At 39.0% G+C, this 72,089-nt stretch overlaps 2 protein-coding genes across 3 annotated transcripts; both read left to right on the forward strand.

The window, feature by feature from the left end:
* Window positions 1-19,378: 19,378 nt before the first annotated feature.
* LOC145988711 (uncharacterized) lies at window positions 19,379-32,160 on the forward strand. Its single transcript, XM_083123810.1, has 4 exons — window positions 19,379-19,460; window positions 22,392-22,464; window positions 25,493-25,702; window positions 30,208-32,160. The coding sequence occupies exons 2-4, from the start codon at window positions 22,414-22,416 to the stop codon at window positions 31,867-31,869; spliced, it is 1,923 nt and encodes a 640-aa protein (XP_082979936.1). The 5' UTR covers window positions 19,379-19,460; window positions 22,392-22,413; the 3' UTR covers window positions 31,870-32,160.
* A 2,192-nt stretch (window positions 32,161-34,352) lies between these two features.
* On the forward strand, window positions 34,353-59,335 carry LOC145989361 (uncharacterized). 2 transcript variants are annotated; one of them, XM_083124696.1, is made up of 4 exons: window positions 34,353-34,441; window positions 53,189-53,244; window positions 56,667-56,873; window positions 57,784-59,335. In XM_083124696.1, the coding sequence occupies exons 1-4, from the start codon at window positions 34,372-34,374 to the stop codon at window positions 59,197-59,199; spliced, it is 1,749 nt and encodes a 582-aa protein (XP_082980822.1). In that variant the 5' UTR covers window positions 34,353-34,371; the 3' UTR covers window positions 59,200-59,335. The 2 variants fall into 2 exon arrangements, with proteins under 2 accessions (XP_082980822.1, XP_082980823.1); XM_083124697.1 differs by lacking the exon at window positions 34,353-34,441 and adding an exon at window positions 49,618-49,734.
* Window positions 59,336-72,089: the final 12,754 nt, after the last annotated feature.

The following is a 72,089-nucleotide window of genomic DNA, read 5'->3' on the forward strand; positions in this document are numbered from 1 at the left end:
ACGTATTTCTTCCTTTCGGCCTCTCTATACACCTGACAAGTTTCATGGAAATCGGAGGGGGACATTTAGATAACTCCCTTGTCAGTAAAAGGAATACTGTACAGCATTTACTTTTCATATTGTCTCATATAAATTAGTGACAGTGTTTACGTTGTGTTTTGTGTTTTTCGTTTTATTTTCATACTTAATGAAGCAGGTATCAACAGTTGCATTTGTGAGTGAAGGTAAAGAAAGTAGACAACACCTGACAAACCAGAAAAACATCACGTTGTCGGTAAGTACTAAGTAGGCCAGTTGTAGTTTGTTTTTGTACAGTAAAATACACCTAAACATGGTCTTTTTGCATTACTTCGATTCGTTCGGCAATTTTATAGTTCGGCCTTCGGATTACATCAAGCTTCACAGACGTACATGCATCAAGACATTTACAAGGGTTCGTTGTGGGTCCACTTTGCAATCAGATAAACTAATCAAGAATAGAGCTTCAAAAGGAAATCCAAACTACTGTGCAACAAATCTCTACCAGGAAATGAACGCAGGATCCTTTGATTTTGATTTATTGATCGATTTATTCAGGGCCGTAGCGAGGGGTAGGTTAGGAGGGCTGAATCCTAGGGCGCCATGCACTATTCAAAGCTTTTTTTTCTTGTTTCAGGGAAAATAAGTCAGAAAATGCGACGGATTGATTGATTGATTGAATTCGTGTTTTACGTCCACTTTGTGCACAGTAAGGCTAATCGGGACTGGACCTACAGTTTAAAGTGGGATCCGAACCACCATGTGCCTCCACCGGTTATGGAACCCGGGACCCCTCGATTATTAGGCAACGAAGTTACCACTGCGACATCGGGGAGATCCTGTAGCGTAGGACGCACATAAAATTATCGGTGCTTGGTAGTGTGGGAAGAGGGGGACAAGAAACAACAATCATGCCAAGGGCGCCAAAATACCTACGGGGCTGGATTCATTTTACCTTGCTTTTCTGCCACTTTTGGGTAATCGTGATGAGGAGGATGAATGGAGATAAGAAGAAATGGATGAAAGGATATTCACAAATATGTATGAACGACATAGAGGATTATGCTGGCTCTGAATACAGACGCCAGAGCGTTTCTAATATGCAAAATGCAGTCCAGGGTGTATTTACCTGGAAGGGAGGTTGACATTTGGTAGAAAGAGTCACCCCAAACACCCAAGGACCATAGGCGTGCGCACGGGGGGCAATTGTCCCCCCCCCTAATCATGGACCTCAGCAGATTCTTTCCACTGAGGGACAAGCAAGGTATTTTCCCATGGGGCATATTACGCCGATAATAGTTTTTTAGCTGAAACACAAAAACACGTATTTCTTCCACTTAAAATTGAAATTATGGCATTAATGTAACTTACTATGACTGAAATCAAATTATACGTGAGATATATGTATTATTAGATTGACATTCGTTTTCTAACGGGGGAGATATGACCATCCTTTCTCCCCTTCCAGAGGTCCGCGTCCCTACATTATCATACAACCTTGGTGACAATGAAGTTCGACCAGAAAGGAATAAGTGATTAAATGCACAGAGGCATAGGCGGTGGAATGGGTGACCCGCAGAAGTGACGCATGTGTGTAAGAGGAGGCGTGTGAGCAGGCAAGAATCGTGATCCCAGCATGTTGCACCCAAGGTCACGTAAAGAACGAAAACGGGGAACTATACGCGTGACATTGAACTTCGACCAGGCACCAGACCCATACGGAAAATTACAGATAGTGGCGCATTCGACGGAAGCATGACGTCACGGACACGATAAGGGAGTCCGCCGTATATAAGCGCGTGCTGTGCACCGAGGAACCGCAGTGCATCATCACCATGGCCAGGGGCAAAGCTATTGACAACACCGTGAGGAGAAGAGTGGTCGAGTTGCAACGGGATGGACTCAGTGAACGGGAAATAGGGCGCCAACTGAACTTACCCAAGTCAACCGTCCACTGCATTATCAAACACCACCAAAATACGGGTACTACAGAGCCAGGTAAGGCCCCCGGTCGAAAACGCCTGCTGAGCGTGCGTGACCTACGGATATTTAGGCACTATATCCAGACCAACAATCGTGTTTCTGTGGCCGAATTACGACCGTGGACTCGAGAACGCTTTCACATTGAAGTGTCAACCAGAACCATTCGCCGTGACCTACAGCGATGCGGTTACCGAGTGTACAAGGCGAAACGTAAACCCTTCCTTTCCATGTTGAACAAAGGCAATCGACTACGGTGGACACAAATGTACCGGGGATGGACATTTCGGCAGTGGAACAGGGTTTTGTGGACGGACGAATCCATTTTCAATGTTGTGTACGGGAAAATACGGAAAACAGTCATTTGTCGGAAGGAGGAACAGAATGAAGCAAAATTTTATGCACGTCGGGTACAGAAAACTGCGTCAGTGATGGTATGGGGATGCATGACGGCATCTGGGGTTGGCCCACTACACGTCTGTGAGGGCACTGTGAATGCACACGCCTATACACGCATACTGGAGCGGCATCTTCCCACGGTGCGAAGGCACCTGTTCCACAGGCAGCGTCTCATCTTTCAACACGACAATGCCAGGCCTCATACAGCGCGGCTGACAAGAGAATGGTTGACTCGCCATCACGTGCGAACTCTGCCATGGCCACCATCGAGTCCCGATCTCTCGCCCATTGAGAATGTGTGGCGTGTTCTTAAGCGAAGTGTGCAACAGAGGGGACCAACGACAGTGGCTGCTCTTATCGCCTGCCTGCAGGAGGAATGGCACCGCATCGATGTGGAATACCTTGAACGACTCGTCCGCAGCATGCCCCGACGCATTGCCACAGTTATTCGCTGACGGGACGGCGTCACACCATGGTAAACAGGATCCCCTCTAACAGTGGTCGAACTTCAATGTATCGTGTAGATGGACGAAAATGTTTTTTTTTTTTTGTTTGGACACCATACATTGCTGCGTTGCAGCGGAAATTTATGTTTTCCTTTGTTCCATGTAGCCTGCTGAATAAAATATGTTCAGCATATGCATGTGTTCTCCTTCTTTCACAACGCACTCCTATATTTGTGACTGGTCGAACTTCATTGTCACTAAGGTTGTACTTTCACCTATAAATTTAGTGTAGAGGAATCTTATTGCCGTTATTAACGATATTATGCTCTTAAAGAAAATCAAGTATATTTAAAGTCCATTAGCAACTACGGGGGAAGGGCGTGCAGTGGCGCAACTACAGGGGGTAATGGGCGTTGCCCCTCCCCAATCTTGCACAGAAATCAATTCTAGGGGGGTAAACATTGAGGTAAAAGATAGCAAAACTAGTAGAATCTAAGAGTAGCAGAACAAAAGAATACTCAAGATGAAATTAGTTTTCACGTCTTTCTTGCATATTTCTTCTAGACGGCCAAGAGCACCTGCAGGAGAGCACAAAGGGGCAATTGCCCCCTCGATATCAAATTTTTGCAAATAAAAATACATTTCGTAAAATTTTCTTGCTCGCTTCGCACGCGCTGTCTGCTTTTTTTAGTATTATCAAGTTCAGAGCCGTAGCTAGGGGTTGACGGGAGATGGTCCTGGTCGCCGAACGATCTAAATGAAAAAAAAAATGTAAAAGAGAATGCCATGGGCCCTATGAATTTTTTTGTGCCATATTAAATCAATATTGTTTTCACTTTGCAAAAATTTGGATCTAAAAATTTTCTTGCTCGCTTCTCTCGCACTTTTATTATTTTCTGCAATGCATTGTAAATTACCAGACAGAGAAGTTACGACTGCTAAGTACTTCGGACTCTTTCTACTAAACAGTTTTGTCTTCAATGCATGAACACAATTGTTTGGAGAAAAAGGAGCGCCGTACATTTCAAAGACAATTTATTTATTCGTTATAGTGCCTCTATGTTGCTGCATCATATATATATATTCATCAAGACTTTTGCCCCTCCCCCAATCAGAGGGTCGGCGCACGCGTATGCCAAGGACCCTTTGATTATAAAGCTGATATCATTAGTAGGATTTTATTAAATAAAATTAGTTGTACGCTATTTGGATTAACAATGAGTACAGATAAAAATATCAGGTCTCCCTGCCCCTTTACACTAAAACCGCCAATGTTACGAGGCACACACCTATCGCCTATCTTGCTACACAGCCTAGGAGGCCGAGTACATTGACCGTGGTCTCACCGACACATTGACCTGCATAAATGTAGTATTGCGCATGTCAGGTTTCATATTGGTTTGAGTTGGTGTTTTAAGTCCACTTTGTGCAGAGTGAGGCTAATCGGGACTGGACCTACAGTTTAAAGTTGAATCCGAACCACTATGTGTCTCCACCGGGTATCGAACCCGGGACCCCTTGATTACAAGGCGACGACGCTACCTCTGCGCCACATGTCAGGTTTCGTTGTAAAAAATTCATATCCTTGAAATAAAGGTGGTCCCGGGTTCGATATCAGGTAGAGGCACACACAGAACCAATTTTAAACTGTAGGTCTAGTCCCCTGTTAGCCAATCTGTGCATATAGTCGATTTAAAACAAACCCCGCAAACATAGTATTCTAATTTCATAACTCTTCGACAATTATAGCTACATAAGCAACATCGAATAGATAGAATAAATAATTTGTTAACGCACTATAATAAATTTACTAGTACTAGAGTTTTGTCCTTAGAGTTGGCAACTCTGCTGAGAATCCCATATGTATTTGCGTAAGTATCACGTCGTGTTCTCGAAGTGTAGGTCCGTTAATTAAAACAACAAAACGTACTTTAAAGAAAATCCCGGCATCGTGGCATGCGATTCGTGCAGATACCTTTCCCTATTTTTTTCCAATGTCATTTCGCATTTCTATGTAGCACCGCTGTTAGGTGATTGATTGGTGTATGCGTAGGGGAGAGAGTGGTGCAAGGAGATACGTGGCCTTGAGGTGAAGTAGTGATGCACACATCAGCATGCTTTGGCGCTGGGTTTTGTCACAGAGTGGCTCTTCTCTTCTAGTAATGTAACGATAGCTGAGGTGTTTCTAGCAAGCTGTGCTTTCACATGGGAACATGATGCTGGTAAAAAAATAATAACCTCACGAATGAAGATCGTTCCCATTAGGGATGGATATTGGAAATTTGATATCAAGAAAATATCGTCACAGACGACACGATACGATATCTTTTCCGTATCGTGATATCGGCGATAAATCGTCTGTCTATACATATCGCCAAATATCGTGACGATATATCGCCGACAGGATATATAGAGACAAAATATCGTGACGATATATCGTCTACTCGATATCGCCTGGACGATATTTTTTCAGTATCGCGATATGTCGTCTGGATGATATATCGTTCAACACTATTCCCTATCTATTTCCTGTTTCATTTTTGTGCGGTTTTACTGAATCACCCTGTGTGTGTGTGTTTATTACGTAGCTATTGTTTATTTTGAGGGGAGCAGGTAGTAGTCCCTCATATGTCATTCTCACAGACCATGTTAAGAGTGATGCTGAGAAGAGAGTACTTCTCGGAGAATGAGTCGAATGAGAATGGTAAAAAATGGTTAAAGTAAAATGTACAGATTCGTATGTGTGCGTGAATAGGAACCTCCCCGACGGCGTAGTAGCAACATTGTCGCCTTGTAATCAAGGGATCCCGGGTTCGATACCCGGTTGAGGCACATGGCACAGTGGTTCGGATTCCACTTTTAACTGTAGGTCCAGTCCCGATTAGCCTTACTGTGCATAAAGTGGACTTAAAACATCATCTCAATCAATCAAATCAAGAAGTCCCGGGTTCGATGCCCATGCAGAAACATAATGGTTCGGATTCCACTTTGAACTGTAGGCAGTGATGTGCCGTTTATGTCTACATGTGTTATCTACACGTAACATTCGGTTGTAGTTTACATAGACTACGTAGGCAATCTAAAGTACATTAAAATTAATTTTCAAGGCTTTCATGAAAGAGAAGTGATATTTTCAATTATATTGGTTCCTAACGAACTGACAAGAATCCTATTTACAACAAAATTTCTCTTCTCTTCCATCATCAACTATGGAAGAAGGTATAGGGTATGCAAAAAAAGACAACAAATGGCAGTCGTGAGGTAAAAGTGGTCTTTTTCTATAAAACACTAGAATATTTCCTATGTTAGGTTTTCCTGGTGAGAAATTGTTCAAATTTGCAAGGAAGAGTACGAATGGTTCTTCTTACACATTGCCAACTGATATGCAGTATAATTTTCTTTTAATTCCACAGCGCTCTTTGCTAATTTATCACCTTTTGTCATGTTGTTTACATAAATTACATCATCTACGTGTATTAAAAAAAGTCTACGTGTAGAATGTAGAGTATCGTTGTTTACGCGTAGACGCACATCATTGACTGTAGGTCCAGCCCGAGTGAATAAAGTGGACTTAAAACTCGAGAGACGCATGTGTGAGTGTGGGTTTAATTCAGACCAAATATAATTGTATGATAACATGATTGTTTATTTTAAAAATGAATCCGTCTATATATTTAAGTTACATATTGCTAACTGAGAATTGATATATCAATTGTCGCTTCGGTCTGACAGTTCCCTCACATAATTGGTGTTTAGTTAATAAATAAAACTAAGAAATTAGCTTTTTAGTATGTTAAAACTAAACTCCGTTGCCGAACATCGCTTTAAGGCCAGGTCTTGTCATAGAATGTGTCATTGCGCTTCGAGTTTCATTACGTCTGTCTTGTGGCTTTCAAAACTTCCATTAAATACAAGAAATTAACATTTTCGGGAGTGGAGATATACGGTTAAATTATGACTTGTCCCGGGTTCGATTCCAGAAAAGCTGAATATTTCACTAGTTCGGACCTTCCTTTAATCTGTAGGTCGAATGTTAATTAGTAGGGAACGGATTTATATGTAAATACATATTTATGTATGATGCTGAATTCAGTTATATTTTGTATTATCTTTTCGTATCATGGCATGTAGACTCGAAAAATTCAGTACTATTTCCCATATCTGTACATATATTAGGTTTTGGCTTATATCTTACATATTTTAATTATTTTTACCTATTATTTCCATATTTCAGAACATTTATCCATATTCGCACAATAATTACATGTCCTCGTTGTGACCGAAAGAGTTGGGTGAAACAGACGAAAGTGTACGTACGACCTTTCTAATGCCCTCCAATTGCGTTATTACAAGTTTCTTGTCATCCGAACTATAATGTTATTTTTTTTACACCTACCAACTGTTTGCTTTTGCTATTGTAAAATACTAGAAATTCCTGTTTATTAACAATTTTTGTCAACAATAGAGAATTATGGCTCAAGCATCGGCTCCTGGTTGTTACAAACGTTATATTGGCAACGTTGGAAGACAGTCACAAGTCTAAAAAGCCCATTGCTAATCCCACCAGGCCCGTACCCAGGATATTTTTGAGGGTGGGGCCAGACCCATACGCGAATTTCCATAAATCTTCCCTCATATTATACACTATATATATATATACACACACACATATATATGGTGGGAGTGTATGGGTGAGGGTGGTTAGAGAAATTTGCTCATTTTGCTACGAAATGTTGAAGAACAGCATTTTCTATCCTATATGTATAAAACCACGTGACAAATATTTGCAGTTGACACTGACATTCATTTCTGTCAGAGACCGAAAAGAAAAATTGTAGGATACGGGTAGACTACATGTATGCATAATACAAACAATTCAAATAGCCTACGAAAAGCAACATATGTGTGTGTAGGTTGATAGATGAGGGTTCACACCCATCTTGCAAAGTCCCTGACTTTTCCAGGTATTTTACATAACTGTGTAACAGTGGCGTAGCATGGACATTTCGGGTGGGAACGCCAAGTCCGAAGGAAGAGTCGGCCCTTTCTTGCTTAATAATTTACTTATGGTATTAGTCGCCACAGGTATTATTTGCCTGAAGTAAGCTGGGTTTTCAATAAAACATCATCATTGCATGTTTTAGCTAGAAAATTAGATGCCTCACTATGCCACAGATGTTTTGAACTCTGGTGTTCTATACCTTTTTTTATAACTTTCTGCATGACACAAGTCATTAAAAACCTACCTGAATCACAAGCGCCTCTGCACAACAGTAGACGTCATTGTTGTGGGCGATCCAACTACTGATTGATTTGGTTTATTTTACTTCGCTTTTCTACCACTTTTGGTTAATTGCGAATATGAATATGAGTGATGATATTGATGAAGGGACACTGACAAAGAACACCCGTGCTCAAGCCGGGATTCGAACCAGGGACCTCTGTCGTCTTGGCGCACTGTGAAAAGCAGAGTGGATGATCCAAATATCGTACATTCTACTGACGTAAGTGCCGATTAGTAATTCAGTCCACTGTTTATTACATCTTGAGAATGCTGATAAACATTTTAAAATAATTTTCTCCAGAGACCATTCGGTGTTAAGTTTTTTCAAATGAATGCTAAACATTTCCATTCACACAATATTAAGTAGTTAGATAATAACGAAAAAATACAATAAAAAAAATAATAGTTTTGCGGGTTATGTGGTAGAGCAGCCACAGGCTGAATTTCTATCACGAGGACTTCACCAACTTATTTGACAAAAACTGTGTTGATCTTTTAGTTTCTAATACACATCGCTGTTCGTGCGATAAATTATACAATGCAGTGGCCATTAAGAAGCAGTATATTTGAGAATGGTAAAGTTACGTCAGTCAATATTGCGTATTGTAGTATCACACAGCACGAGTTGCATGAGCGCGAAGAGCGAAGATCCGGGTAGGAATTCTGCCGCTGTCGTCTGCTTCAGAAGGCAGGAAGGGTCACATGAACCAATCACGGTAGACCTCTCGTACGCCGGCGTAAGAGAGCCCATTTACGCGCGTGCTGTAGAAATGGAAGCTTTCCCTCCATAAAGGCAGCAAGGAATATAGGAGTCCTGTACGCCGAACCTGCTCGGCGTCCGGCCGGGAAAGGCATTGAAAAGAGATGCTAGAACGAGTGTTCAGAGTGGAGCGTTGCAAGCGGATCGCGAAAAATAGCCATTATAATGCCATGAAGGTCAAACATATATGAAATTAGTCACGTTTTACTTTATAATCACACCATTTAAGCATTTTTGAAATTTTAAATCTGGGAACGCCGGGCGTACGGGCGTACTATAACGCTACGCCACTGCTGTGTAATGATTTAACATGCTAAAAATAAAGAGTTACGCTTCAACTATGTAAGTTAATCAAATGAATAACTTTTGTTGAACACTTTTGAAAATAAATAAAAGAACCTGTTATAAGCAATATTGCCCAAAAGGAAGATTGTTGGGAAGATAAAACGAAACGTGTTCCCGGTTACAAATTCTGCCAAGCAAGAATAATTTAATTCCCCTGACTTTTCCAGGTTTCGAAAGCTTTGCTTTTTTTCTTTTCAATGAACTCAGTCCTAGCCTTGTTTTCCTGACTCCTCTACATGTCCAGGGCTTTGAAGTCAGTGCAAACCCTGTAAATAAATTATCTGAAGGCAACGGCTAAGTGAATTCATCCTGGCAGTCCGTCTGCTGGTGTAATATTGTTTCTATGGTGTATTTTCGCTTTTAGAATCTTATTCGACAGCAAAAATAAATTCCAGTGGTAACCAAGTAGCTATTAAATGGGGTTGCATACATGTGGGATATAAAATGACATTTTCAGCGGCTCGTAGGATCGAATTCTTTGGCCTTGATGTCTTCTGCACACTGTGAAAGGTGTCTGTTGCACGCTCACACCACTGTGTATTTATGTTCAAGACAATTACAAGTAGAAAAGAAGAAAAGTTGCAGTAAAACAAATTCCGATTGGCAGAATTTCGTAAATAATAATGTACTTAATTTCTTGAGTGATTTGGACAAATAACAATACATGTTAAAAGTACTTCAGGCAATTTTTCGTCCCAAGAATCTAGCAAGGATTCTGCTGTGAAGTGGATTTTCCTATTTACATAATATTAATTGACCTTAAGCCATTGAGTGCCAGAATGGACATCAGTTGCAGAAAAACCCTGATGTCGGAGAAAGAAAAAGTCATTTATCGTTCTGTTCAGTGGTGGCGAAAAGGGATCACAGACCATGCGGTGCGGGTGGAGAGCTAAATGCCCCTTATATGGTTGGTTTTGTATTGCAGTCATTGAGGAACCTTTCTTCCATAATGTAAAGAGTATAGAAAATTAGTGACACTGTAATAGAAGAAACCATTCAACAATCAAGAAGTTCCTATTTTGTCGAGTGTCAAACAACTGTTTTTGACTCATAAAAAGTTCAGACAATTTTAATAATGTACACAGTATTCTACACAGAGTCCTACATAACGAGTACAATGTCTGTAGTAGCGCAAGAGCTTGTCTTCCGTTATACGTAGCAAGTAGTGTCCGAACCGAGACGAAAAAGTCGGGACATGGATTGAGAGGAATGGACTGTCCTGAAAAAATCGGAACGTCTGATAGCCTTGCATCAATGGTTATAGAACTAAAATAGTCCAATATTGCAGACTACAGACTTCTAGAGCCTGCCTCTGTCCAGAAACAACCTATTCATTTACGCAAGGACAAAATTGAAATTCATGCAAAATTTGAAAAACCGTCAATTTAATTTTTGTAATGCGTTCAAATTGAAATTTTTCATGAGGTACGGGCCTTGGGTACGGGTCTGAATCCACCCTCTCTACTAGTTGCGCGGCGCCAAAAGCAACGATTTTGTGTCACACGTACGGGAATCGCTTCTGGTTTCTCTTCAAGACAGTCACGGTAATAGCTACAATGCCGAGAGAAGCGCAATAAATTGTTTTAAAGCTCAAGAGTTACGTACGTAGGATCTTATATTATTGTAAAGGTAAATTTTTTACAATTTTAAGTCCATTTTTAAATCCATATTTCGGGGAAAATAACTAAATATGTATTCACATATTTCGCACATGTTTACTACAGTTCGCTGTTAATTATAATATCGTATACTACAGAAGAAACCTTGATTCTAGTGTGATTGTGACGTGTTTCCCAAATCGACCCTCAGTATACAACAGAACAAGCTCAAGTACCAATACTGACGAGTGACTCGTAAACAATTGTTCACGAAAGTTGACACCGCAGTTACGTTGCCGAGACAATTAACACGTGGTGAATGTAACTTGATGAGGCCGAAAGGACGCCCAGTGTTTGGAGATAGCATCATCCGACACTCTATACCATCCTACACTGACGTAAAAGCTCTCCACAAAACTGCCTACAGCAGGTTAATGGGGGTAATGGAGAACAACACCCTACACTTGCGTCCTTGGCTACGAGGAATCTACCTTCACATCTTCAAATTAGTTGCCACACGAGGTTTTTAACCGCAAAAGTAATCTTACTCATCAGAAACTAGGCCAAGAGAAGAATGCGTTGCTAAAACGTCTTGTGCTCATCCTTGCCATTGTCTCACGTGATTTTTTCTCCACTAGATGACAGCACGTAACCATTTTCGGATTAAACGGTTATAAATTGGACAGTTCTGCATTGGAATTACGCTTGGTGGTCTCAAAGTCATGTAACACATAAAATACTCTTATTTGTAGCCCAAGGTGGAAAGTGACAGGTGAGTATTGTGGGTGTAGGTGTGGGTATGTGGCTATTGTAAGTGTATGAATAACAATGGAAATAAATTAAGTAAGTTTCATCCTGAAGCAGCCGTTAGATAAACATAAATAGTGCAGATATGCCAATCCAGCAGGTTGTATGTATTAATTAGTCCACTCGAGAACGGTACTCAGCATTTCCCGTGCCCGTCTTGCCTCAACCGCCAAGCTGTTCATATCCCAGACTGTGAGAAAATTGGCAGTAATACAGCTCAACTACGTTTGGTTCTATATATACGAAAAGTTGCTGCAAAGTTAACCTGTTGCGGGGCTTAGACATGATTTTCCACTAAATATAGTGATATTTTATTTTTGGTATGATAATAATTATCCTAAGTAAACCTCAGTGGCGGATACAGAAAAGGTGCACGATGGAGACCCAAAGATCTTTCCTGAAGTCGCTTGTTAAGGCTCAACCGGACCTTTGGCCGACGACAAGGCAGCTATGACTCTCGTTCTGGTTTCCACTGCGACAACAGAAAAATGCTTTCTGACAGCAGTAGTGAGGGCTATCTAACCGGGGAGCCTTGCATCCCGCCTCCAAATTTGGAGGTTGATGGATGGGGACCACGGTCAGTTTAGTTTTCGCAGAAATTTTCATTAACAATTACAGAGTGGGACAAAAAATTGTTACCACCGAAAGGGAAACATACACATTTAATATACCCCTTCAACCTGTGAACCAGAAATGTGCATACATTTGAGCATTCTGTCAACCATTGAGTCCATGACACTTGAACACATGTCTTGCGGTATAGAGCGTATCACTGTCGAAATTCTTTGTTTAAGGTCTTGTATGTCCCGCGGTTTTGTTGCGTAACCACGCTCCTTTACCATCCCCCATAACCAGAAATCGCACGGGCTGAGGTCTGGTGATCTTGCCGCCCATGGTAGTGGACCGCGCCGACCAATCCATCGTTGACCGAATGTCCTGTCGAGGTTACCACAAACATCCGCGTGATAGTGTGCAGGCCGTCTTGTTGAAAGTAGCCACGTGCAAGAATGGCTAATGGAAGGTTGTTTACCGTATTGAGTTAACATAGCCAAATAGGAGGCGCCAATGACCGTTGCAGTGTTAAAAAAATAGGGGCCCACTATTCCCAATTTTGAAACACCACACCATACGTTTATCTTCGGGAAGTCCCGTATGTGTTCCCTCACTACATGTGGGTGTTCAGTAGCCCAAATCACACAGTTGTGTTTGTTAACGCGACCACTCTCATGAAATGTTGCATCGTCGGAGAAGAAAAACAGCACAGATGGATCGATTCTTGTCATTTCCACTAAGACAACACCATATAAGTGGTAACATTATTTTGCACCACCCTGTATATACAAGAAGTGGAAATATTCGGATTAATTTAAATTCTTCATTGTCCGAAGTGGAACATGCGAATGAAAGTCAGCACTTACCAAATTAATTTAATTATATTGGTCAGAGGATTCTAAAAGATTCAATTAAATCGAGTCGTTGTCAACTAATTTAAACCACATTTTACATTTGTCAACAAACCTAGACATAATCGAAATAATTAATATTAAATTTCAAGGATATATTAAATAACGTGTAAAGTCAAACAATAGAAAGCTATTTACGAGTAAAATTGACGGATGGGTGCATCTACTTTTTAAAAACGAATTTACCGTTTTGGATAGTCACAATAGTTTAATAGACTTACATAGGCACGAAACTACCGGTTACAATTATGCAATTTGTAACAATTGCTATTTCTGTAATAATAATAATAACAATAATGCTGAACAGTGAATGTTATTTTAATAGGAAGTTGGTACTGCATTTCACTTATAAGCCAAGTTAAATTCTATCATGAGTTTTGCCTATACGTGTGGCCTTATCACATGCATTATATTCCTACGCGCAAAATTCCTGCCCAGCTGCCATTGGAGTAACCAATAAGATTTCTCATAAGTCACGTGTTTTGTTTACATTGACTTCATTCTTACAGCGCACAGAGTATAGATTACTTTAGGGCGAGGACTTAGAGAACTTACGTAGAGCCTACTGGGATGATGTTGCTACCCACTTAAACACAAAATGGAACTTAGTTGGAGATAGATTAGCATTGAACAGATTTCTACGGCGTGATTCCCTGCGTAATCACGAAAAATGAGCACGAGCTGAGTGCGGTAACATGTCACGTTTAGCTTTGGTAAATTAGGGCCCACGCGCTCAACAATCAAGTCCGTTGAGCTTGCCTTCGAGTCAATCCGCTCTAATAAATACATCACCTCATGCTGAGTCAGAAAGGGTATGTCCACATAATTTTCCTTTACCATATCTGGGGGATAATGTGAAGCTTACATCACGTGTTTGAGTCGAAGATTAATATTTATACCCAAATCATCTCAAGTTCTTTAATTACAGATTAGTAACAAAGATAAATAAATTGTTTCAATTGAATTTTATGTAAAGGGACTGATGTCGCCTGCGAATTGTGTTCCGAAAGTGTTCAAGGGAGACAGGATCTGGTGTAAATTGTAGAAGAAAAACTGATTCATTTGAAATAATATAATACGGTTGGTTATACTTTCTGATAACCGTAAACAAAGAAAGGTAATCTTTACTAAATTTGGCAAACCTGAACAAATGTGCATGATTACTAAAATAATTTGATTCTGATGAGCAATTGCTAAAGAAAGATTTGGTTCTGGTGAACAATTGTTAAAATAATTTGGTTCTGATGAGCAATTCCTTAAAAAAAAGATTTTCTTCCGGTGAACAATTACTAAAATATTTTGGTACTGGTAAACAATCATGGGATTGTCGCCTATTTAAATAATTATTTGCTTACCAGAAGCTATTCTCTGGTTATTCCAATTTTTTTGCCTACCCTAGGCCTTACTATAGAAAGGTTGACTGGAGAAATGTTGCTTTTTTCTTCTACTCCTATGCACTCTGAAAAGTACTCCCTAGTGTCAATTTTAAAGAATGGCGAAAAAAGTAAAAACTTCGAAATTACGTCCAAGTAACTCACATTTGTAACCAAAGTGCATTTCAAGGGGTAGGGAGAAGGAAATATATCGAAACTAGTGAACAAATTTTATTTAATGCCTTAAAAGAGATGAATTTATCCCCAAAGTGATTTGGCAGGATATCTCTGTTTTTCTGTCGTTGAATATTTATTGTGCATAAGTGCATACTTGCATAAATGAATACTTTTCACTATTATTATTGTCATTATTAGTATTATTGTTATATTTACATATATATTAGCATTTGTTGTATAATTGATGGTTATTGATATCCTCTGAGCTTATTGGAAGGCAAGGATTATATTGGGATCATACAGCTTTGAATGACATTACAAAGATTTATACACATTACGACTCATAATAATGTTCATAATATATTAATAGGAAACTTTACTTTTCTCCAACTGCATCTAACATTGTTTTTGTTATTCAATAAATATTCAATTCTTCATGTATTTGACATTAATGTCTTTGCCAGAGAGCTTGTTTTTACATAAATTATTCCGATCTTAACTACAGGTAAGCTACAAAATTAATATACCCTGTTAGGCCTATATCTTCATTCTTATACCGTCTTTTTACCTATTCATGTAATAATAATACAAATAATAATAATACAATATTAATGTATATATTGTAATTAGTATTAATTTGATTCAATGTAATTATTTTTATTCAAACATTATTATTGTTATTATTATTGAGGCACTTGCTTCGAACCCCCCCCCCCTGAAACATATTTCTAAATACGTGTTTCGTTTAGTATTACCATGGTGCCAAGTGACTTCTTCATATTAGAAAAACTAAATAATCGTTCTCGCATGTATTTTGCGGACTGACATTTTCCTTAAAATTGCTAACATTACACATTTTTATAGATTTAAGAGTCAAATACCGAGCTATTTGTTTAAAAAGTCTGGATCACTTTATGCATGACACTAATGCACATTGTGTTATTTGAAAACAGCGATACACAAAAGAATGTTGTAAAGTGTTAGCATTCAGTTTTTGTCCTCAAAAATTTAAATGAAATCTTTACAAGTCAAACAGCAAAAAATATACAAAAATATTTCCCAATTGTACTAAATATTACTTGCATTATTCATGTAACTTGACTTGAGTAGTTTATCTTACTCACATAAGAACTCTTCCCCGACATCTAGAGGAGCTTGAGAGCGTTATTTAACCTGTATTTTCAATAGAGCTGTCTCAAAGGGAAGGGGTCTGGACAGTTGTACTCCTCTCCCTGACGCCGAAGAAGTTAAAAGAGAAAATAGTAATCATCGTCGCGCCATATTAAATTAATATTATTGTCACTTTGCAAAGAAAAAAATAAGCTTCCTCGTTGCACTAGAAATGAAACTTTATTCGCAAGTTTACATCAAGTTTTCACTTACTGCTTAATTCGTACTTTTGCTATTTAGCGTCGCTTTTCTACCCCTTTTGGTTAATCGCAACGATGAGGATGGGTGGTGATTAGATGAAACTGCTGAAGGAAAGTAACGCCCATGTCTTGGCCGAGACTCGAACCCGGAAACTTCGGTGCCAAGATCGAAAGTCGACCGCTTAGCGCGCTCGAGCCAGCACGTATTGCTTAAGAAAAGTATTGCATACAATTTTTTCACAATGAAAGCTGTACAAGGCACTCAATGATAAGTAAATGTTTGTGCACATGCGTTTTGAAAATCGAAAAATGGTCAAAATCATCAAATTTTGTTTGACTCTTTGGTGAGTTATTACTGGAGGTATGAAGCCACTGTGATCCAGTTGATTGTCACACGGGATTAACGGGTTTGATTCTAGGGATAGGTGTGATCTGATGTGGGGCTTTTTGTTAGAATATATCCCTGCATAAAGCGGCCCTGAGATTGACGCACGCCTGCAAGGATGGGCGGTAAACAGGCCGAAGCGTGGTGCTGATCACATCATAAATATGTGAATCCCTTGCCTCAACACCCGCTATGACCGTGTATGGCTTGTTGAAATGTGCATGGAAGACTCTCCCTGACCCTTTTATTATTAAGGTAGCGTATATACTGCAATTACAAGACATGAAAAATATTCTGTTTTAATTAAGAATATCATTAATCAAATAACACGTCGTCTTAGTGTCCTATGACATTTAAAATTTCTACAGGTGGCGCCACAATTTGGAATGTAGTAGTAAGTATGGGAGGCGAAGCTTCCAATGAGGCCTGAGATATTTATATCACCAAAAAAACACCCTTATTTTAATATATTAGCTTTATGCAGAGCTACGCAGATTATTAATATATGTAGTAGTTCTTGCTTGAAATTTTGGCACTTTTAATATGTAACTTTTAGTCTTACAAATTAAAATTAGTTATAATATTTGTCATTGTTGTAATTAGGCTATTATTGGGATGAAAATTGTAGGTGTTAATTTATATTAATATTATTACATAAAGTTCAGCCAGACTTTGTTGATGTGATTTATTTTACTTAGCTTTTCCTTCACTTTTGTCTAATCGCGATGAAAGGACGAGTACATTCATTCCTAGGCGGGGATTCTAACCCAGGACCACTGGTGCCGTAACTCACTGTGCTTACCACTCGCCCACGCAGGTAGGCAGGCCAGTCAGCCTCCGTTGATTGATTTATTGATTGATTTGGAGTTTTAAGTCCACTTTATGCACAGTAAGGCTAATTGGGACTGAACCTACAGTTTAAAGTGGGATCCGAACTACTATGTGCCTCCACTGGGTATCGAACCCGGGACCCCTTGATTACAAGGCAACGACGCTACCACTGAGTAGTTAGCGTAGCCCTCTGAGATGTTAACTGGCTTGGGTTTGCATCAGGACTAAGGGATGGACATATCACTAATTGTCCCTTCGTATATTTCATCATTTATCCACATCGCAGCGATATTCATGGTGCAGAAATGGGACGTAAAGTATCAAAAAAGGCAAAGAAGAAGTCCAGTTTCTATTTTCTGCATGATTTTCCTCCAAAAGCATGCTGGGATGTTACCTTTAACGTAGACCACGGAATTTTTCTCCCCATTCTCGCGTTTCTGTTCGGCCTTGACTTCCTGATTGCGATTGCTCTCAATCAGAGTCCTCTAACCTATACCTTTAACCACTACGCTATCTGGAAAGTTTGTTAACAAGAAACAGAATTTTACAGTGGTTCTCTCAATCGGTGTAGTACTTAAAGGTATTGACTTGTAATCAAAGGTTTCAAGGAGCGTCTCCGATGTCGTAGCGCGAACGTCGTCGCCTTGTAATCTCCGGGTTCGATACCCGATGAATGCACATTTCACAGTGATTCGGACTCCACTTTAAACTGTAGGTACAGTCCCGGTTAGCCTATATGTGCATAAAGTGGACTTATAAACAAACTCAACAGTACATATACTTCAATATATATTAGGCTAAGTGAAAGTATCTATGGATCTTTTTATACGTTACGAATTGATTGATTGATTTAGTTTATTTTACTTCGCGTTTTGTGCTTCTTGGCTAATTTGCGAAGATGGGGATGAGTGATGAAATGACGAAATTGATGAATGGACATTCACAAACAACCAAGCTCGAGCGGGATTCGAACCCGGGACCCTTGTTATACGATACGAAAGGAAACTAGTAAAACATTAAACAAAAGACAAAACGGTTTACAAATCATTTTCATTCACCTTCTAAATAGAAATTACAGAATACTAACTCACTTTTCGTCAAAATTGGTCAAGTATTAACAGACACATGAGCAGTTTTGTGGTCGACTGGCCGCCATGTTTAACGACGTCATAGCGGGAAAATATACCAGGTGGCGGATGTCCACCCAAGTCAAAAATACATACTTCTTGAGACATCTACGCAAAGAAATTCATTACACTCAAACATTCATACAGAACCACTGCTAGGGACAGAGCTATCTGTAGGAGCAGTTACAATTGGGTGTATAAAAGAGGACATAAAACAGTGTATACACTGGCTGCATTTAACATTAACGAAGTCTGCTATTACTTATCTGGCGAGTAGAAGATGCGCGACTTAATTATATTCCCTGTAAAGGGAGGAATATGCTTTTGCAAGCAAAAATTTAGGTCACATAACAACTTTCGTAGAACATGTATGCGTTTTTGAAGCAACGGCTTAATGATGAGACTAAGAACTCGTGCCTGTATCTTCATCAACTCAGAACCTCAGGGTAAATATTTATAATCTGTGGCAAACACACGTGGAAAAAGAAGAAAAATAGCTGAAGGAATGAAATAAGACATACGCACATTTGATTCAGAACAACAACAAAAAAAGACGAGCAGATATTTTTACCTTAGGCACTCAACCGTTTTCAACCAATGAAAATTTTTGATAGAAAACCAGCTCAGGCAACACGGAACTGAGCGTGTTGAGTAATAAGCACATTGCAAATCAATTAGACGAACCGAAAGGGAAAGTTTTGTAGGATGGGAGGCATCGGTTCGAAGACGAGCGTGATGTTTTGATTGTCGTAGCGGGGGAAGAGGGGGCAATTGCTCCCTTTTTGAGGCGTTTTCAAACGCGAGCAGCAGAAGGGATGTTGTGCTCTTCTTCTGTGTCAAGGTCTGCATTTGCAAAAGCTCCGGATTTGAGGAGCACTTTCTATTTCTGAGGCCGGTGGGGGAAAGATGATAGCGTTTGAAATTAAAAGGATCAACTGGTTTTAGAGTTGCATGTCGCTGGATGGGTGTGTTTTGGTTGATTTGGTATATAAGCTGACGGTCTCTTGATTATATTGCAGATCTTCGTTGAGACTTGAAGGAGATTGCCGTGGAACCACAGCATCTGCCTGGAAGTACCGAGAGAAATATACTTACCGGTATGTACTCTGAATAGCCGTTGCTGTGTATGGTTAGCAACGTGTGCAATATCGGGAGTTTAATAGGAAGTGATTAATGATGTTGACTTTTGATAGCGAACACATATATGTTGACTCAAATAACACATTAACGTGCATAAACTGCGAATGATGTACCCAGAAATGCATAAAAGGGTACTTCTATCAGCTGGTGTTAGGTGTGATGCATTAAACATGCATCAATTGGGAAGATCACACAAGATAATTTCAAAGATAACGAAATTTCACTTTTAATACACCAATTGACACAGCTAAATGGAGCTAACCGATGGACGTCATCGCTTTGTAATCAAGGCGTCCCGGGTTCGATATCCGATGGAAGCACATAGTTGTTCGGATCCCATTTTAAACTGTAGGTCGAGTCCCGATTAGCCTTACTGTGCATAAAGTGGACTTAAAACACCAAATTAATCAATCAATCAAATAAAAAAGTGGCCTTTTATGCATTTATGTGTGTATTTTGACACACCAGAAAGTTCATCATTGCACGTTTATGTGTTATTGGAGTTAACATACATATGTGTCCATTGACACGTTTTGGGTTCTGTGTGTATCTCGCGGTACAATAAACGGATAAGTTTGAAATTCCATCCAAGTCCACTTTATGCATGGATAGGCTAATCGGTACTGGAACTACAGTTTAAAGTATGATTCTTCACCAGGTATCGAACCTGGTACCAAGCCCGTAGCCAGAATTTTGGGGGCTCATCCCTCACCAACACCGCCATCTAATGGCAAAAAAGTGGGGTCTAAGTGGCTGGCTAGGTGCGAACTCGGGACCCCTTGGTTACAAAACGACGAGGCCATCGGGGCAGCCATAATTGTTAGCCTAACGGTAAAGACTTTGAGCCACGATTTTGAAGTGTTGGCTTGGCATCCTGACATCAGAACTAATAATGTGTCAATTATCAAAAATATGTTGAGGCCATTAACACATTAAAGTGAATAAGGGTGCACATTTTGCATCAAAATATACAACGAAATGCATTAAGCTACTTTTATCAGTCATCGTTGAATACATGAGACACAAGAAACCAAAATTTAAAGTTTAATTTTGTAAATTTATGCACGAAAAATACATGAACTGTCGTTTGATGTTTTTCGAGTTCTGTGTCTTCATGAAAATAAAACGTGACCTTAGTATCATGCAGAATAGAAAATGCATCAAAAATATTATATGCACTTCAATGCATCAATTGATACGACACAGTGAATAATTGTTTGTTTCTTGGTTCATCACTGAGATGAACTTCCGATCCAATACATTTTAAATGTATCAAGAGAAAAGGAACGTTAAAATGCATAAAAAACTTACTGAAATGCTCTACTGCAGTTACTAAATACAAACAGAGTGCATTATTTTATATTTATGCATGCATTTCATGGCTTCATTAATTAAAATGAATGCAACTTTCCATTCATTTTTCTGTTATTCTTACTAATGTGGCTCCCATAGAATCTAATGTAACATCCCAATTGAAAATATGAAGACGACAGTAATTTGATATACCATTATTAGTTCCATTCCAAAGAAGGAAACAATATTCTGTGCAACAGGGCGGACTAATTGTATTTTAAAAATTCAAAAATAATTAAGTTTTATTTGGAAGAAATTTATGAAATATTTTACGTATTTCAACGATCCGCGTAATGTAAAAAAGATACTTACATAAACTAAATGGATTTATATTTTTGCTTGTGGCTCCATCTATTATGCACTTTTGGCATTAATCAACGCATTACTTTTCTGTGTGTTTTGGTCTGGGAAGCCATGGGCCCTGAGAACCTATTCCTGAGTTCAGAGTTTAAACATATAAATATTCGAAATGCATATTCTTATATTTAACTTTTAATATTATAATGCATCCAGCCTGAACTGATGACCGAAACGAATTACAATAAAATGACTGTACTAAATTTTAAAAAATACTTTGTATTAACCGATTCAGTGCTTCACTGTGACTGACTTGAAATTTCACAGTAATTATTTAATTAACTAGTAGTGACTGAAGTAATGACTTGGCGTAATTTTAACATTTATTATTAAGTTGAAATAATGTATTCAATTTGATATTAGAAGAACTTTACACATGTGTCATTTAAAAGTATGTAGCTATTGTCTTTTCATTCAGTGATTTGTACACCCAACGGCGAAAGAAACAGTAAGCGAATTGTCCACCACCATTTTCATTCGGTCTGTATTACACAATGTGATGACAATGAATTGAATAATGACTTCAGTAAGCAGAGAACAATGCCTGCTTCGAACCAACTTAGTTACATTCCTTAAAACAACACAGGATGTAGAGTAAAAAAGTATTGAAAATTCCTGTGGACAATTTGCCTACCATTATCTATGCCGTTGACTGTACTAGGCATTGATATACACTGCACATATAATGTGTGTGTGTGTGGGTGTGTGTGTGTGTGCATAGGAGCACCCAGGAATTTTAAATAGGGCGGAGGGGTTTCAACCAAATTAAAATTATCTTATCACCAAGCAACAACTTTGGTACGGGATGAATTCAAAGTCCTACAAAAGGGTGCAACGAGTGATAAATGCTGCTATGCCGCTCCAAACAGTGAAACCGTTATTTGAAAATGATAAATGATACAAGGATGAGATATTTTCCATGACAAAATTGATGAAAAAAGTAGTTTTCTGTGTAACATGATGGCTCAAGGGGGTGGGTTCTGACCCCATAACACCCCTTTCGGTGCGCCCATGTGTGTGTGCGTGTGTAAAGATAAAATATTATTAGAAAACATAAATATTCTTCTTTTGTTTTTCTATAGACTTTTCATGCAGATCGAATTTTAAAATGATTTAGTCTGGGCAAAACAAAATCGTAATTAACAATAAACTGCAACACGACTTTTTTTATCTTTCAGATAACGCTATTCCGAAAGGAAGATGACCCTAAGGGCCATATTATTACTGCTATGCTCCGTAGCAGTATCGAAGGTAAGGCGTTATCTGTAAGTCAATGATTAGAAGTTTAATGATAGAGCGCGGAAGTAAGTTTATCAATTTTTCTCGTATATCTAAACTTGCTTTTAAGTTATAAAACAATCTTTTCTTAAAGTGTTATTGCATATATTTTACGATATATTTTAAAATAGTACCATACATTGTATTATAAGAATCAAGCTAAGTGTATGGACATGTACAAACTAATTTGAGCGCATAAGTATTAGTTCTTAGTATTCATTTGGGTATGTAGGAATTACCCCAGTATTTTCCACTTGTAATTTTCTTTTATTGGTTATTACCACATATTATAATTACCTTGTGCCATAAGTGTTGTTTTTTTAGTTAAATAAATACATTTCCATTTGTTCGTGTTAACTACGATCAGAGCCTACTAGAGCTTCAAAGACGAAATTTGGTGAACTTGTAGCTACCGAGTGGCCAAAATTAAAGTTACCCAACTCAGAGCCCTCTATAGCCTGTTTGAGGCATCGTAGAACTCTGAAATTTGGTGAATCCAGTATGCAGACCATTGGGAAGAGGATGATGATAAAAAAATAGTTCAATTTTCCGCCACCAGGTAGAAATGTGGTGCTGTACGTCCATGATGGATTGTAATAATGACGTAAACTACTCCAATTGGTTATGGATTTGCCTTTACCTTGCAATCTTGCAATAAACGAGAGATTATTTTCTCGCAACTTCCAGCCACTAACAAATGTCTTTCTAATTATTAACTCAGTTAAATCACTTAACGTGATTATTTGTACAACCCATCATGGAAGTACAGCCCCACATTTCAACCTGCTGGCGGAAAATTGAACTATTTTTTTTATCGCCATCCTCTTCCCCATGGTCTGCATAGTGGATTCGCCAAATTTCAGAGTTTCTACGATGCCTCAAACAGGCTACAGAGGACTCTGAGTTGGATAACTTTAATTCTGGCCATCCGGTATATCTATCTATCAAATCACACTTCAAACTAACATATATTTGCTCAATATGTGATAATTATCGATCTTATGAGATATGATGATGTATTGGAAACTAATAAATATGAAGATCTAAAAAAAGAAAAAACGGTATAATTTAATATAATTGTGTCTCTCTGTCTCTTCGTGGTACTAAACTTATCGAAAGCCATACAAATCGATATATTTTAGAGTACTAACATGAAAAAACTGAAAATAGTATCCCTATTCCGTCTCAAAATATCTTAGAAACTACAAAACATTTAAAAATAAAATTTGGGGCACCCATACTCCATACACCTACAAAATAAAATCTCAAGGCAACAAAAATCAGCATTATCATTAGATCAGTCTGTCCTCGAGAAGAAGCAATCAATCAACAGTGACGTGTCGGTATCTCCCAAACTAGCAAATGTGCGGTTCTAAAATTTACTGCGAATAAAGACATAGTAAATACTAGTGTCATGCGACATACATTATTTTGATACGCACACCCGTCTGCCATGGGGCTCAATCAACTGAAGTCAACAGAATCGGCACTTTTTTCGACTTCGATATCTCCGAAACCATTCGAACTAAGCATACCAAATTTGATGAATTCAAAAATTGCCAATTTTCTACATGATGCTATCCCCACCTTCTTGACTGTTCTGTTGCAGTCAAGAATCAAAGCCAATTTGTACCTGTCTCAGAAATTTCTAAAGATAGAAACATCAAAATAGATGGGCAGAAATGTCTGCCTAATTCTAACCGAACGTGACATAAAGGATCTTGATAGAATTGCCTATCTGTCTGTGGTAGTTCAGCAATCAAGTGTCAACAATCGATATACGTTCAACCTCCGATATCTCCGAAATAAATAAAACCACAAGCATGTAATTTGGTACACGTAAAACATATAAACTTATTTTTAGAAAATTCTCCCAGTTCGTTCGTCCATTTGTCCGTTCATGTTAACAATCGAACGATTCGATATCTATCGATTCCTCAGAAACTACACCAGATATAAGTACATAATTTGGTGAGGTGAAAGAAAAATTCTTAACCAATAAAGACGACTCGATAGCTGAGTGGGTATCCGTGTTCGATTCCCGGTCTGGACATGGATTATCTTTGTGAGTTTCCCTTCATCTAGTAATCACGCATGTCCATAAATTGCAGAGAAGCGACGCAAATGAACCAATATACAAATACAAATAATTATGTAATTATATCATTATAGATAATAGCTATACCAATTGTAATGGAGATGCAGTTCTGTTCCATGTGATAAAATAAATGTAATGGCGTTAGCTACCTTGCCCATCAATTCAAATTAAGTAGTTATGTTACTACAAATCTGAAACAAAGAGAAAATACATAGGGATAAATGTATCTTCTATGAACAGAAGGTTGTAGTTATGTTCCACAATGCACATCTGTAGAACTGTCATAAAATTATTTCACACAAGCTATTAATTAAATGAATAAAGTAATTGTTGTTTTCGCTTATTTATTTTATTTTCATTTTCTGTCACTTTTGGCCACTGGCTGCGATTAAGGGGGCATGGGGGGGCAGTTGCCCACCCCCACTTTTGCCCCTACACTATGCTAAACCTTACCTGCAAAGAAAATGTAAACTGTCCTCGCCCCTCCAGTTTTAAAACCCAATCGGCGCCACTGCTTTTGGCTAATCGCAAGGATAGGGATTAACGGTGGTAAGACGACATTGATGACACAACAATCGCAGACATGGACAGGACACAATACAAGCCATACAGATTACACTGGCTTCAGTCTGTAAGAATGCATATTCCAGGGAGAAGAGGTTGATGTTTGACTACCTTCAAAGAAGGCTACTTCCGGTGGGCCAATGGGCGTATTTTGGTGGGTTTAGTTTCTTTGAGTTCCAGCCTAATTCGAGTTTTTCTTATTTTTGAGTTATGGATGGAGGAGACATGGCGGTTGTTTGATGGTTGTAGCTCTTATTGCCTCATCGCTGTCGCGGGCGATGTGTGGCCTACGAGCAGATGTACTTCTTCATAGTATGACATAATTTGGAACTTTTACAGGGTCAGTACCCTTCCGGAGCACCGTCCAATCAGCTTGGGATCAATCCGTTCGGCCAGCCAATAGTGGGAGAAGATGAACTGACAGGGGATGAAATACCAGGAGAAGCCGGGGTGGACTTCCCGGTTTTAGCAGAAGTTCCTGAAACTGGTTTCAGTTGCGATGACCAGGCCTTTCCCGGATACTACGGCGATCCTGAAGCTGAATGCCAGGTGAGATATCTCATTAAAAACTAATTAATGAGACAAATCATTATTAAGCTAATTAGATATATCATTAAAAAATATTATTCAGGTACAAAGTAGGTGTTATGTATGGAAACACAGGTTGCGCTGTAGCAGACATTGTGCCCGTCCTATCTTCTGGTGGAAAAGATAATGTGTTGTGCATTAGCGTGAGGGGTGGTGTGAGATCACTATGCAGGGGCTTCAGTTGAATTCTATTTCGATTTCAGGGTTTGTCTTGTGGAAATGTTACTATTTCCTCCCTTGTTTCGCAGAAATAAATGTTTCATCATTACAAAATTAAAGATCTGGTAGCTGTAAAGTTAGTACATTACTTAGAACGCACACACACAACCAAAATGTGTCAACTGAACGTAACTAAGGCCAGTAACATATCGTGTTGTAGCCCTACTGGCTCGGCACTCGCTTGCTCATGTCGCCCAAAAGGACTGCGTTGAGGTCAGGCCCGTAGCTAGAATTGATCTCCGGGGGGGGGGGACTCATGGGTTATCAGGGGGGCTTTGTAAACCAATTCCGTTTTTCAAAAAATTGAGTATTAAATTAAGGTAAATTATGAGTGTGGGGGAAGGAGTCATTACGTTACATAAAATTTATAAATATCACACAAATACTACATTTTTCTACATCTTTTAAAATATCTATTGAAGTGTTAATTGACTATTGCTGAAAATCATCCCTTACACACTCCATACTGCTATAGATGATACAGATATTTATATCACACAAAAATATGTACAACATTCAATCACAGTGCGTACAGTAAATTTGATCAATGAAACTGCCCTTCGTTCCCAAAACTTGGGAGCTGTTGACCCTTGATGCAGATGCGAAGGAAATTTGCATGATGACAGTCACAGATTTCTGAATAAATGGAGGCCGTAACAGGGGCAGTGAAGGTACAGATAAAGAAGCTCCCCTATGCTACATTTTCACTCTTCGCTGCAAACAAATTATACAAAATAGTTTTACCTAATGCCAAGGGGGCTGATGGCAGTGCCAGGGAGGGCTGACAGCAGTTCCATGGGGGCTCAGCCCCCCTGGCCCTTGTCTGGCTACGGACCTGGTTGAGGTACACACTTGACCAAATTAAATAAACGGAATGAAATATGTTTATGAACCCATATACGTCGTGATTGAGAATGGCAGGCATACAAGGAAAGATGGAACTTACCCTGTTCGGGCACGCAGAGTCTCCAACCCCTCTCTCTCTCTCAAGACCTCCAGCTCTCCTCTCTCCCAAAGCGATCTGACCCCTTTTCCATCACTGCCGGCCCTTTTGGTCCTGTCGTATTTCGCAATGACATTGCGTTCACCCCGGCAGTGACAGGACATTTGCCTGCGAAACTCCTGTCTCATCACTAGACCATAGATTTTAGGTTTTTTACCTATTTCTTCCTTTGCAGGTAAATAAGAAATAACAAGTTATATCGGCGTTTCATAAAAAAAAAAAAAAACTGACTAAATTTTATAGTGCCTAAAATAACCTATTTTGCTTGTTAGAACCTATTTTAGGTTTATGTGCCTAAATTAAATAGGTTTTACAGGATTTTTACATCTCACAGAGGTATTTACTAGGTTTGGTGGCGAAATAATTCAATGACTGGCGTGTTTGAAACATATTGTCTGTCGATTTCCCTCCCTCCAAGTATATGATGTTTATCAAAGCTTTAAACAAAACAAAAAATGTCTGACGTCACTGTTACCTGCAGACAGTGTTGGCGAAAGGGGACAGTTCCCCCCTACTATTTACCCCTGCACTATAGACACTTAATGCTAAGCCTTGCATACTAAGATAAAGTAAACTGTCTTTGCCCCCCGCCCCTCCTCCCCATTCTCAATTTTGGCACCCAATCGTCTCTACTGCCTGCAGAGTCCCAAGTGCAAACTTCTGATCTGTGTGGCCTTGCTCACTTTCACGTCAGTTTGGTCCTTTTTGGCATTCACGCCTTGCGAAGGAATGTTTCAGCATTCAAATTAGCACTACTGACTATGTTTCTGTTTAAAGATAATTTTCAGCACATGAAATGATCCTCACAGACGAAAGGTGGAGTTTGAGTGTGGATAACGCAAAAAGATTCATGGCGGTCACTAGGACCATGATAAAATTCAAGTATAATTCCTGGTTTTCAAGGTGAACTTTCCAAAAATTCAAGGATAGAAGTAGATGTTTTCTCTATTCCAACCTTACGTATTACCGACTCTCACCCTCCCTTCCATACACAACAATATTGACAATATAAAGGGTTTGAATGATTCCAATGTAATAACAAAAAAAATCCTAATCAACTTCAGGATATATTATTTTCTAATAATCTTCCGTTTGTCAGATAGATTGTTCTGTAAAAGACACTAACAAAGTAAACAAATTGAGAAAATTTTGTTTTACTTTGTGTGTAGCTTTCTTTTTCATCCTCAAAAAATGAATGAAATAAAAGCTAAACTGAGAGAAACTTGCCTCAGGGCGTTTATAAACATGTATAAATTTAATGGGATATGGATTAATAAGAGTTGCAATTTTTCACGTCTACGGAGAAAAAATGGAATAGAGAAAACATCCGCTTGTACCTTATTTCATGTCTTGCCAAAATTCATGAATAATTTCCAGAGCCAATAATTCACGCATAACTTTCGGTGCCAATAATTCACGTGTAATTTCCGGAATTCAAGGAATTTCAAGTGAGTAGCCACCCTGATATTGTGCAGCAAATTATACATACGTAATTCATTTTTCATATCAACAAGTAACTTTTTCTAACAGCACAAGTGCAGTATTATAATAATTTGTAGATAATTTTTAAATATGATATAAAGAAATGAAAATTTGTTTAGAAAATTAATATTTGGTTATTACGATTCTTGTGAAATTTTGTTTTTAACGATTGTATCTAATCAGTAATTTTCAGGAATTTTGTATCAAATTAAGTCTTTTTGCAACCTATTTCAGGATTTTTCGAGCTTTATTTAAGGTTTTTAGAACCTATTTTAGGATTTTTAGAACCTATTTTAGGATTTTTAGAGCCTATTTTAGGAACCTAAAAGCATACTTTTTAGAATCTAAAAATCCGAGGTCTACTCATCACTCATACCTGCACCGATAGACATTCCAAGATATAAAAGTGCATATGCTGCTAAGGTTTCAATTTTGGTGCATGAAAATACACACGAATGCATCAAACGGTATTTTTATCAGCTCCTGGTCACCGTGATGCACTAAAATGCATCAATTTAGAAGATCACATATGAACACACCGAGGAAACCAAATGTTAAATGAATGTATTAAAATTGCATCATCCTTGATTGGATCTATTTCGAGTTCTGTGTGTGACCTAGTGTACAGGCTTGTGTTGTATACAGTTCTTATCTGAATATTGAAGACGACATGAAAACGTGGCTTTTTGAAAGAGCACATTATTTTATAAAACCTGACAAAACAATCGGTTGTTCCAATAGCTTCTCTAAGTTTTATGAATAACGCATTTCCAATATTGTTAGGAAAATCAAATGCAAGTTTTGTACCTAAGCTAAACTATTTCTACTTTATTTGAAAGCGAATATATCATAAGTAAGATATTTCTATGTAATTCAGAGAGGTGCATAGAACATACATTCATTACAATATTTCTACTTAATATGCTTTCACAATGTCAACCAATTGGAGATCGACATAAGTTATTGGATTGAAAGAAGATAGATTATCATTTCCACTCTTTGTATAGCAAAATTCCAGATAAATAACTTTGTAACATAATGTTTTGACACATTCTGAAATATAATCAATTAACTATCACAGTATTGCAGTGAAAATTTAACGATATAGATTTCAAAGTAACAACAAAAGCAAGCGAAAATGTGAAGCTTGTGATAACAGTTAGCTTAAGTTAAGCTTGTGTTAATCAGCAATATCCTTTCATAATATAGCAATTCCACGCCAGTTCAGCATTGAGTTCACTCTTACCATCTGGTGTGCAGGTTCACCTTAATCGATAATATAATTATGCTAAAGATTTTGGACTAATATACATTTTTGTCATTTTTGTATATTTTCCTGGCGTAGAATTACCCATGTATAAGAACTCTGTTGGTTATGGCAGTAAAACAATCCGTTATTACACGGAGACCAATTTTGACACCATTACGTAGTTTTCTTCTAATAGTTGTAAACGCAAAATGATATACCTTAATACATATTCTATCGGTGTTTCTCTCAACATACATTGCTTCATAATTATCTACAAGATACATATATTTAAATCGACATCTGCAAAGAATTCTTTCTTTTTTCGCACTTGACAAACTTCAGATTCCATGATTAAAGTAAAAGCTACATCTTCTGACCATCTAGAAAATTGATATAATTTGATTCGCAAAATACATAAATGTATAAATAAGTTAGACACGATGACTTCAAGTGGGGTGAGTTGGAAATATAAATCATTGGATTCATAATTAATATAATTTCTTTTTGCAACAGGTTTTCCATATCTGCCAGAAAGGAGGACGAAAGGATTCGTTCCTATGCCCCAACGGTACAGTCTTCAATCAGCAGTATCTGGTGTGTGATTGGTGGTACAATTTCGACTGCTCCGATACTGAGAATTTCTACAGCATAAACGAAGAAATTGCCCAAGAGCAGCAGCAAATTGAGCAAGCTAGCCAGGGAGGTTATCCAGGTGGTTCTGGTGCTGGTGCTGGTGCTGGTTATGGTGGCAGTGGCAGTGGCAGTGGAGGTGGTTACGGTGGAAACGGAAATGGTTATAGTGCTGGTTCTGGTGGTTCGTATGCAGGCAGCGCTCAGGATCCACAGTCTGTGTATGGTCCTCCAGGATTCCAACCAGGTAGTCCTGTTGGGGGTGGCTCTAGAGGAAGTTCTGGCTCACGCGGTGGTTCGGGTGGTTCACGCGGTGGTTCAGGTGGTTCACGAGGAGGATATGGTGGTTCCAGAGGTGGTTCTGGAAGCAGATCATCAAGGCCTGGTTCCGGCTCAAGGCCCAGTGGTTCCTACGGCGCACCGTCTCGTGGAAATGGTTTGCGAGGATCAGCGTCCAACAACTTCGGGTCTCAAGCTCCAAGCTCCAGTTATGGACCTCCTGGATTCCAATCAGGTAATCCAATTGGTGGATCAGGAGGTTTGAGAGGGTCTGCATCCAACAACTTCGGTTCTCAATCCCCAAGCTCAAGCTACGGTCCACCTGGCTTCCAATCCGGCAATCCAATTGGTGGATCAGGAGGTTTCAGAGGATCTGCTTCTAATAACTTCGGTTCTCAAGCCCCAAGCTCCAATTATGGACCTCCCGGATTCCAATCCGACAACACAATTGGTGGATCAGGAGGTTTCAGAGGTTCTGCATCGAACAACTTTGGTTCTCAAGCCCCAAGCTCAAGCTACGGTCCACCTGGCTTCCAATCCGGCAATCCAATTGGTGGATCAGGAGGTCTGAGAGGGTCTGCTTCGAACAACTTCGGTTCGCAATCTCCCAGCTCTCGTTACGGGCCTCCAGGATTCCAACCGGGTAACCCTATTGGTGGATCTGGTGGACAGTACCAAGGATCTGGTTCAGGAGATCAAAGCTCATCCTACGGTGGAAGCGATAGCTTCAACAGCCCCAGCTCTTCTTACGGGCCACCAGGAGGCGGTAATGGATTAGGAGGATCACCCAGTAACACGTACGGTGCCCCAGGTGGTGCTGGTGGCCGAGGTAATGGTGCTGGTGGCCGAGGCAATGGTGCTGGTGGCCGAGGCAATGGTGCTGGACGACCGGACCGCACTTACCTGCCACCTGGCGGTGGAAATGGGTTCGGGGGAGGTAACGGAGGCAGCAGATCCCAGAACCGTGGTGGCGGAAGCAATGGTTCCAGAAGACCTTCCAGTACGTACGGTCCTCCAGGACGCAACGGTTCCAGCAGAGGAGGAGCTGGAGGAAGGAGACCAAGCTCTAACTACGGAGCACCATCCAACGGTAACCGATCCCAAGCACCAAGCGGCACGTACGGAGCACCAGGAGGAGGTTCTGGCAACGGATTCGGTGCACCAAGTTCCTCGTACGGAGCACCACAATTCGGTTCTCAGTCAGGATTTGGCTCATCGTTTGGGTCAGCCAATCCTGATCGATCTTACTTGCCTCCTTCGTTTTAGATAGCCAGCGAATCGAGTGCGGATAATGGTTTCAATACGTTTGACCTCTTGTAAATACGTTATTTATATTCACCTGAGAGCAATTTGTGATGGTTGTGTGATTTCATTCTGTATATTTTTGGTGGTATCTTCTCTCAGTTTCTTGTAGGGATCTATTGTATACTTGGTGTTATTTATTCCATTTGAATTGACTTCTGTGATAATATTAGCTACAAGAGACGCTAAACTGTTGTACAAATAGCTACTATGTATTTAAGTACATAAAACGATAAATAAAGCATTGAAATCCATCATTTGAACTTCAATAAGACTTCCTTAGAAATTGAATTTAAAGATACAATTTCACAACAACCACATTACAAACTATGAATATAAGCCATTGGTATCTTCTTCATCACCATTCATGTTGAACATCTTGAAATTCTTGCAAAGCATACTATAACATCACCTATATCAAAATAAATACCATATTTTTGTCTCGGGCACCATTTATAGAAACAATTATAATGTTAGGACTTCATAAATACATTTTAGATGTTGCTATTTGCTAACTACATTATTCTTATATTTTCTAGTTTATCACTAAAGTAATTACATATTTCTCATGGACATATTAATCGAATTAAATAATTTTGAGGCAAATAAATGCCTTATTTTATAAATCAAGTAGTTAAGCTGACTTTATTCAGACTAGAATACTGTTTCTCATAAACGAAATGCAACATGATTATACTTTAATTTCTGGAGGATGAAGTGTATCAAGGATTGAAAAAAAATCATTATATCCATCTTCATGATTAGGAAATAAGTGAAATCTAACCTTGCTTTGTTATTTGTTCTTAGAAATTTGCAAGGGAAGGGATAAGACCCTATGGATCTTCATTTTTGTTTAGTAGTCACTGTTTTGTTTATATATTTTTTTTTACATATCTAAGATATTTTTCCTTTTTAGAAGAGTCGGAGGCTGAAGGGGGATATTACACCTCCAACCCACTATCAACATGCCAGTACTAAAATTATAATTTAAGGTTCGTGGTTTTGAATCCCCGGCATTGCATGGACGATTGTCTGTATGTCCGCTTATCAATTCCATCTCATTGTCATGGTTAGAGAGCTTTCAGACCGAAGGAACAAGCGACAAAGGAGTTTCACACACAAGTGAGAAATGACAAGGTACACGAGCCTCTATAAGTAAGCATTCACTGTCGTTCTCTCACAAACTAGCAAGTGTAAAAAAAAAATCCTCGAAATGAAGACCTAGTCAATACAAGTTTTTACACTACATGAATAATTTTGATTGACACGTAGGTCTGGCCGTGCAGCTCAAACAATTAGAAGTCAACAAAATCGAAACATTTTCAATGCTCTCACCTCTGCTCACGAAAAAGAGAGGGCTTAGTCTATTGTTTATAGATTAACAGGCAGACTGTTAGCTTTTAACGGTAGAATACTGTATAATTTACAGTAACGTCTTACAGTGTTCCTAATATCGAGTATCGAATATTACCCATTAATTTAAGACATTCTCTATTATTTTCACAAAAACAGAAAACACACTGCAAAAGGATGGTATTCAATGGACGCATTAGTCTCATGAAGTCCCACCACATTTTGACCAACGTTTAATCTCAGTGGTGTTAAAATAGTACAGATCAATGGTTGTAATCAACACCAGTTTAACACCATGTAGGTTAAACGTTCACGAAAAATGTGTTGTGTACTTCCTGGAACCACTGATTGTGTCGAATTAACACGTGTTCTTCCAGTTTAATTTTACACATTGGATAGTTTTAAACTTATCACTTTCATCAACAAGAGAAGGAAAACGTGTGTCTCAAGTTCTATTAAGGCCAATTATAAGCATACAAGCGTCTATTCGTTTCTTGAAGTGGATTGGTAGTCCTTTTGGGAGAAGTAGCATTACCCCTAAAGCTGTGGGTGTATCTATAGTTGTAGATTGATTAATGATATGCTTGCCTTGACATCTGGTGGTCACTTTCTACACTTCCACACATAATCTCAAGAGATGTTAAAACAACACAGATCAATGGTTGTAGTCCACACCATTTTAACACCATTCAAGTTAAACGTTTACCAAAAATATGGACCAGCTGGAACCACGTTCTGTGTTGTTTTAACAACGTTTTTTCAGTGTATGGAAGTTAAAGAATCAGAAATTAAAAGTGGTCAATATTCGTCTGTAGGAAACAAGAAAGAAAGACGTACATATCTAAATTAGACCGCCTTTTTTTAGGACAAGAAAATCTTACGTAAAACATCTACATATCTTCTACGACACTGAGTATAAAATGTTCCGTGTTTATGGACTGATATCGATGGTTGCCAACTGTAAAAGACAGGAAGTCACTTCTAATACAACTTAGCTCGTTCTTGGATACACGGAAAACGTTTCTGAATGCGATAAGGGAAAAGTGTTTCGCATCGGGTGCATGTAAGAATGGCAAAAGGGTAGACAGGTGGTGCAAGTGATATCGTGCAGACATGGACGTGATGCCCACTGTCTCCTCAGAGCCAGTTGCGGCTATTGAAGCAAAGCCTGAAGTCTCAGCAAGTAAGTGTATGTCCATCATTTCCTTTAGGGTTTAATATGAGTACCTAAAAGTAATATTAACTGGATAATCTTATTTTAAAAGGATTTGAGAATTGATTACTGATGAACATGTATCCCCTGTATGTATGTATGTGTGTGTGCATAGGCATGCAAAAACTAATTTACTTTGGGAGTTTCAATTGCCTATCTGGACAATGTTATCCTAATTGTCGTGACTTCAAGTTCCTTTTCCACAGAAAGGCATATGAAGATGAAAGTTTAACATATTTATTAAATAATGAAAGTAAACAATTGAAAATCTATATTCTTACAGAATAATCATCAAAATAACAAATTAAGAGAATACAAGGTCAGGGTGCGAAATCATTTAATACTGGTGGGGGAGAAAGATCTTAATCTACAACCCCCCCCCCCGCAAACATACATATAAATTATACGATATACATATTTATAATGTTATTAAAAGTAAAAATAAATTACTAAATTTAAAATATATTATTATTTTTATTATTAATAATAATTTGTTACTTTTAAATATATCAAATATTATAAAGTAGCAAACTGCGTCATTTACTAACTGGTTAAAGATGTTAATAAATTATGAAATAGTTGAAGTGGTTTTATTATGTGCAAGTTTTTATTTGGATTTTGCTTTATATTAATATAAATCAATTCGATTTCATAGTAATTATTGTTTTGTATTCTTCTTTTACTTTTATTGTGCGCATTGATGTAGATTTGTTAATGATCTCCTGAGAGAGAAAAAGCATTCAATACTCACAACTACACTAATTTTGTATGTATTCGATATTGTTCTTAGCACAGTATACTTGAAATTAAAAGTAATTGTTTATCTTTTGTTTGTTGTAACAAAAACTCTCCCCCTTGAAATTTTTTGTGTCCTGTAAAACGCGCCCAGCGAAAATAGAGCGCAGTAGGGTCCCTACCTGTCAATTAATCATATTTTTCAAATAAAACTGTCTTCCATCACACTTTATCCAAGCTTTGGACTGGCTAAATAGCAAAAGTAAATTTTTGTCATATGGGCGTGTTTGAAATCAGTTTATAAGCATCGTCAAAATTGATTTTTTTTTAATTTTAAATTTAGGAGTTCATTTAGGCGTGTTAAAAATCAGCTTATAAGCATCGTCAATATTGGATTTTTTTTTATAAGTTACTATTTACATTATGTACATTTTCATTTCTATACTTCTAACTTTAGGGCCATATACTCAAGTTTTACTCCATTTACTCAAGTTTTTGGATGTGAAATATTGCTTTCAAAGAAGCTCTGATATCACCGTCCTCTTCGTACTTTTTTACTGTTTTTTTCAGCCTTTTGTCCAGTTTCATGTAGGTTGTTTTCCTTCGTGCGCCTTCCATACTTAACTCTGTCCTCATTAACGCACACGCTGAGTTTTCTGCTTCTGTCTTCATACATTGGATCACGTCTTCAATTGTAGGGTTCGGCTTTCAAAGCATTATTATTAATTTTGTTGTGCCAGCCTTCTACAGCGTTGGTGGTTCGATGGCGCCGTCTGTTGCAACTCCAAAGACTGACCGGGACTTCACAATTTTCTAACCACCTCTCCACAAAATAGTCGAAAAACTCAGAAAGTTTGGCGACTGTAGGTGCTTGGGAATGTATCTCGAGCCAACCATCGAAGACATCTCTGGCCGAAGGAACGCCAGCGCAGCACACATGCGGAGATGCAATCTTACTTCTTCATTTTCCCTGTATTCGCGAGTAAGTCCCAATTCTTGCACTTTTCTTCACAGACATTTTTTCATGTGGAAATGGCATCCATGCACTTCAACTGATGGGAACGCAACTTTTAGTGCAGAAATCGCTGCTGGTTCAAAATCAGCGGTCACATTTTTAGGATTCCATTATGGAATATGTTTAAGTACATTACGAAAAAGATGTATGTATGCCTCTTTTCTTTTGTTTGGTAAGAATGCAAGGGCCACTGGATAGATGTTTGTTTCACTCTTTGAACTTCCAAAGTCTGCATAAATCGTGCATATTTGAGAAAATTGCTTGCTACAGCTTTTAAAGGTTCCATCCATAAATTGTCTTGTTTACTCTTTAGAACTTATCTTTCTGCTTTTCCACTCAAGACTATGATCCTTTCTCCAAAGTTATCGTCGGTTAAAAGAAAACTGCTACCGTCATTCATAGTTAGTACTTCTGCCTGAAGATCAACTGCTAGAGATGAATTTGGTTCCTTTTGATTACCTCTTGCGATTTGGCCCGGTTGTTTCATAACGTCCTTTTCGTTACTTGCTCTTCTGAATATATTGTAGAAATCGAAGTATCTTCCTCTAGTGCTCTCTTCTTCGCCTGATTTAGTGTCTTCTGTACTTCTAAGCGAGCGTCATCCGGAGCTCTACATATGGTTCTCTTTACGATATACGAATATCCTTCATAGTGGGCACATAGCTTACTGTGGCTGGTCGTTGTCACGTCCATATCGAACATATAACAACATAAACACACAAGGCGCACGAACTGAACTTAACACTAGGAAAGTTAGAGCAGTAATAAGGGTGATAAATAGAAAGCTGGAAAGAATAAAGTGGGGGGGGGGGGATCCCAATGCATTGTTCCGCACATTCAACAGCGGTGGACCGCGACTCATGGTGACCAGGTAGTCGCTGGGAATGAATACTTAAACTGGTCGCGATTTACACAGATTTTTGTATGGGGCCGATTTTCACTGGGCGCGATTTTCATATATTCGAAATTTTTTGGTGGGGGGATTTTTGCGACCAAGATTGTTGGTGGGAGGAAATCCCCCCGTCCTCCCCAGGATTTCGCACCCTGTACAAGGCTATATCTCTACAGTTAATATTAGCCGAATCCCTCGTATTAAATTAGTCTGTAGATTCACTTCTTACACGTTTTCTAATCCACATCACTTCATAAAATATAACATTGTTCCTGGTCACTTGATAGTTAATGCTATGTTTTGCATACAATTAAAACAGTATGGGATCAAAATATGAAAATATATATTATTTTATATATTTTAGCCATTGGAACTCCATTAAGGGAGTTAATACAGTGTCTTTTTGTGATTTCCAAATTTAAATTAACCTCCCCGGTGGTGTAGTGGTAACGTCGTCGCCTTGTAATCAAGGGTTCCCGGGTTCGATAGCCGATGGAGGCACATAGTGGTTCGGATACCACCTTAAACAGTAGGTCCAGTTCCAATTAGCCTATCTGTGTTTAAAGTGGACTTAAAACACCAATTCAATCATTGCAATAACAGAATAGTTGCTTTTTTATTTACAGCGTATTCCAATCAAAACACAGGGTGTTTTCTATGGTATCATTATTGTTTAGTATTACAAACGTTCAGGACCGTATTTAACATATTTGCTTAATTTTCTTTAAACATATTTAAGACTGCCTTCACAGATTTACTTTACCTGAAAATTTACAATAATTTGAATAAATCATGGTCGCACCGAAGGGAAGGGGGGTTATGAGTGACAAAACTCCTACATTAGCCCATCATGTTACACATAAAATTACTTTTCCCCCCAATTTTATAATGAAAAATCTCATATCCTTGTATCATTTTTCAAATAACAGGAATCGCTGTTTGGAACAATCAATAATTGCACCATTTTGTAGGACTTTCAATTCATCCCGTACCAAAGTCGTTGCTTGAGAATAAGAACAAAACCAGGTTGTTTTTTTCATTTCGTTGCTCCCCATCCCCACACATAGAAACTTCTTGTGTGCCTATGAGGACCATGCAATGCCCCACGGCTGGCTGCCACAAAATGCAATGCAATTTGCCCCACGTTGCGGTGCCACAAAATGCAATGCCCCACGTTGCGGGGTCACAAAATGCTAAGCCCACGTTGCGGCACCACAAAATGCAATGCAACGTGCCACCACTCGTAACTCCAGGGTATGGAGATCCGAATTGGCTGGTCAGTTGGGAGCACCAGTTCTCACCCAGGGATCGGGATTAAGGCGATCCACCCTTTCTCCAGGAAGGAAACCACCGAATTGCGACACGTGACAGTAAATAAAATTCCAAATACTTTATAATTAAAATGTCCAAAATCTTTAATCACGAATCGCGCGCGTACATACTGATTCGCACAAGTTAAAAGTTATAATTTGTTGGGTCATGCACGCTCGCAGGCAGTGACAAGCAATTTATTTAACACGAGAGTCCGCTCACCGCCTTCACAGTTAATAGCAATACCTCAACTCCCTACCTTAAGTGCGAGGCGCAGCATAACAGACATAACTTACAATACAAACTCATAACATAAAATAGCACAAGAAAAACTGATAATTTATATGACACATCAATGTTAATTAGCGATAGTAAGCTAAAGTTCAGGTTGGCAACAATTAAAAAATGCCAACGTGGAAGTTTTTACATCGCCAGAAACACGTAGCGTGGTTCCCCCACTCCTAACATAAACAGCCAATAGGAATACGATATTTTATTGAAAGTGAGGGAGAAATACTTTGCTATAATATTACAATATTAAACTATATAGAAATAACTAAACTAATTTAATCAATAAATCATATTTGCTCTTGGACATAAAAATGATTAAATAAAGATTTAGTTTATAACGAAGACAAATTACTTCAATCTTGTACATTGTTGAACAAAAGTCGATATTAAAAGCAATGTATTTAACTTGTGCTTGAAAAACAATGAAAACGTTGCATATATTATTTGGGATAATTATTAGCCTATAAATTCTGAATGTTGCAAAAATACGCGAATAATATTATAACGTAAGATAAAACGTAAATATATACATGAATTATAAAAACAATTAAGTATAAATAATTTAATCCAAGTTCTTAACTTGAAAGTATACGAATAAGATAAATGCCAATATATACAACTTAAATCTGCCTAACATGGCGGTCGTTACAACCATTAATGATTATATCGTAATAATACTGAAAGTTGCTAAAATGTTTAAAAAATATTAATTTTCAGTTTATTATTCATGTGGGGCTTCAGTGATTCACTGTAAGATAAATCGTCATAACCAATATCTGTCCACTTTGCTCGACAATAACATAACAAGCCGGCCCCATTGGCAGAGTGGTTAGCATATCACGCTATGACACCAGGGGTCCCGGGTTTGAATTTCGACCTGGGTATGGATGTTTGTAAGTGTACATTTATAAATTTCATAATTTCTCATCCCCATCTTCGCAATTAGCCAAAAATGGCAGAAAAGCGAAGTAAAATGAAGGAAATCACCCAATCCTTGAAAAGTTTGAGAGTATCTAAGAGCCTAATAAACAACATGTAATGATTAACAACTTCGGATAACTACTATTTGCCGTTAGTAAACCACAATTATTACCAGTTTATAAATCGCTCAGAGCTCCTCCACATATCGGCCGGCACTTAACCTTCTCTCGATCACAGCCTCGACTGGTAACTCAACCTTCTTCAATTCACAAGGCTTATTTGTTTATTTAAAACTAAACTTAACTACTTAGAGCAACATTCCTATAAGGGCCAATGCCTGTCAGAGAGGCTTTGTCAATGGGCGACGTGTGGTAAGCGGATCGAGTCCCATCGCCGCTGTCTATTCGCGATTAAAACTATCCGATATGACAGCTGGTGAGATTTTCGGGAACTACTCTATATAGGATACTAGTGTTGAAGTCGTACACCCAACGGCGCAAGAAACAGTAGACGAATTGTCCACCACCATTTTTACTCGGTCTGTATTACACAATGCGATTACAATGAATTGAAATAATGATGTCAATAAGCAGAGAACAATGCCTGCTTCGAACAACATAGTTTCATTCCTTAAAACAACACAGGATGTAGAATAAAAAAGTAATGAAAATAGCGGTGGACAATTTTCCTACCATTATCTTTGCCGTTAACTGTACAATGCATGGAAAATGTTCGAAAGAGTAACGTTTACTGTTCAGTTTTTTGCTCTAAATCGTTTTGTGGGTCAGGACAAGTGAAAAGTTTACATGTGTTTTTCCAAGCCGTGGAATCAACAAAATGAAATTTGTACATAAATCACGGAAAACAGAATTGATTGACAGAAGATTGGCATGGAGGATAACATGAAATGCGGCAAGAAAATTGTGAAGAATGCACGAATCCGTTCACTTTATTTTCCCAAAGACGATTCTATTACCATGCAAGTTAAGTTTTAATTGTACTTTATGAACGAAACTTTTTTCTTTTCGAAAAGTCATGAAGCGTCTTGCCACAGACAAAGTTGTCTGTGGTATTATGTATGAAATTTGGAACAGGTGCAAGTCGATAAGTGCGAAGATGAAAATTGTTTGAAAATTAATTAATGTCTGTAATAATAAAGTCTACCAGAAATAGAAAATCGACATGCTAATGTTATTTCGTAATTAAGTACTTTTTCAGTGAAGATAGTCTCAATGAAATTGTGAATTCTATTGTTATTATTATTATCCTGTGTTATTATTAAACCAACCTGCCCTTTTGGAGGAACGACTGCAACGATATATTGTCAAGTTTCTCCCGAGCCACCTTTTCAAGAACAGATCTATTGTTTTATTTTAAATCATTTCCGAGAGCCCCAGTTACAACCTGTGTGCAGATGCAACAGGACTGCTTTGAAGAAATAGTGCGTATACATTAGTTTCGTCTGCGTTTTCAGCACAGCTTCACCTTCGTTATAGTTCCTGTAATTTTCATTGCATTCGTAGTATTTAAAAATTTCGCGTAATTTAAACGTTTCATGATGGGTTAAAACAAGGAGATGCATTATCTCCATTGCTCTTTAATTTTGCCTTAGAATATGCTGTTAGGAAGGTAAAAGAAACTAAAGAAGGACTAAAATTAAATGGTGTGACTCAGTACTTAGCATATGCAGATGATGTAGACTTATTAGGGGATGATATAAATACAATTAAGAATAATGCTAAAATATTTTTCAAAACTGCTAAAGAGATAGGTTTGGAAGTTAACAAAGAGAAAACTAAATATAGCTATGCTTACAAGTGTTAGGTAATAATCATAATCTAATTATTGATAACAACTCGTTTGAACCAGTTTCCAAATTCAAATACTTAGGAGTGATATTAACAAATGAAAATTATATTAAAGAGGAAATAAAAAGTAGGCTTAATTCAGGAAATGCATGTTACTTCTCTCTTCACAAACTTTTGTCTTCTCGTTTAATATCTAAGAAACTAAAAGTTAAAATATACAAAACAGTAATTTTGCCTGTAGTATTATATGGATGTGAAACTTGGTCCCTTACATTGAAAGAGGAACATAAATTGAGAGTATTTAAAAATAATATCCTTAGGAAAATATTTGGACCTAAAAGGGATGAGGAGACAGGTGAGTGGAGAAGGTTACATAATTTAGAACTACATAATTTGTATTCATGTCCAGATATTATTAGAATAATTAAATCAAGTAGGTGGGCAGGCCACGTGGCACAAATGGCAGAGGAAAGAGGAGTTTACAGGATTGTTGTTGGGAAATCTGATGGTAAGAGACCTGTAGGAAAGCGAAGACGAAGATGGAGGGACAACGTTGAGATGGACCTAAAGGAAATCGGTAGGGATGGAAAAGAGTATATAGATCTTGCTCAAGATAGGGACAGATGGAAGGCCTGTGTTGCTGCAGGCATGAACCTTCGGGTTTAAAAAGGCTAGAGAGTTAGTTAGTTCTAATTTAAACGTTTCTTCCATACCAGCCATGACAACCCGAGGCTATTACGTACTACTGAGTGTAAACAAAGATTTATCCTACATAGAGCGGACATATTGGAAGCGACGCTAGCGCTCAGGTGGTAATTTTAATCGCGAATATCTTTCCGCTACATCTTTTTAACTAGCTCCCCAATTGTCCTCACGACGCTGAGTCAACGCCGAAATTCAGCGGCTCCCACAGGGAATCGAACAAGTTACTGATCGGACCAAAGGCGATAACTCAAACAATCTCGCTACGCAAAAGCCCATTTGCTTATTTGCATTTATACATAAGAAGATTGCAGTAGCAATCGAAATCGCACACTCAAGATAGAGAAATACTTATTGTTTAGGTGAAAGAAAGAGAAAGCGGGGATCGTCTCAAATGAGACGTAATTCTTTATTTTTTAAAACGCGAATATTATTTTCATTGTTTTCATGATAGTTTCAACATATTTTATTTTTTGAGGAGACATTAGGTGGTGCCCAAGTACTCCTGGCAGCCCCCGTGCGTATGTGTGTGTGTGTGTGTGTGCGTAAGCTCAATAACCTTTTAGTAGTAAGTACAATACTTATAGATGTATTATATTTTACGTCAGTTTTCTCTACTTTTGGTTAGTTGCGACAGTGGTAATAAGAATCGACCCGATTAGACAGCCATCCTACCTATTTACTTGCTTTAAGTACACTTTATGCACACATAGACTAATCGGGATTGGACCTACAGTTTTAAAGTGCGATCAGAACCACTATGTGCCTACAGCGGTTATCGAACCCTGGACCCTCTTGATTACGAGGCGGCGACGTTACCACTACGCCATCGATGATGCTTTAACTATCTATTTCTATAGGAACACTAAGGTTTAAGAAAATTCCATTGTCTCAGACTCACTCGGCAAAGTTTCGATAGATAGCTCTGTTGATGACTTACCGTAATCCTGCTTGAAAGGTTAGTTATTCATAAAGCAACTGACCAATCGGCGGCGAACAATTTATTGATGACTGGTTGAAGCTAGTGATAAACTTAATGCCACAGTCTCATCCAAAGTGATTGCTAATGCTATGCGCATGGGTTTCCAGGAGAATAAAACCTACTTAGGCGTAACAATAATATTCATAGTTAATTATCAAATTGATGTAGCGAAAATAGATAAACTCTTACTCTCATTTAACTGGTTGGTAGCCGAAAAAGATGTAAAAACTCTAAACCTTTGTCATAAAAATATTTGGTTCATATTATTGTCCGTCACACTTATATTTTAGACACACTAGTGGCTGATGAAATTACTCTCGAAAATTATGAAGCTTGCATTTTTCATTCATAGATGGAAGGACGAGATTATTTTTCTTCACTTGGTCATAGAAATCACATTAAGCTAGAATATTGCTTAACGTTTCACAAATCTAAAACACAATAATTTAGTAACGAAAGAACTAAGAAAATGCAATATTTAAGTAGTTATAAAATCACAATTTGCAGAAAATTATTTCCTCTTCAGCAAGAGTTACTCAATTTTTTTCTTATTTTTATATTCGTTCATTGTGTGTCTGACAAGGGTTGGTTATAAGAACAAGCCTGCTTAAATAAAGACCATTCTATTATATTCTATTCTAATTAATTCGTAATAATCTATTCTGACATGGATATCGGTTAGTTCATCGAACTATCCAGCCTAACTATTGCCTACTTTTGGGGGAGCAGGAAAAGGTTTATAGTATCCTTGCTTTGACTCATCTCACCAAACAGGTCGTTAGGTGCCAGGGCTTGCCCCGAGTTGATAGCTTTCTGGAGATGAGGCGTGCTCGAAAAAGGTTTATAGTATTGTATATTGTGTGTGATAAATGTCTTATTGCCAGACTGTGCACTTTTAATATGTATTTAATTTTTACAACCTAAATGGCCCACTCATAATCATTTTAAGATAGCGATCTCACTGAAGGTTTGTGCCAAAGAAGAATAGCGATCAGCAGTGGCGGCGATTAGGTAGCGGAGGGTAGTTGCCCTACACTACAAACTTAAAATGCTAATTATTGTCTACTAAGAGAAAGTAAACTGTCCTTGCCCCCCAAGTCTGGCACCCAATCGCCGCCACTGGTGATCAGTCATCACAGTTCCCATGGTAGTGAAGGCATGAAACTCATAGACGTCAGAGAATCGGAGCATGAATGGGTATCGGAAGGGGGGGAGGGTCGAGAACATTGACGTCGGGAGGGGAGGAACCGGTCCGTCGATCCGCCTCCTGGAACTTGACATCGTTAACTCTACCGGAAGCTACCACTAGGCTATCGAAAAAACTAAGTACTTGAAAATTGTTCTTTCCGTATACTTGCATCTGGAGCATAACTTGAAATGTTTGGTGAAAGAACTATATTGGGCATCAAGGACAACAATCACACGGTTTCATGTCAAGAACAGGATGGATCTCCAGAATGGGGGAAAAAACAGAGGATGCCATAGGCAGAGATGAGACACGAACTGCTCATCCCAACATCACGCTTAGAAAGAAGAGAAGTCCTTTCAAGGCACTGGATTAATTAGCAAATTAGTTCTCTGATGAACACAGCTAAGGTGAGATTGTCCTTGCGGGTGATATGTTCACTTCCTACCTACAGCAGTAAACGTAGGAAGGCTGTGCGTGAGTTTATCACGGAAGTAGCTGTTGCAATCTTCAGGATGGGATATTTGAACCATTTACTCGTAGGAGGTACGGAATTTTCTGCACGGCATTTAGGGATGTGTGTGAAAGTGGCAAATGTACAAATCTCATATTGGAATTGCTTTGATTTACTTTAAATCCCTTTTCTTCCACTTTAGGCTAATCGCGACGATGCGGATGAGTGGTGATTAAATAAAATGGATGAAGGAATAATCACAAACACATTTGGACGATACACACACAAAAACAGGATACTGGGCGTGGGCCCAGACGCCAGAGTGTCGTTAGCCTTCAAGACTGCTGTGCGTTTACTACGTGGAATTGAGTTGACGTTTGGGTGACTTTTCAAGCGTTTCCCCTTCATCCCATATCTCACATTGGACCATGTTCGATTAGTGTGTTTTACCTTTTTAAGAAATTATTTTTATAATATCTGAATATGTACAGTCACCAGCAATAACAATCAGACGCTTATATCCTGAAATGCTCACTTCACTTCAGTACGTTATGTGTGTTGACTACCTCAAAGGCGATAATGGAACTTCATCAGCATGTTCGATTAACGCCATAGAGCAGGATTGTCCACAGGAGGGGAGAAAATGGCGCAGGCTGCGCCATCGAGATTTTTTGGGGGGATTTTTTCCCTTCAAATAATAAAAAATTCAACATTTATATATATTTTTTTTTACAAAATATAGGTAAAAATTTTACACCTGAAATGCACATATTTAATCCATTAGATGAAGAAAAGAAAGTGTTTAAGGGTGTTATCGAAGGGAGGGACATGGGAGAAATATCCACCTCCAAAATATTATGTTTTATTTTACACGTGGGTTCTGGGGGGGGGGTTCTGAATTAAACGTTGGGAGGGACAGTATCCAACTCTAGATCTTCGATTATGGCGGGTATTTTAGTTACAGGGGGTCCAATTCTTGTGTATTAGACTGTTGCGGAAATTCTGGTGTGAAGACTGAGAATTAATTTTTTTGGAGGAGGCAATATCCACTCTTCAATATCAACAGTAAGTCTAAAATTGGCATGGAAATTTTGGTGATAGGATTAAGGATTAAATTTAAGGGGGGTGGCGGATAGGAATCTCTTGATAAAGTGTTAAATCTTAGATTGTCAAGGGATTTCTGTAGTGGAGAGAGAGTTCGAGCATTACATTTTGGAGACTGTATTTAGCAGTTTTCGACCCGGTACGTGCCAAAAGAGAAGCAGGAAAAGACTAAATATCTGAGGATCGTAAAAGTATTGACACCTCATTAAATTAATATTCTTGAAAACCTGCAAAGAAATGGATGTAAATATTTTCTTTCTCGCTTCGTTTACGAGAATGCGCGTTGGCGCTTTACTGAGAGGAATGTGAAGTTTTATACTACAGCTTCATTACAAGACATAAGCTATATTATCAGTGGTAGTATCGTCGCCTTGTAATCAAGGGGTCCCGGGTTCGATACCCAGTGGAGGCACATAGTGGTTCGGATCCCACTTTAAACTGTAGGTCCAGTCCCGATTAGCCTTACTGTGCATAAAGTGGACTTTCTCGATATTCACTAATAACATCACTTCTTAAAATATAATGGTTAGTGTTGGTATACTGCTTAAATATAAAGCATGTGCATCATTTGGAACAAAAATATCTCGAATCCGCATTTCTAACTTCATGGCACAGGAAAATTTAATTTAACATGTTAAATTTGCCCTGAAGATAAAATCTACGTAATTATTGTTATGGGTTACTAAAATAATTATATTCACCCAAAGAAAACAAGGGTGGGGGTGAGGTCTTTGAAAGAGGAACCGCATTATATTATCGCCCTGAGCTTAAGAATTTGTAGCTAATGTTCTGTAATGTCTTGTGAAACAATAATTAAATCGGTCATAAGGCTGGAGCATGTTATTTGGTTTACCAAGTTTGAATTTTCTGTCTTTATCTTAAGTTGTGTAACAATTTGTGTTAAATACTCAAATTGCGACTTTTATAAACCCACTCACAAACACTATATATATGAATATTAACATAATTTAATTTACTATATTTAACCAATCAATGTGATAGCTTTAAGTTTTTTTTCGAAAATTGAACAATTAAAAAATATGGACAGTTTAACATGGTATTTCATTCAAATAGACATAAATTATTACATATTCATCCAAACTATTTTGGGGGGATTATGATGAACAATTTTAGAGGCGGTCTTGAGTGATGGGCACTCCTGCTTAGGGAGGAGGGGCAGATCAAGTACAGTGTTCAATAAAGCTAAGAAAAAAGTTACTTTCGGTAGACACGCTGTCGTAATTAAATACGTTGTGGGGATTGCGATATGGTTTGAGGACACGAATGATATGATTTAGGGGGGCGCATGACATGATTTTGGGGAGGATGTACCATTGGCTTTGGAGGGGGGGATGGGCACTTCTGTCATACAGTACGTAACGCATTGCAGGGAAGAGAGTATTTCAGGATGTAGGTGTCCAATTTCTTTTGCCTGTGACTGTACAGTGGCTTTCCTGAACAACAGATTGGAAGTTTATTTCCTCTGGAATTATGAACGAACTTAGAAATATGTACTCGGTTTATTGTTCGCCAACGGTGGCTCACGATCTCTTCAGAGAAAGTTCCTGATTTGAATTTGAAATTTTGGTGTGTCAGTACTTACGCTATTTTGCACCCGTCACGTTTTACGGTGTTCAGCCTTTTGCCTTAACTTAAAAACATAACTGAAATGCCGTGTCGTAACTAACATCTTAAATTATTCTGACTTCGGTTAATTGCTGAGGCTGTAAAGGGGCACTCAGCACACATAAGGACAACACACACACAGTCCTACGAAGATTATACTTTCCATAAGACCAGACGCCAGAGCCACGTTAGTCTGCAAGATGCAGTCCAGGATGTACTACGTGGAAGCGAGGTTGACATTTTATGATTCGAGCCTGTGCATGAGTGTTCTATTATGAATGTTCATCTGTCAAATTCATACGAACATCGTTCAACATCATCATTAATTATCTCCATTAACAGAAAGTGACAAAATAATAGAATTGGAAAAATTACAAAGACATTGGTTTGTAAGAAGTTGTAACAGTTTCCTTGGTTTCGTACGCCAATTACTAATCTTGACTGTTAGTTCCATACAAAGATTAATTCTCGTTCACGACGAATAAATGTGGAAGGACATATTTTGTATCAAAAGTATCTTTTCGAGCCGTCTTATGATACCTTATTAATCTTCTGTCGCCTCACTGCACTGTGTTGAGAACAGAGTGGAATATAACCCCTCCACCCGCCCTCACACACACAAATTTTCGTACGTGGGCGTCAGTTCATTAACAACAAATTGAATAGTAAAAGTGACGCAAAAATACAGTATATTACATAATTTAGTTGTGTTTTAAGCACACTTTTATGCACAGATAGGCTAATTGGGACTGGACCTACAGTTTAAAGTGGGATCTGAACCACTATTTGCCTCCACCGTATTATTATTTGAGTATAATAATACTATTATGCAGTGCTAATAATGCAACTATTTTGTTGTCATTTTATTATTATTTTTATTTATATATATATTCTATGAAAAATGTTCGAAACGCGTCTATTTATTATTGTTTATTTCTTTTTCTATGTTTTTCTCCATATTTACAATCCTTTTTATAGATATGAGCAACGAAATGTAATATGCAAGGAAAATTACATGTGGTAGAACCACAAAGAAGCAGCGATTTATTTGAGGAAATGAAAGATTGTGTGTCTCCATATTATTTTAATGATTAATGATTACTATGCATTCGACAGCTAGCGTTTCCAATCCCTCAATACATCAAAACCGTACTCCTATCATTCGCATTTTAGTGATTACTGTACGTTTGTGTTTGTAGCGCAGTAAAGGTCACAATATAAATATGTAAAAGGTTATTTCTGTCATAAGTAAATAACTTTTAAAATTGCTGAGTATGATTCGATAGTTTGTACGCTTTATTTCGCTTCCTTTGTTTTAGTTTGTGTGGAAGTCGATAGTTGATTCTCAGTCAGCAATGTTCAGTTTTCTGTATTCAAACAATTTTGATGTTTATAGAATTTGTAGGTAATGTAATATCAGAATCGTACGTCAATATGCACACATGTTCAACACCCAAAGTGCGGGATAGATCAGGATGATTACGACGTACCATATTATTATTTAACTATGGCAAGTTAAAAAGGATTTATCATCATATAGTAATCGTATACCTACGTAATATTTGCCTAAGTTATTATCCACTATTTGGTCCATTAATTCTTGCACAATATTCGCAGTACCTATGATTAATCTCTCTTAACCTAATAACGAAAGTGAATTATACAACCACGACAATGTCACAGAATACAGATGACGGAATAAAAGCATTAGTGCTACCATCTAACGAATACAATTGCAGTGAAGAGATCTTGAATTAGCAATGAGTCATAACCAATTGACCCAGCAAGTTTTCTCTCGCTTTGACAAAGAGCTACTGACTCATTATTGGTCCTTCCATGCCATTTTGCACATCCGATTTCTGCATTGGTATCACGCGAGGCTTCGTCCTTGAATCTTGTCTAATGGACGACAGATGAAGGAAATCGTGGTTGTATTGAAGTCTTCAAATACACGTGTTTGGTAGTGTTTTGTTTTTCTTGATCCAGAAGCCCTCGTGCTTGTAAATTGCCTTCATAAGATCCTGAAAAGGTCATCTTCTTGCGATGCGCGTGTGGGCAGGTGGTGGTTGCAAAAAACAAACAACAAGGGGGGTCTTCGGTTATGTATATATACACAAACACATGCATTTCCTTTGCATTTGTGTTGATTGCCGACTTGGTGCAGTGGGTGGTCTGCAGCTTCAGTAGGTCTATTTTGAATTGGATTTTGTGAATTTTTACACGCGTGTGTTTTGCTGTAAGTAATTAATTATTTCATTTAATTATATTTATGCTGGGTTAAATATAAAGATTGGGAAATGGTAGTGTTTCTTGTGAGTGTACTGGGGTTTCCCGACGTGGGAGTGGTAACATCCAGTGGCGCAAACACAGGAGGTAGGGAGGGGCAAAATCTAGGGGGGCCAACGTTGACGGTCAAGAGCACCTGCACGGGCACAGAGGAGCAATTGCCCCCCGCGATTTCAAATTTTATGCAAACGAAATCACATTTCGTAAAAATTTCTTGCTCGTAATGGCTGCTTTTCTCAGTCTGGTCAAGTTGAGAGCCGTAGCTAGGGGGTGGCGGGAGTCGTCCATGGATGCCGAGCGATCTAAATGAAAAAAGTTGTAAAAGAGAGAATACCATAGCGCCCCGTGAAATTATTTGCGCCGTATTAAATCAATATTGTTCTCAATTGCAAAAAATTAGATGTAAATTATTTCTTTTGCTCGCTTCGCTCGCAATTTCATTGTCTTCTGTAATGTACTTAAATAATATGTGTTGTACATATGTATTGGTACTCATCCCCATCTTCGCAAATTAGCCAAGAGGCACAAAAACGCGAAGTAAAATAAACTAAATCAACAACAACATATGTATTGGATACACTTTGAATACGTACACAATTTAGTGTTAGCATGTTGCATATGTATTTTCTTATTTTATGTCGCTCCGTGTTGCATATGTGTAAAACATATGTTGTACATGAAAGTTATACATGTATAAGAAGAATTATCTTCAGAATGCATTTATCATTCATTTTCTGCCATTCAAAAATACAGATTGTGTGCTTGTTTTCCATTATTAGCTAATGTGAAATTGAATGTGTTGAAAAAATATTTCAAATACTTTCTTCCAAATAAATGCTTTAGCACCGACTTCTACCCCCTTTTTGCGTAATTTATGAGGAACACGTCTTTGATACTACTGATACTGCTACTACCACTAGTAATAATAACAATGGCATTGGTACGTTTATTATTGGTACTTGCTCCCTCCCCTGACAAAAATTCGTGGTTGCTCCTCTGTTGTAACCAAGGGGTCCCGGGTGGAGGCACATGGCAAGTTGTTCGGATCCTACTTAAATTGTAGGTCCAGTCCAAGGTAGCCCTTCTGTGCATAAAGTGGACTTAATACAATCTATCAATCGATCCTTGTGAGTGTCCATAAATGTATTCTAAGCCTTTATTCTATTATTTATCGTCGCGATGAGCCAAAAGTGAAAGAAAGGCGGCACTATGCTCTCTCCCGGAAATCTCTGGAACGAGCGAGAGGTCTGCGCAAGTGCTGACTCGAGATGGTTCGAACAATGAACTCGTGAGAGGAAAAGTGAGTGCACCTATCCTTAAACGTTACAGTTTTAGGGGTGTGTTCTCTTGTTAAATCTCCCGGCCTGGGCATGGATATTTGTGAGTGTTCATTCATCAATTTCATCATCACTCATCCCCTTCTTTGCAAATTAGCCAAAAGTGGCACAAAAGCGAAGTAAAATAAAGCAAGTCAATCAGTGAATCAATCAATCTTGTTAAATCTAACAAGGGAGGTTATCTAAGTGTCCCCCTTCGATTTCCATAAAACTTGGCAGGTGTATAGAGGGGCCCAAAGGAAGAAATGTGTGTTTTTTTGTTTCGGCTAAAAAACTGTTTTACGGGGCAACCCCCCCCCCCTCAAATGTCAAGATGATGAGAAATTGAAGTGGGAATCTGACCCCGAAACCACGTAAATATGGCATAGGAAGAACACGCACATATAATTGGAACACACAGAGCACAGAGCTGTGTTTGCCAGTGATATGCACTTCATATCTCAAGCGTCCCACTTGTGTATCTGCCAGTACTATTAGCACAGAACATCAACCGCCATCGTCCTTCACGATAGCACTTGCGTTTGGTACCGACAATCCTACAGTTCTGTGCTGTGTATGTTCCAATTATATGTGTGTGTTCTTTCTATGCCATATTTACGTGGTTTCTGGGTCAGATCCCCACTTCAATTTCTCCTCATCTTGACATTTGAGGGGGGGGGGTTGCCCCCTAAAACAGTTTTTTTTTTGCTCAAACACAAAAATACGTATTTCTTCCTTTGGGCCCCTTTATACGCCTGTCAAGTTTCATGGAAATCAGAGGGGGCCACTTAGATATCCTCCCTTGTAAGTGTATTGTTTCATCAAAGTTTAATGAATAACCTTTAATCATATATGTCTATATTTTAAAGTTTACAAATGCTATTTAAATAGAGCATGTAATCAGATGTGTCAGTCACATAAGAGTCAATAGTCTTTGTGACTAATGCTAAGCGCTAATGAAGGTAAGATTCGGTCTATTATTAGCCTAACCTAACCCTAAGCACTAATTGAGGATGAATTAACATAACAGAGCGTGTATCTCACTGTTGAGAGACCGTTAAATTTCCTGCATTATTTCCCTTTCAATCACTTAAGCAATTAGGTGAAACGGGACTTCACAAAATCTCATCCTCTTGCACACAAATTATGTACAAGGTGAGCGAACAAGAATTAAATTGTTCCAGTAAGCTTTCTTCATAGACGTCCGCAGCATTTTGTTTTCCAGGAAGGGGCAAGCAAAGTATTTTTTCTAGAGGAAGCCGGCCAAACTATTGTTAATATTAGCCATATTATTCAGACGTATTAAAAAAAAACGGTTCGTAGTCAATATTTTGCTGCAACACCTTCCTTCAATTAACATAAATTACTAGAATTAAAATGATTTTATATGCGTGAAATATATAATTTCAGGTAGACATTCATTTTCAAGAAGGACTCGCCCCCAATCCGGAAAGAGCCAAAGGGAAGCCATAAAAAATGAATGTGTACCTGAAGATTCTCTAAAAATAAAACCACATTTTTTGTTATTGTTTATCAATCAATTTCTCGACAGGTATGCCGTCTTAAATTTCAAATAACAGATGGCACTAAATATCTAATATCGATTGTAGATATGGGTCTGCAATGCTAGATATGTTATATAGATAGATTGTAGGTATGTTAAATGCTAGAAAATATCTGGAGCAGTTTAAGAAAGTAATAATTTTAATATCAATCAAAATGTACGTTAACACGAATCATGCTAACAATATCGTGTGTAGCACTATGAAAACAATCATTATTTCTTTACTCTTCTTGCCATCTTACTCTGTAAACTGTTAATACCTGTTCGTCACCAATTTTGCTTTCTGGAACATTTGTTATGATTATTGACCAATCTAATAACTTTTGGCTTTCTTTAGAATATTTAAAGCCTGTTGATTTTGCACACTTATTAGTTTTTCTTCTTCTTTCAATGGACTGTTCCTTAGTTAGCTTCTCACATACAATTGAGCATTGAACAAGTTATTTGACAACCTTATTTTGATATAAAATGAAGTATTTTTTCATCATGACTTATTGACTTAATTTAAATGTTTATAATTTCAGCTGATATGGAACTTCCTTGGCTTTTGTTGATTCTCTGGATCTGTGCTGTCAGCCGGGTAAGACAAAAAGAAACATATATTTTTATTTTTTCCGAATCCCGACATTGCATCATAAGTTCAGATGCCGTTAAACAACGTGATGGATTTATATAGAATAATATTTCGAATTGGGATATTTAACATTTAAAAATCACAGTGGACCAACATTATTGTTTATCTATAATTACAGAGTATTGTTAATATTTGACATATAATTTAGACGAATTGGAACATAAAAGTCAAATAGAATAGTTTGGTAATTATAAAAATGAGATCATTTGGTATGTATATATATAAGTTCATATCTAACGCATTCAGACGTTGCTTAAAGCTTCAGGGCTTTATTCATTTGTTACGTTAGTAAATATGTTTACTTTTCTGCATATAAATTAACATCATTTGGTCTCCCTTTGTTACATCAGAAAAGCCGAAAGTTCCATCTATACAATTACTAGCAAGTACTGCCACCTAGTAATTTAAAGTAAACTAAAAGGGGAAGTAGGGAAATATCAACACATGGGAAATATGGGCTCATTTTAAGGTTTTATGTCACAGCGACGACCGTCCAGTGTAAAATTTCGACTCCATGTTGGTAGAGCTGTGACGTATATACTGAAACTGGAGAAAATGAGGATTGTAGGCCTGTTTAGACGTAATTACTTTTGGAAATTGTAGTAAAAAAATTACACTGATCTTATTTTCGTATGGTACGAGTTAAGATCTAGAGAGTATCTTCCTTCAAAGGAATACTCTCTTTTGGAAATAAGTTACAAACCTTTGAAACATTTGATTATGAAATGGTCATATTACCTTAAAAGAATTCGTGTTTACACGGAATTGCTGTGTTCAATTTACCCAATGTTGCAATGCTTTATGTAAGTTGGTGCAACTGCATTTGGATTGATTTGATTGATTGATTTGTTGTTTAAGTCCACTTTATGTACAGTAAGGTTAATCGGGACCTACAGTTTAAAGTGGGATCCGAACCAGTATGTGCCTCCATTGGGTATCGAACCCGGAACCCCTTGATTACAAGGAACTGCATTTGGAAAGCTGTGAACAGTCTCGTATTGCACGACACATTGGTGCAGTTCGTAATTAAGGCCATTTCCGATTCCACTTTAAACTGTAGGTCCAGTCCCGATTAGCCTATCTGTGCATAAAGTTGACTTAAAACAACAAATCAAACTCAAGTTTCGTTATTGCTATGCCATTTTGCCGTTATTTTAAGAAACGTACTCTCTAAATCTTAACTCGTACCATACGAAAATAACATCAGAGTAATTTTTTTTACTACAATACCCAAACGTTATTACGTCTAAACAGGCCTACAAGCGTATAATACGGGATTTCATCATGAGGTCAGTGGTGAAGTGTAGATTTGTCCCGAAATTTGTTCCATGTGGCAGAATAGTATTTGTGTTGGTATTCTGAATAAAATATATTTTTATACACCCTGTTTGTCAGAAGGATGAGGTAAATTTTGAACTGCAGGACAATTTTATGATATGTATGATAATGCTGAATCCATCATTTCAGTTTTATTACTGATTGTAAGAACGAATGTGTTAATATTTATCTAATAAATAATAATTGTCCATATTCGTGATCATATATTAGCCCCCACTGATCGGGGTAAAATAGATCTTGCAGAGTTTTCTTTTCATACTCTTACTCAGTAAATAAAAAAGAGAAGTTTAGCTCATGTGCGCTACAGTGTATCGTACACGGTTCTTCATTAGCCATACACATAATTGTTTCTCATTCCGGTAAATTTCCGAATCCTAAGGTAGTCATATTCGTCCGACTTCACCTAAATCGTCAATAAACATAAATAGATGCCAATCTTAGTCCTTGTAACGTCAAAAAGACAATCAATTTTCATTGGCATCAAACGTTAAGCGAAATAATAGCCCCCTCCCTCGCTCTACTGAAGTCTCTCAAACTAACAATAAATCGTAAATTATAGAAAAAGCCGATCCCACACTTTGAAGTCTAAAATTAAGCTAGAAACGACAACGAAAGTGAACAATAACTATTCGGCAAACGTAACGTTGTGAAAACCAAAGGTATGGAGCGACAACAAGGACAAGAACCTTCGACGAAAAGTATCCGCGCACATTACCCTTCCTTCAGCTCGGGCCATAAGACAGCATGCTCCACTCTGCACCTCCCCTCCACGAGGGAATGCGGTGCACAGGAGTCGCGGGTCTGCGCAGGTTTTTTTGCTCGTGGTTCCACTAGCCCACGAGATACCATCGTGAATGCACCACTGGGGTCATTTCTGGGGTGTTCGGAAAAAAGCACTTAACCCCAAAAAACGGCAAACTGCTGCCTCATTTAAGTCACACTGAATCAATTGAAGAAAATTTTATAATGGGCATGTGCAAAAATTCTTAACACTAATGATCTAACATGTATATCTTGTCTGCATTGTTTCCTACTAAAAGAATTGACATAAAATAACTACCTGCTGTAAAATTTCATTTTTTGACCGAGGGGAAATATCTATCTAATCGCTTAAAAATATTTTTTCCTCTATTTGATACAGTTTTTTCTGACTGGCCCAAAGATGTTGTGTGTTGCACTCTACTTCCTTGTTTTACACGTATGATGTAAAATACCTGCGCTTCTTATTAATTTCAGTTATTGTTGTATTTCGTTAATATATTATGTTAAGTCGTCCTCCTCCGTGGCCGTGCGGGACGGCATGGGTTCGAGTCCGCCTGGGTTCAGTCTCTGGGTTCTCGGCTGTCTATAGGACCGGTGTCAACCCACCATCGTGAGGAAATTGTGGAGCTACGAGTGAGTAGCGTAATCCGGTCTCGGAACTCTCCTATAACGACTGGGGGTTCGACGTGCTGACCCCACGTCACCCCATTACCGGTTGAAGAACTCCACATCTCTAGGTAGGATTGTGGGAGGGAGACTGGTAAGTCGGGATATAGGCACGGATTATCAATTTACTTTTGGCTAATTGCGACGATGAGGATGAATGGTGTTATGATGCCATGAATGAAAATACAATTACGAACACATGCAGACGACAAAACACAATTCATACAAACGATTATTCTGTCTGCAGGTCTCGACACCAGAGCCTCGTTATGCTACAGAATGCAGTGTCAGAGAGGTTGTTGGGTACCTTCCGGAAAGGACACCCTTTGCACACCAAAAGCAAAAGAGCAAATGTGTTAATGTGTGGAACTTTCTAATATTGGCAACCGATTATTTAGAAAAATGTTATCAGCTCTTTCTTATGGATGATTTGTTTGAACTTAGAAAAAAGATCTTACTTCAGGTTCTAAATTCTAATTTTCCGTGAAAAGAGAATGTTGAGTTCATTTGAATATGAATATATTAAATCCTATAATTATCTTGTCTGTAATAATTAATAATTAATTAATAATAGTTCAATAATTAATGTCATTATATTTCAGGCCGAGCAGGGATATAACTATAATCCACCAGCTAATCGACTGATAATAAATCCTTTCGGACAACCAGATGGCAGTGAAAGTCAAAATCAAGATGAATTCGATTCTAGCAGAGGATATCCCGGAAGGGGTGAAGATTCTGGTTCCAGTTTCAACAATGAAAATCCCAACCTTTCAGGGTACAACGGCGGAGAGAGTGAACAAACACAGGTAACAATAAAGAAAATAGGTTGAAGTTACTCTCGAATGCTCAGTTATAAATATACAATAACAATTTTATGCTGCATTCGTTTTTTGTAGAGTAATAAATGATGTCACCATGTGCAATTCCATAACCCTTTTGTCAGTGTACATCAATATGTAGACCGTATTAAATTATTCTTGACACGTGCCACTTTTGCATTTCTGGCTATGACGTCATAAACAATGTATTTTTAGAATTACTTCATGTCATTACGTGCTCTGACATTCAAATGTTTTTGTGTATATGGGAGTAAAGTACGTTGTCTTACGAAAGAATTTACACCGAAGCGTTATGCGACATATGGCACTTGGGAGCGAACCAATAAACGTTCAAGCGGTAGTGGCACGACAAGCCACACACAGTGGCGGCGATTATGGGGGGCCAGGGGGGGCAGCTCTACATCATGTCAAAATGCCATCTTAAGTTATTTACTCCACAATCTAAATTCCACTGAATTTTTATAACAAATTCCACATTAAAAACAAAACATATTCTTTTACTACGTATAAACAGCTTTACATCATTCATCAACGACCACAGCGCCACAGACGATAGCGTGGTACGTTGCTGAACTATATAGAAATTCAGGTTATGAAAATTAATTAAATGAATGCGTTCATTAGGACATATACGTATGCATATTAGATCATTACAGATAAAAGTATTTCGAAGCTCTTTTATGTAGTTTTAATTAGTTCCACAGGAGAAGTAGTGTTTCAATTTTGTCATGTTCCTGTAACGCCCTTAGAATAATTATCAAATTACTGATACCAAAATGAAATTATATGTGTAAAATATATACCCCCCCCCCCCCCGCCTCCCCTTGTCCACTTTCCAGTACGGCCTTAGTAATTACACTGTGTCGTTTCATTACAGTTAAGGCCAGAGTATGGGCCTCCAAATAGAAACGTTGAATTTGCGCCTTCGAGCAGTCAGAACAGCTACCAAGGACCAGAGCAGGCGTATTCAGGGTTTCGACCGTCGCCAATTGACGTATCCGCGCCTGGGGACTCTTACGTTTCTGCAGCGGAGAGCGGCTATGCGTCCAGAGGTGAGATTGCATCGGGACCTAAGCCGGTGTACGGTCCGCCTTCAAGAGATGGACCATTTGGACCTCAGCAAGCAGCAGAGTCCGGGGCCAGCAATGGGTTTCTTGCAGGGCCTGGACAGTTCCAACCATCTTCCGGTCCACAGGGCGAGTCTGAGCAGGAGTTTCGACCAGCCTCATCAGGCCCTCCCGGTCCCGCGTACGGTCCGCCACCAGCAAGTAATGGTTTTGGATCTCCGTCAACTAACTACCCCAGCCAGCAAGGGCCTTTTGAACCTTCTTCTCAAGGCGATGAGGTTAAACAACCCGGTAACGCTTATCTTCCCCCACAAGAAACTGCATCCCCCAACAACCAACCTAGAGATTCTGTCAGGTTCCCACCTAACAGTCGAGACCGGTTTCAGCCTACCAGCTCTGGTTTTAATAGAGGAGGTGGTTCTGGAGGATTATCTTCCTCCTATGGAGCTCCACTGAACCAGGTAGAAGGAGCTTCGCCCTACAATGGGCAAGGTAGCTCTTCACCAACCCAGCGGAGACCTGCTTCATTGTACGGAGCTCCTTCCAGTACCCCTTCAAAAGGAGGTCAATTTGCAGGGAGCAGCAGCTCTCCTTCAGGCTTTGGTAGCTCAGGCTCAAAGCGTCCTCAAGCATTGTACGACGCTCCTTACAGAGGCTCTGGTTCCAACAACTACCAATCCCAAGCAGCAAGCTTTGACGGTGCTGAATCTCAACAACCAGCCTTTGCTGCACAAAACGGCGGCTACCAGGGAAGACCTGTCCCAGGCACCCAGTTTGGAAACCCAAGTGCACCATCTCCCCAGTATGGCCCACCATCAGCATCTGCAAGCAACGCAAACCCGTTCGCATCGCAACAGGACTTTGAAAACGACGTGTCTTTCACCGGAGCACAAAACTCACCCTACCCATCAGCCAGCAAGAGCCCTTATCAACCTGATTCCGGCTACTTACCCCCACCCCAGGACGTAGCTAGCGAAAGCAGTCAGTCTCCAGTGTACGGTGCACCTACCAGAGTCTCCCCAAGCAGATCCAGAGGCCAATCTCCAAGTTCGTTCAACCGTTCTCCCGCCAAGTTTAACCCCGGATCCAGAAGAGGGCAGCAGAGGTTGGGTAACGGGAATGGCGCCATCATTGAACGGGGTGGCAGCTTCAGTGCATCTACAGTCTCACAGTCAAGATTTGGTGCAGGGAAACCCGATCGTTCGTATCTGCCACCAAGTGCATAAATTATGTACTAGAATCAGTAGATTCTTTAATGGTTAATATTTATAAGGTCTGTAAGGGTTTTAACACATTTAGCCTACCTTTGTATCGTATACTGTCAATATTGCATGATTAAAAATAAAGAATTGTTTTTAGACATTTTTGTTTTTCGTTATTTGATTTCTGAATAGAACACTTTAATATTGCAGTGCTGTTGATTATAATGCATCGAAAACTATAAGAACTTCCAAACTGTTCCACCGGGGAGACCCTTTATTGTAAGTAAGTAGTGTATAATGTTGTAGTGAAGGGTTTCCGGGTTCGATAACTGGTGAAGGCACATTGCACAGTGGCTTTCAACTGTAAAGGATTTGAACGCACGGCTATGAAAGTAAGCGGCTGGACAAAATTGCGCTGGTTCAATGGAAAAAGCAAGGCGAGAGCAGGACAAAAGTCGCTGGTTCCCTCGCACTATGAGGCAACGTCAACCGAGCGTCAGACCGACCTCGGAAATCTGAAATTGTAAATAAAACTTATTCATATCAGTGAAATGATGATGGTGATTCTGGAGTTGGCAACCTGATTTCTTGTGAGTTGGCAACCTGATTTCCTATGAGTTGGCAACCTGATTTCTTGTGAGTTGGCAACCTGATTTCCTATGAGTTGGCAACCTGATTTCCTATGAGTTGGCAACCTGATTTCTTATGAGTTATCAACCTGATTTCTTAGAAGTTGGTAAACTTATTTATATTCACCACGTGACATAGTGAAATAGCCCAGATGTTGGGCTCGGTATACGCAATTGGTCCCAGCTAACTGTGGAGCAGGTGAACGAAAAGCAAGTCACTGCGCAAGTAGTAACGAGAGACGGCTCCACCAATGAACACGTGAAAGGGACAGAATTGTGTGAAGTGGGTGAATGCGACTGCAGTTCGAGCAGCGTGTACTGCTTCCGTCTGGCCACTCGATTTCCCTCGCTTCTCTGACGCTATGGGCAGTCTTGCTCCACAGTTAGCTGGGACAGAGTATAGTTGTTACCCCTGACCTTTCGAGCTGTCAGTATGTATCACATGGATTACAAAGACCAAGTCCACAATGAGATCTCTCATTCTCTTAAAGCTCCGAACACACGGGATTGTGCTCCGACGTGGAAACAGCACGAAGTTCTGCCACGCGCCTAATTTCATGGCCGTGTGTTTAATCACAATTAGCCTATCTGTGCATAAAATGGGCATAAAAACAAAAAAAATCTTCCTCACAGCATCCACCCTGGTGATTCGGGTGATTACATGGCTGTTAATGTACAGTCACGGATACTTCTGGGTTGTAACAATACCACTCATTCTCAGAAGTGTCCATGACTGTACAATGAAATTTGTGTTCAACAGTGTCCGGAAAAGTATATTTTAAAAGTAACTGACCTACAGTTATAGTTATAATTTGAAAAAAGTAACTCAGAGTTACCTGTACTTCAAAAGTAAGTGTAAGTTACTTTTACAATTACTTTGTGATGGAAATTTTCTTCCAAACAAATTACACACAATCCTTGATCATTGATTGTAATAAAATAATATGTGAAGACTTACATGTGTACATAATGTAAGTCTTCATGTATTTATATTATCAGTGTGGTATTTAAGAGATTTACAGTGGGGGGGGGGGATTCTACTAACTATATAGAAACAGCATGAGATAATGACTATAGATATATTACCTAACATATCCGTTTCTCTCTCTCTCTCGCATAAATTACGTAATATATAAATATTTGTGTTTGTGTTTGTCTTTGTGTCCGCTAGAGGGACAATTTAAAATGGGAAATAGGTTTGAACTACACTTCCATATTTCGTGTCACTTCAAAAAAGCTTTGAACGAAACATTCTTTAAAATATTTGTGATCAATTCTTTAATAGTTGCCGAAAATTGCCGATTTAAATTTGTATCTTGGCAAATAATGTTCAAGGCCTCAACTGGGCCTACAGTTTAATGTGGGATTTGACACCCCTACCAGAAATCTAGTCCAGGATATCTTGAATACAAGGCGTTAGCGATAGTCAACACGATATCTCTCAAGCCCATCGTAATTAATAGTTACTTTGGAACTGATAAAGAGAAATTAATTCAGTATAGATTTTTCTATATTTTAGTCATGAATTTTGTTCGTTAATGCTTTTAAAAATGTCTTTAGCTTGATGCAAAATCACACACCATGCAAAATTTTCACTTTTTAGCAGGAATACAGACGGTGAAGAGTACAAGGCTGGAAACCAAAATATCGTAAATCGTAGGAAAACACGAACAATGTCAATTACGGTGTAACGGGGTTTCGAATCATGGACGTCCGCAGGATTTTTCCAGGGAGGTGCAAGCATGGTCACTTTTTCCAGGAGACATATTCACCCCATTATACGTAGCGCCGCCCCCTCAAAAAAAATTCAGATTGAAGTTATCATGTTCCTGCAACACCCTTCCAATAATTAACATAAATTACTGTGAATGAAATGATGTGCCGTGCCCCACTTGACCCCCCCCCCTTCCTTCCGGACACCCATGCTTCGAATACTACAATTACAACAACAATAACTGACACTCACCTCTTGATGTCTTGAACAGAAGCTGGAACTTCCAAATCATATCTTGGCATTCAGAAGTCACATAAAAGAACTAAAAGTCAAATTCGCGTCTTGACCACTCATGTTGCAAACACGAATTATTACATTACTATTACTCCCGCTATCAATACAAGTGAACTGATCTAAATATGTATAATTGTAGAGGAAACTTCCGCAACCCCACTTACTCCACACCTATTCAACATAGTAGGAAAGTTCAAGTGCGCAACTAGCGCCATCTGCCATCGTAACTAGACTGCACAGAAACCTCTGATGCCAAGTGGTCTGGTGCAGTGTTGCTAGCTTGGATCTTTAGAGTCAGATCTTGATCCTTTTGTGCTTCTAAAACAATGCATGCTCCGGGAAGTTGTTTTTTTCTAGCTCCAAATATGCATCATCGTCCTTTCTCGCTTACCACGGTATAGACTTTTCACTGGTTTGCCATTTCTCGTTCTACTTATACGTTCATACATTGTTTTATGCTGTGTGTTGCCACTGTGCCTTTGTGCTTTGCTAGGAAAGTGGTAGGGAGAGAAGTACAAGAGGAAACAGGAAGAACACACACACTCTCTCTATCTCTCCACACTTTTCTCTCTTCTCCTCTGTTCCTCTACTTCTTCACCTTTCTATCCCTTTCTCTTTCCTCCTCTGTTTCTCTACCTCTTTAAATCTCTCTCTTTCTATTATCTTTCCTCTTACATTTCTCTACCTCTGCACTCCCCCTCTCTCATTGTGTGATCCTCCTTCTAACCCTTTTCTCCTCTGGTTCCCTTCTTCTTTATCTCTGTTTCTATTTATTTCTGTAATTCATTCACTGTTAGCCTATCTCTTCACCTCTCTTTCTCTCTCTCTCTTCCCCTTCTCTCTTTTATCCTCTTTTATCCTACCTCTACATATATATCTCTCTCTTTATTATTCTTTCTTTCATCCTGTGTTACCCTACCTCTTCACCTCCTGCTATTTCCTACTATGTTCCTCCCCATGTAACTCTTTCGCTATCTCTACCTCCTTCATTTTCTCTTTCCTCCTGTTTTCCCCTACCTATTAACTTATTGCTCTCCCTTCTCTGAATCTGTTCATCCATATCCTTTGCTATATTTCTCCATTCCTTCCATTCTTCCCTATTATGTCTTTCTTTTCATCCTTGTGTTACGTTTAGGCCGTTCGCCGGCGTAAACTGCTTGGCTGCAAGAGGATGTGTGTATGAAGAATGGAATAAATTACTCTCATTGCTCTTTACCAATATTTAATAGAATCGCACAAGTGAGAGGGGGGGGGGGGATCACGTACGAGCCAGCAAGATATCTAAACACTGACAATAATAAACCCAAAGTGTCACCACTGTACCTGATTTCCTTCGAGGTTCCTCGGTTGAGTCACGACCTGGCGCTCTATCGGTCCATTGAAGGTGTCCTCAGTGGGTTCGCCCAAACCTTTTAAATGGACCGACTTAACACTGTCACTCGCAACACACTTCGCGCTTCGCTCCCTCGACCAAGACTCCCCCGGCGACCTCTCGTCACCCGGGGACTGCTGGCGTTTTTGATTACACAGCATTTTATTTCCGGCTCGTGACATGCCACCTCCCCCTGAAAAGAAATGGGATTGGCCAGTGGACAATCACATTTCTTTATTGACAAAAAATATTAAGATATGATTAAATATGTACAAAGACCAGTCCCTAAATAAATGATTACACCCCGTATATAACATGATTCGTCGTAGGGCAGTAGGCAAGTAGCCTATGTAGTGCACTGTAGAACGTAACAAATAATAATACACTAATTGAAGTGTAACACTTTTCTGTCATGTATTCCGAAGCGGATGGAACCAAAATTGGGAATTAAGGTAGTCTCAGCGGCATCTCATCGCACGACGTACATGTACGTGACACTGTGAAAACACTTGAATAAATATATCACTGGTAACACTGAACCGAAGATAAGTTAGTAGGTCTCAAATGTTGAAAAGAATACACAAATAAGTTGATTGTAGACAAAATATGTTCGCAAGAAAAGTTCAGGAACAATATTAATTCGATGCGAAATCTGCTTGCCACTTATGGATGACTTCTGGATGTACTCTGGAGAAAAGACTTCACCTTATATCTATGAGAAGGTACATTAGTGGTGACACAGCAAATGATGATTACTATCAGTGTTTAGTTTGTCATAAAATAAAATTTTGAGCGTGAACAGGAGCAAATGGTAAATTTAATCAGGGTGTAAATAATAAGATTAGATACACAGTATGCATTCGATTATAGCAAAACACAATGAAAAGTCTTCAGAAAAAATAAATGGAGTGAGAGTATCAAATATGTAATACCAGTTAATGTAAATATGTGTCATAAAAATGGCAGATGTAACAATAAGAGGTAGGGACTTGATTTGGTATTTCTGTCCAAATCGTGTGAGTTGTGTGTCGTATCAGTAAAAAAAAAATGTGTTTCTGTGTGAGAGTTTGGTCGGTTTTTAACGATGCAGCGCTCTCAGTTCGCTTCATCGATAGCTGGGACACATCTGCACGATAAAAATTTAGAAGTTAACATGCTGTCATATATTAATTAGATTGGTAATATTGCCGTTTATATGTAAGAAGTTATATGAATTGAAGAAATATGAAGAGAAAAGGTGGAGAAGACGTCGGCCCGTACATGCTCTGTAAAGGCATTTTGGCGTGTTGAAGGTAGTTATGAATTATTGAAAAGTCACAAAATGAGAATTTTACAGCGTTGGTGCATAGCGTATTGTCTCCGCCAACAGTGAGAACACGTGAGCTCTCTTCCCATATGCAGTAGATATTCATCGCGTTCGTGCGCTTTGTTTACGTACACAAAATGCTGCCGAAGCAGAAGGTCGTGTTGCTACGGTATCGTCTTCAGAATTCCATCCTACTCTGTGTAAAATCACATCATAAAGTGACGTCACGGTGACAAAGGGTCGGCACAATCTTGTATGAGAAAGAAAAAAAAATGTTGCGGCGAGTGCTGTCGCGTGTACGAGATATATTTAATTTTCTTCTTGTTCTGCGAGTTATTGGTGCAGAAAAAAATAGCAGAATTTATAAGAAGAAGCATAATTTATACGCGTTATTCAGCGAGGTAAAATATATAGTTGAGGAGTGTTTACTATTTCTGTTCGAATTTTCGTCGCGGCGAGGAACTATGAAGGATGATGATGATGATGATCGTCTTCGTTAGGAAGTAGCTGTTTTATACTGCCAGTGTTTCAATGTTTCTTGCAGTGTTGTCAACTTCTGATATATAAAGTTCACTAGTTGTGAATTCTTCCAGATAAAGTCCCTCTAGAGTACGAGGGATATAAGCTGGCACTCCTGAATGTAACTTTAAGGCATTCACATTATCTTCCTCTGTACGTGGTTGATCGAGAGTTACCATTTGTGGTGTGTAAAGTTTCATCCTGACCGATGCTGCCTTTTGTTCAAACCGTTTTCCTTGCTTGATCCCTTCAATTCTGTAATGGTTTTTGTCAAGTCGCTCGATTACTGTGAAGGGGCCTTCGTACTTGCCTGAAAACGCTTTGGACGTCTTTGATAAGCGTCGATCGTTCCACAAAAGTATTTGATCGCCAGATTTAAACGCTGCTTGAGAATAGTGAGGATCAAGCCGTGCCTTGTCCGTTCTGTGGCGTTTGAGGAGATTATCTTGTGCAAATCGACGCGAAAGCTTCATGTGTTCCAGCCGTTCATAATTGCTCACATGCTGCAGCGGGGTTTGAAAAATCGCATCCGGTAAGGTGCGGGGAGGATAACCCATCAGTAAATAAGTAGGTGAGTACCGTGCAGATGAATGCGGCGTGTTGTTGATAGCTGAGACCGCCGTTGGTAAGAAATTGGACCAATTATTGTGTTTGGCATTGACATAAAATTTGATCCAGCGTTTGTTGCGTTTTTTCAACTAAGCCAAGGCTCTGATGAAATCCTGGGCTGACAAAGCTTAGTTCAATTTGGAATTTGTTGGCCAATTCTTTGAATAAATCTGAAGTTTGACCTGGAAGTTGGTCCACTATGATTTTTTCTGGAAAGCCAAATGGTAATATGATTTTCGTGTACAAAAAATCCGCCAGAACTTCAGCAGTGAGAGAATGTGTCGGTGCGGCTACTACGTAACGCGTGGCTGCGTCAGTGCACGTGATCACGTAGCGATGTCCCTCTGGTCCTGATGTGACATATGGACCGCATTGGTCCAAGGCGATAATTTGGAAAGGTGTCAGAGAAGTCCTTGTTTGTAGTTCAAAGTGCTTTGGTTGGCGGGACTGCTTAAGTCGTGCACACTGTTCACATTCTTTGCATTTCTTGTAGATGAAGGATTTCTGGGAAGGAAAATAATAACGGTCCTTCGCATAGGCATATGTTTTATAGTATCCAAAATGGTTGAGAGCGTGTGGAGAAGAGTGCACTTGTTCGAACCATATATCTTGTAATGCATGTGGGATGCAAGTCAGTAGCCTTTCTTGTTTGTCTGAACTTCGGGTCCTCCTGTAAATAATATCATCTAGGAGACGGAATTGCTGGCTGGTTCTGTCATATTTAGGGTCGGCTTCTTTACTTCCAATTAAATGTAGGTAAATATTTTTTAGAAAAGGGTCTGCTTGTTGTTCTTTGGGAAGGTCAAATTCACGTGTTCTCAAAACAGATACAATTTCATCTTCCAGGAGAGGAGAAAAAGCTTCATCTTGGATCCTCGTGTTACGGCTAATGGCGTCCGAGGCACTGTTGTCTGTTCCCTTTAGATGTTGAATGACGAAATCGTAGTCGGACAGAAATTGTGAAAAACGCCAAAGGCGGCCTTTGAGGGCAGTTGATTGACGTAAATTTTGAATACATTTGGAATCGGTGTGTAATATAAATCTTTTGAAAAGGATGTAGTGTCGGAATGCTTTTAAAGCAAATATTATGCCAGAGAGTTCTAACATGTTTATATCTTGTTCTCTTTCCTTATCATTTAGTATCCTGCTTGCATATGCAATCGGCTTAACATTTCCTTGGGGGTCTTCGTGAGCAATGACAGCCCCTAGAGCTATTTTGCTACTGTTCGTGTATATGTGAATAGGAAGAGAGGGATCGTATCTGGCTAATACTGGGCTCGTGATTAGTGAATGCTTTAAAGCATTGAATGCCTCGTTTTGTGCTTCTGTCCATCGACATTTTTTCTCCTTCTTCAGCAGTTGTGTAAGAACTGATGCGTGTTTGGAAAAATGTGGAGAGTAACGACGGGAAAAATTAGCCAGGCCCAAAAATTGGCGTAAAGTCTTCTTGCTTGTAGGTGTCGGATACGACTTAACAGTTTCTAGCATCTTAGGTGAAATAGCGCATCCTTTTTCGGATAAATGGTGTCCAAGATAGACAATATCATCGTACAGGAATTTTGCCTTTTTAGGAGCCAATTTTAATCCAGCGAGCCTAAGTCTTTCAAAAGTGTGACGCAATATCTTCAAGGAAGTGGGTACGTCGTCAGAGACTGCCAGGAGATCATCTGCATAGAAGAACAAATGGCGGTTGTCAACGACGTTGAGGGCTAAATTCAGCGCTATCGCTAACGCTGTTCCCGACGTGACAAATCCTTGTGGGGCATAATTAAAAGCGTAAGTCCCCATCTGCGGCACTTGAAAACTCACATTTCACGGCTACTTGGTGTGAGGCGTATCTGAAAATAAGCCGAGAGGATGTCCATAGATGAATAATATTTGAAACCTGCCGCCCTCTCTACGATGTCTAGGAGATGAGGTGCCGGAAAACTTATCTTCTTGGCGACGGCGTTGATTCGACGAGCGTCGAAGCAGACGCGGTACGTGTTATTTGGTTTCTTCACAAGCAAAATAGGAGAATTCCAGCGTGGCGCTAAAATAGGAGAAACGACACCCTGTTGTAGCAGTTTCTTGATTTCTTGTTGCATGATTGGAAGTGTATGGGGTGGTATCCTGTGGGGTCGAGTGTACACTGGAGGCGAATCTCCTGTATCGATATCCAGTTCATACAGGGTGCAACTTCCTATATCATCCTCTTTCCAACTAAAGACATCAGCGAACTCGTGCGTCAGTTCTAGTAGTTTATCTCGGTCTTCTTCACAGACGTTGGGGTTGATGTCGATCTTCGTTTTGTCGAAGTTGTTCCGAGATTCAGAAATGCGCTTTTGGAGTTCTTCAGAATTTTCCTTCAAAAAATGTCGATGTGGCTTCCTATCGTCGCTGTTATTACCTTTAGTGGGTTCCAGATAGGTTCCGTCCTTGCCTCGGCAGGACCGTTTGTGTCTCCCGTTTCCTGCTGGCCAATTATTTCCAAGACAGCATCAGCTTTCCCTATCGTCGTGAATGTCGGAATGGTAACTGGATCATTGGAAACATTTGTAATGAGGACGTGTGGTTTGTGTTCATGCATGAGGGAGGTAGGTATGCAAGTTCCTTTAGGGGATGAAAATCTAGGAATTGGGTTTAATATATGGCTACTGTCGCTGGTTGTGCAATTCATAAGCTGTACTTTTACCACCGCTTGTTCTCTAGGGTTTAGTTTTACTTCCTCCTGTGTTGTGTAGGTGGGTTGGATACACTGTTCTAAATGTTCCGTGGCGATTTTTGATAATTTGTGTACTTGTTCCTGAGCATTCTTTTCTATTTGCAATTTCCAGGAGCCAAAACGAGTAATTTGCAAGGTTCGTCTACTTGTGTCTATGACGGCTCTATGTGCCGTTAGAAAATCATTTCCCAAAATGTTGAGGTTTCCTGACCCTTCATACAGAAGTGCCGTGTGCAGAAAAGGTTGATCGGCCAATTTGAAGTGTAAGTCGGTTTCGTTTGTTAGTGAAAATTTTGAATTGTTAAAAGCACTTAAGACATGAAATTTCTGTTTTACCTTGATATTTCGAGGTAAGTCTTGCCTGTTCATGACAGTTGTGGTACTACCTGAATCTAAAAGCATTGGTATTTGCTTGTTTCCTACAGTTATGTCAACGAAGAAAAGGTTGTTGATTTTTGTTAGAGGAAGTGTGATTTTCTGAATTTTTTCTGAAATTCCAGCGTTACCTTTCTCTGCACTGGCAAGTGAAGTAACAAGATTACGATTTTGCTTCTGTTTAGGTTTCTCCTTTCTCGCATGTCGTCTTTTCATTTCATCTGTACATTCGGAAAACGAGAACAGCTGTTTGAATTCGCCTTCAAATATATCTTTGTCAGAATTTGCATGAGTACAAAACGTAATACAGTCTATTTCATCAGGATGTTCTTCTAAAAATTGCTTCGCACATGAAAGGGCTATATTGGCTGCGGCTGCTGAGTTGAACCCGAAAGTACCTGTGGCTAGGTGTGGGAAAGCAACGGATCTTTGGCCTAAAGCTAAGAGTAAATTTAGGCAATTAACATAGCATTTTCGCAAAATTTCAGGGTCCTTGTTATTTGGAGTGACGGAATGAAAAATATAATTAGCAGATAGATTGTACGCTGGGGTAACTCTGACGTCGCCAGGCTGTGTTTTGTTGAAGATTTTAAGTTCATCGTCCAGTTGCTGTCCGCATGCTCTAGAAAAAGCTAAAGCTACTCCGCCGATAGGTAGAAAATCAGGGTTGCAAGCTGAAACCAAAACATTTGCATCTGCTTTTGTGATATCAGCTGTTATGATGTTAATCTTGCTCGTGTGCGACGACAACTTGTGTTGTACTTTGCTCTCGGTTTCAGCGGGAGCCGTATCGCTCGAACTCTGTTCGGTCGTCTGTGAGCACTGAGGTTCGTGCTGACGAGAGAAAAATTTCTCGACTTCTTTAAGTAATTGAGAGCGCTGAGCGGCATATCCGATGAATTGAACGCCCTTTGCTTGCGAGCTGGAATGTGCTGACTGCCGCCTAGAGTTCAATTCCCTACGTACCTGATTTCTAAGATCGTCGTGATCTTTACGGAGAGCAAGAGTCATGGAGACTAAATTTTGTAAGACACATACGTTACCCTGTAATGCATCAAAAATGCCTTGTTGATTTTTAGAGAGCTGGTTGTGAACAATTTGTGATTCTGATATATATGACGTCAAAGCAGGGTCTCTTAGCACTGTGTTAGGCATAGCTCTAACTTGCAAGAACGGATTGTTTGCACTAAATGTATCGAGGCCGGTGAAATTGTTTCTCGCCTGCGAATCCCTGAGAACTTCTTCCGCGGCTTTAATGAGCTCCTCTTTGGGAAATTTTGTGACTTCAGAAAACATAGTCATTGTTCCAATTGACGTGATTATTTTAATTTACTTATTGAAGGGGGGGACCGGTAGCTATTTTGCCTATATTACGACAAAACCGGCGCACTAACCACCATGTTACGTTTAGGCCGTTCGCCGGCGTAAACTGCTTGGCTGCAAGAGGATGTGTGTATGAAGAATGGAATAAATTACTCTCATTGCTCTTTACCAATATTTAATAGAATCGCACAAGTGAGAGGGGGGGGGGTAGATCACGTACGAGCCAGCAAGATATCTAAACACTGACAATAATAAACCCAAAGTGTCACCACTGTACCTGATTTCCTTCGCGGTTCCTCGGCTGAGTCACGACGTGGCGCTTTATCGGTCCATTGAAGGTGTCCTCAGTGGGTTCGCCCAAACCTTTTAAATGGACCGACTTAACACTGTCACTCGCAACACACTTAACGCTTCGCTCCCTCGACCAAGACTCCCCCGGCGACCTCTCGTCACCCGGGGACTGCTGGCGTTTTTGATTACACAGCATTTTATTTCCGGCTCGTGCACTTGTTTCTTTCTCTGTTGATCTATCTTTCCTTCTCTTTTCCTTTCATGTCCTGTCTTATTATTTCTGTATCTTCCACCCCTTAATATTTATTTATTCCTCCGTGGTACAGCCCACCTTCGCTAGCCCATGCTCTCAACTAGCACTTTCTAGGTCCTAAAATTCACAAAGTTTTATGTCTGTACGTTGAACAGTTTCTTAGATATCGACATACGTATAATTTATGATGCATTTAGCTTTGACTTGAAGGTCTATCAGTCCATCAAATTTCATCTATTTATGATTTGTAGTTTCTGAACTACCGATAGTTGATATGGACGTTTAAACAAGCAGGCATGAGCTGCGCACAAGGGTACTTTGCTGAAAGCACAAATGCACACATGAAATACACAGCGAAAACGATATATGAACGTAACGAAATGGTGAACCAGTGAAAAGTCTATATTCTGGTAACCGTGCAAGGAATGTCTACACGAAGAGCCATATTTGCAGCTTGCATTTTCCTCCCTGACGCTAAAAAAATATCTACTGAAAACATTTGTTTTAGAAGCGCAAAAGGATCAAGATATACGATTAAAAAAATCCAGGTTTGCAACACTGCACCGGACCACCTCTTTATCAACGTTTTCTGTGTAGTCTATGGAGGATCACAGATGGTGCTAGTTGTGTTCGGGGAGTTTATCCGCCTTGCGTAGTGTTGAATGAGCATGGAGGGGGTAGGGTGCTGACGTTTTATATTTAGGTATGATCAGTTCAATTTTGTTGATAGCGGGAGTGATAATTACGGTTATAATTGAAAGAACATGATGTAATAATTCGTGTTTGCAACGTGAGTGGTTAAACCGTGAATTTCATAGTCGGTTGTGATAATTTAATTTAGTGTGAACAAGGTTGCGCATTCAAGCGACTTCCAGGATATGATTTGGAAGTTCCAGCTTCTGTTGAGGATATCCAGAGGTGAGTAGCATTTACTGTTCTTGTAAGTGTAGTATTCGAACCCACGTTACACCGTTATGTCAGTCGGGCTGCGACGCCAAGAGTCCCGGGTTCGAATCCCGGTCGGACTTGGTTGTTTGTGAATGTCCATTCATCAATTTCATCATTTCATCACTCATCCCCATCTTCGCAAATTAGCCAAGAGGCACAAAACGCGAAGTAAAATAAACTAAATCAAATCAAAATCAAATCAACCGTTGTGTCAGTCATTTCATTGTCTATTTGTTTTTCGTAAGTCTCACAATATTTTCATTTTCAGCCTGTTGTACTTGATCCGTGTACTCCCTCTAAAAAGTGAAACATTTTGCATTGAGGATATAGAGATCATGTTGTTTTAGAATGTTTTCCTTGGAGTTTAGTTCGCGGAGATGCGTTATTGTGAAGCAAAGTACCTTTACTGCCTTAGCATGAAATGGTGAATGTAGCACCCAATACGCCAATCCAAAACAACAGACTGGACGTTGCCTACAGCTTCATAAACACAAAATATATTGACGAAAGTCAATAAATTTGCAATAAATATTAATTATTTTGCATTAACATGTATTATAAAATAATGTGAATAGAA

The sequence above is a fragment of the Lepisma saccharinum genome, chromosome 6 (assembly GCF_977018435.1).
Source record: "Lepisma saccharinum chromosome 6, izLepSacc3.1, whole genome shotgun sequence".
NCBI classification, from domain to species: Eukaryota; Metazoa; Arthropoda; class Insecta; order Zygentoma; family Lepismatidae; genus Lepisma; species Lepisma saccharinum.

What these genes read in the sequence shown, in the direction of transcription:
- LOC145989361 (XM_083124696.1), top strand. Translation starts at nt 34,372, where the DNA reads ATGGACGTGATGCCCACTGTCTCCTCAGAGCCAGTTGCGGCTATTGAA. An exon ending in AAAGCCTGAAGTCTCAGCAA is followed by an intron (nt 34,442 to 53,188) that starts GTAAGTGTATGT and finishes TTATAATTTCAG; the next exon opens with CTGATATGGAACTTCCTTGG. An exon ending in GAGAGAGTGAACAAACACAG is followed by an intron (nt 56,874 to 57,783) that starts GTAACAATAAAG and finishes GTTTCATTACAG; the next exon opens with TTAAGGCCAGAGTATGGGCC.
- LOC145988711 (XM_083123810.1), top strand. Translation starts at nt 22,414, where the DNA reads ATGACCCTAAGGGCCATATTATTACTGCTATGCTCCGTAGCAGTATCG. An exon ending in GCTCCGTAGCAGTATCGAAG is followed by an intron (nt 22,465 to 25,492) that starts GTAAGGCGTTAT and finishes GAACTTTTACAG; the next exon opens with GGTCAGTACCCTTCCGGAGC. An exon ending in ATCCTGAAGCTGAATGCCAG is followed by an intron (nt 25,703 to 30,207) that starts GTGAGATATCTC and finishes TTTTTGCAACAG; the next exon opens with GTTTTCCATATCTGCCAGAA.